The following is a 72089-nucleotide window of genomic DNA, read 5'->3' as shown; positions in this document are numbered from 1 at the left end:
TTTTCAATACGTTTATCTTAAGCCATCCCTTTAAATATGGTGTACCGTTTAGTTTGAATTTATTTTGTAGACAGACTATAATATACTGTATATAGAAAATGGTTCAGGATATTATGGATCAATGAAAGGAAGCCATCTTAATATATGCATATTCATCTCTGTTTCAGCATCAATTGGTAGATTTATAAATACTCTGCTCTAGATTATTTAAGTTTATGAAAGTATTTCTGAATCATAAAAACAGGTCTGAAGAACCTTTACACATTTAGAAAATGACCACATTCAGTTCTTGAACCCATGGAAATGTTGGAAGATTAGTGTACATATAATTATAATAGGGAGAACAGTCTATAATTGTAGGCTATACCCTTGTCTATTGCCTCCACTAGCCATGGAACCGTGTGATGACCCAGAAAAGTATTGCACCATGCGTTGTGTTCAAATTGTTATGGCTTCGCCTGAGCTCTGCTGTATAATGATTTAATTAGCCTACATGCCTTTATTTTATATACACACACACACACACACACACACACACACACACACACACACACACACACACACACACACACACACACACACACACACACACACACACACACACACACACACACACACACACACACACAGTGGGGCAAAAAAAATAGTATTTAGTCAGCCACCAATTGTGCAAGTTCTCCCACTTAAATAGATGAGAGAGGCCTGTAATTTTCATCATAGGTACACTTCAACTATGACAGACAAAATGAGGGGAAAAAATCCAGAAAATCACATTGTAGGATTTTTAATGAATTTATTTGCAAATTATGGTGGAAAATAAGTATTTGGTAAATAACAAAAGTTTATCTCAATACTTTGTTATATACCCTTTGTTGGCAATGACAGAGGTCAAACGTTTTCTGTAAGTCTTCAAAAGGTTTTCACACACTGTTGCTGGTATTTAGGCCCATTCCTCCATGCAGATCTCCTCTAGAGCAGCGATGTTTTGGGGCTGTTGCTGGGCAACACGGACTTTCAACTCCCTCCAAAGATTTTCTATGGGGTTGAGATCTGGAGACTGGCTAGGCCACTCCAGGACCTTGAAATGCTTCTTACGAACCCACTCCTTCGTTGCCCAGGCGGTGTGTTTGGGATCATTGTCATGCTGAAAGACCCAGCCACGTTTCATCTTCAATGCCCTTGCTGATGGAAGGAGGTTTTCACTCAAAATCTCACGATACATGGCCCCATTCATTATTTCCTCTACACGGATCAGTTGTCCTGGTCCCTTTGCATAAAAACAGCCCCAAAGCATGATGTTTCCACCCCCATGCTTCACAGTAGGTATGGTGTTCTTTGGATGCAACTCAGCATTCTTTGTCCTCCAAACACGATGAGATGCGTTTTTACCAAAAAGTTATATTTTGGTTTCATCTGCTCCCACAGTTGATTTCTTCCAACCAAGCTGCTTACCTATTGCAGATTCAGTCTTCCCAGCCTGGTGCAGGTCTACAATTTTGTTTCTGGTGTCCTTTGACAGCTCTTTAGTCTTGGTCATAGTGAAGTTTGGAGTGTGACTGTTTGAGGTTGTGGACAGGTGTCTTTTATACTGATAACAAGTTCAAACAGGTGCCATTAATACAGGTAACGAGTGGAGGACAGAGGAGCCTCTTAAAGAAGTTGTTACTGAGGTGAATGAGGACAGAGGAGCCTCTTAAAGAAGTTGTTACAGGTCTGTGAGAGCCAGAAATCTTGCTTGTTTGTTATTGACCAAATACTTATTTTCCACCATAATTAGCAAATAAATGTATTAAAAATCCTACAATGTGATTTTCTGGATTTATTTTCTAATTTTGTCTGTCATAGTGTACCTATTATGAAAATTACAGTCCTCTCTCATCTTTTTATGTGGGAGAACATGCACAATTGGTGGCTCACTAAATATTTTTTTGCCCCACTGTGTGTGTGTGTGTGTATATATATATATATATATATATATATATATATATATATATATATATATATATATATATATATATATTATCAACTGTAATTAATTATCCTCAGCAACAACCACACAGCATTGATGGCATTTACAGAGGAAGCAAATGAAGGTCAATGGAACAAGCTAATTCAATTGAATAATAATGTAGGCTATACGAACTGAAGGGAACTAACAGTAAATTGCAAGTTGAGTATGTGTGGTTATTAGGCCTACTGGCGGTCGACACTGGTACTGGCTAATATTAAACATGATAGAAATAGGAGATATAGGGGTAGCCTATAATTAAGACACTTGAAAGTGCCCACCCCTGCAAGTTAATAGGTGTTCCATTAACATTTAGATGAATGTCACAGCATTTCATAAAAGTTATGGTAGGAAAGTTCATATATTGATATGTTTCAGTTTTTTGCCTTATGACTAGTTTCACATTTGTCTACTGTGATTATACTGTAAAATATATCTAAAAGAAGTGTCATTTATATTTACAATTCTCTTATCCAAACAGATTACTAATTTAAGAAGCGCTAATCAATAGCTCTTATCAAGTTGTAAAACACAATGCATGGAGAACAGTATTATTAATATAACAGTTTTTTCAAACTGCTTACACACAATCTTTTCATGTCACACGATTTTTGAAACCTCTCACTCAAAGTGCAAAAATACACACCAAATATCCAAAACCATAAGCTATTTCTCAGCCTTTGACTCAGTTGTCATTTGCATAAAACACTTTTTTCAAAACACAACACACAATTATCTACCTAAAACACAAAAATCTAACAGGAAGTGACTTGCTATCCTTTTCCAAACACAACCAATCAAAATGCTACATTTACATCTGTAAACAAGGACGCTTGTTTACAGATGTATAAGTGACTGTAATTATAAATATGGTTTTGGCCAACAATGCAATTAGGATTCGAGAGATAAGAGAGCATATCTTGAATAATGACACCATTTACAAGGTGTCATTTGATAAGGTCAGAATATGAACAATAGTACAATGGTGACCATCTGTATATTGCAGTTTTGAGAATTGTGTGTAGAGTTTTTAAAAAAGGAGACAGTCTTGAAAACGTGTGTAAGCAGTTGGAAAAAACTGTAATCAGTGTTTGTTTAGAAGGCTCTTTTGGAGTATCTTTGTCCTGTGGTGATGTGAGGACTGTCCATTTGTAAGTTGTTTTTGTTGTGTGCCACCTATTGTTTTGTCCTTTGTTGATGTGTTTACTGGTGGGACCATTCAGTCACACCAACAAAATCATAATCAAAACAAAGGAGAAGACATATCAGACAACACTAGTTCAGGGCTGGAGCAATGGTGACCAAAGCCTGCATAAACACAATCAAAACAAAGGAGAGACATATCAGACAACACTGTTTGACAGTGGGTTTGACAGGAGGATGTTCATTTGGCATCCAACAATAATTTGTTACATTGCATACTCTTTGATTGGTAGATCATGATTGAAAGATTCCCAGTGACATAAATCTCTTCTCTCTCTCTACACATTCTTAAAATAAAGTGGTGATCCTAACTGACCTATGACAGGGAATTTTTACTAGGATTAAATGTCAGGAATTGTGAAAAACGGAATTTAAATGTATTTGCTATATGGTATATGTAAACTTCTGACTTCAACTGTATAAAGGACATCTTAGAAACGATGACACCATGTTGGAGGAGGGCATCTTTTCATTGCCAATATTATGAATTGGAATGATTTGACTGTTGATTGATCTAATGGTTGAGATCTCTCAGGCACATCATGATTATAGGTCAAGGTCCCAAAATGCAATCAATTACAGTTTTTTCCAACTGCTTACACACAAAATATTTTCATGTCACACGATTTTTGAAACCTCTCACTCAAAGTGCAAAACTACACATCAAATATCCAAAACCATATGCTATTTCTCAGCCTTTGACTCAGTTGTCAATTGTATAAAACACCACACACTATTCTCTACCTAAAATACAAAAATCTAAAAGGAAGTGACTTGCTTTCCTTTTCCAAACACAACCAATCAAAATGCTACACTTATTCACCAGGTGATGTGATTTATTTCAGCTTTTCTTTCTTTCATCACATTCCCAGTGGGTCAGAGGTTTACATACACTCAATTAGTATTTGGTAGCATTGCCTTTAAATTGGGTCAAACGTTTTGGGTAGCTTTCCACAAGCTTCCCACAATAAGTTGGGTGAATTTTGGCCCATTCCTCCAGACAGAGCTGGTGTAACGGAGTCAGGTTTGTAGGCCTCCTTGCTCTCACACACTTTTTCAGTTCTGCCCACAAATTTTCTATGGGATTGAGGTCAGAGCTCTGTGATGGCCACTCTAATACCTTCACTTTGTTGTTCTTAAGCCATTTTGCCACAACTTTGGAAGTATGCTTGGGGTCATTGTTCATCTGGAAGACCCATTTGCGACCAAGCTTTAACTTCCTGACTGATGTCAATATATCGACATATAGAGACCGCGTCTCCTTCCTGAGCGGTATGACAGCTGCGTGGTCCCATGTTGTTTATACTTGCGTACTATTGTTTGTACAGATGAACGTGGTACCTTCAGGCATTTGGAGATTTCTCCTGAAGGATGAACCAGACTTGTGGAGGTCTACAATTTATTTTGGCTATGATAAGCCAACTGATATTTTCTCCTGAGGTGCTGACCTGTTGCACCCTCTACAACCACTGATTATTATTATTTGACCCTGCTGGTCATCTTTGAACGTTTGAACATCTTGGCCATGTTCTGTTATAATCACCACCAGGCACAGCCAGAAGAGGACTGGACACCCCTGATAGCCTGGTTACTCTCTAGGTTTCTTCCTAGGTTCTGGCCTTTCTAGGGAGTTTTAGGCTGGGTTTCTGTATAGCACTTTGTGACATCTGCTGATGTAAGAAGGGCTTTATAAATACATGTGATTGATTGATTGGTTCACCCTGCTGACTTGCGGCCAGAGGGCCAGAGCCAGCAGGTGGTCAAACGTGGACCACCTGCAGGGCAGGGGGGCCCAGGTGGGCATGTTGTTCTTGGAGGGGGGCTCCCACCCCTATAGTGGAGGTGGGAGGGGTGGGGGGGATCAACCAGATGGGGCTGCTGCGCCAGTGGGGCAGAGTGGCTTGTGGGTGCGGCATCCTATGGCCCTAGTGACACCAGAAGGTGCTGGAAGGTGTCACACATAAATCCCGCCCCCCACGCATCTGTTCAGCGTGCGGCCCAAGAAGACTAGCAGTACACTGTTGCTCAGTTTGACGGATCCGCCCCCAAAAAACAGGGGAGGCAGTACGTCTAGTACCACGGACTCCTCCTCTCAGTCAAAACCACCCAGCTTCTGAGCTAGCCCACTCACAACTGTTATCAGAACTGAAAGTAGGACCTTTGGGTGCTTAGAAAAGGAATAAGGCCATAGGTCACTCACTGTGGGGATAGATATAGACAAATTACACCTGAATGAGGCAGAGAAGAACAATAACCAAAACTGATCTCAGACACGGCTAGATTTAATGCAAACCGTTCTTACTATGTGTTATGTAGCCTAGGGCTAGATTCAGGGCTCGAGTCAAAACCACATTGAAGTTCAGCACTATAGAGAGATTGATATTTAAAGGTAATTTCAGATTGAGCTGACATATACATATTGTAGGGGGTTGGTTGTCACAGTGCTTATTACTCCCAATCTAGAGAGTGCTGGGTAATAATTTAAAGATTAAAATGGTATTTCTTTGAAAGAACTCATCCATCTGGTCAATTCATGTCAGCATGACAAAACATTGAGGTGAGGGGAATTCATGTCAGCATGACAAAACATTGAGGTGAGGGGAATTCATGTCAGCATGACAAAACATTGAGGTGAGGGGAATTCATGTCAGCATGACAAAACATTGAGGTGAGGGGAATTCATGTCAGCATGACAAAACATTGAGGTGAGGGGAATTCATGTCAGCATGACAAAACATTGAGGTGAGGGGAATTCATGTCAGCATGACAAAACATTGAGGTGAGGGGAATTCATGTCAGCATGACAAAACATTGAGGTGAGGGGAATTCATGTTTGTTTCATAGGTGAAAGTAAAAAATAAGTATTGGTATTTACTTCATATATGTTTGAATTATGTTAAGTTAAGTATGTTAATTAAGTATATGAGAGCGGCATCTAGTGGCGATAGGAGGGAAATACAGCAGCGTGCATGGAGATTATGGATAGATAACCTACTCCCTAGATTAATGTGTGTGTGTGGGTGTGTCCAACCCCCCTCTCCAACAAAAAAGAAATACCTTACTATTGTACTTCTTTCTTGCACTAACGCTCGCACTTGTATTTTCTCAATGGCACTGATTTAGCTGATAGCTGCTTAATTGAGGAAAGTTCTTACTTTCATACTTTCATCACGACTTGTGAGTTATTCAAGAAGAACGGTGTAATGTCAATGTAAATACCATCAATAGAACTATGTCTTCAATAATACTTGCAAAGAGGAGAACACAAACTGTAGGATGAACTTAGCTGTATTTTGGGAGTATTTTATTTCTCAGTTACTCATAACATGGGTAAGCCCGATGCCACTATGCATAAAGATCAAGAAATGATGCATTGTCGCTGTCTGGGATCTTCTGCCTTGCTCCTACCATCTTGCACTGCTCCCTCCCTCTGCCTTCTCTCCCTCCTCTGCGCCTCCCTCCTTCGCTCCCTCTCCTGCTCCTCCCTTCTCCTGCACCTCCTCCTCTCCTCCAGGATCCTTTGATTCCTCTGGAGGACCGTGGATCTTCTCGTCTCTAAAGAGGCGGTGTGTTGCAGATGCGGTCGGGACCGTGAGGGTCGTATCTTAGCCCAGCACTGCTCCAGAGCCCCACAGATTTTACAACGAGCTCCCTGGAACCAATGGCCCTGTCCAGCCTCCTGGGCTGCCTCGCAAGGGCCTGGTGCAGGCAGTATGGGCTCTGGATATGCCTGGGGCTGAGGTTGGAGCTGGAGTGGAGATGGCTCCTGAAGGAAAGCTCCAGAAGGATCCTGTGGCTCAACCTGAGGTAGCCCAGCAAGAGGCATCTGGGCTGGGGGAGCTTGGGCAGGAGGCCTGGAGGAATCCATGGAGGTCTCCTGCTGAATTAGTTGTGCTGGAGAAAAGTTGTAGGGCTGTTGTTGTGGCAGCAGATCCTGTGGCTGTAGGAGCGGAGAGTAGATGGGGCCAGAGTAGTGGGTCGCCTTGTCCTCTCGTTTCACTGGAAAGTCATATTGGAACTCTGTCTCATCTTCACTCATAGGATCATTACTGTGGTCCTTGTACACTCTGTCCCTGGGTGTCCTGATCTCGATGACAATAACTTTACGATTGTCCCGCTGCCCAGACTTCATCCTACTGCTGCGTCTGCTGTGCTGCTGGCTTCCCCTGCTTATTCTTCTCTCATTCCCACTGAGTCTCCGGAGAGGGAGGGTCTCTGGCTCTAGGTCTAGCCCAGCTCGATGAGAGGGCTCTGGGCTGGGCTGGTGGACCTCCTCCTGTGCCTGCTGCTGCTGGTTCTCCAGCAGGGAAATATGCCTCTGGCCAGACATTCGCTTTGGAGGATGAACTGCTGGTGCAGACAACATGGACACACCATCCTCTATACGTTTCCTGTTACCCGGTCCCGGTACAGGTCCCAGCACTGCTCCAGCTCGGTGCCTGTGTGATCTTACGACTTCCCCCTCGTCCTCCTGGAGCTCAGCCCGGAGATTATGTCGCCTCTCCAACCGGGCCCTCCTCTCCTCCTCCATGCGGCGGGCCCTCCTCTGCTGGCGACCCCTGAAACGTACCAGCTTCCTGGCGTTGTCCAGAGGGATGCCAGACAGTTGTACCAGCTGCCGCACAGTGCAGCGGTTCAGGTCGAACGCCCCACTCTTCCTCACCATCTTCACACCCACAACACCACCAGAGCCAGTGGGGAAAGGTCCCTCTCTCTGCACTGTGTCTGTGTCTCTCAGTGTTACACACAGCCAGGTTGAAAAGTAACAACAAAGAAGTAATGAGAACTGCTGATTGGAATGCCATGGTATTATGACATCACAGACTGTACAGTAGAATTACATTATGACATCACGAATGAGCTAACTACACAGTGGAACAGCATTATGACATAATGTGGAACAGGGTATGGGTCAATTCTAATTCAGAAAGGGATTTGAATTTAAAATTATGAAGTTGAAAAACATTTGAAATAGTTTTTCCTTTTCAGTTTATTGAGAAGTAATTGAAAGTAGATAACTCTTTATTGAATTATAATTTTTCTGTACACTTTCTGAATTGAATGACAATTTGAATTTACCCCAATTCTTATATGGAATGTTGATTTTTTTTAAATTGTATTTTATTTCACCTTTATTTAACCAGGTAGGCCAGTTGAGAACAAGCTCTCATTTACAACTGAGACTTGACCAAGATAAGGCAAAGCAGTGCAACAAAAACAACAACACAGACTTACACATAAACAAACAAACAAACAAACAAACAAACAGTCAACAACACAATAGAAAAGAAAAATAGAAAAATGTACAGTGTGTGCAAATGTAGAAGAGTAGGGAGGTAGGCAATAAATAGGCCACAGAGGTGAAATAATTACAATATAGCATTAATACTGGAATGATAGATGTGCAGATTATGATGTGCAAGTAGAGACTGGGGTGCAAAATAGCCAGAGGGTAAGTAATAATATGGGGATGAGGTAGTTGGGTGTGCTATTTATAGATTGGCTGTGTACAGGTACAGTGATTGCTGCTCTGACAGCTGATGCTTAAAGTTAGAGGGGAGATATATGACTCCAGCTTCAGTGATTTTTGCAAATCGTTCCATTCATTGGCAGCAGAGAACTGGAAGGAAAGGCGGCCATAGGAAGTGTTGGCTTTGGGGATGACCAGTGCCTTATACCTGCTGGAGCGCATGCTACGGGTGGGTGTTGCTATGGTGAGATAAGGTGGAGTTTTACCAAGCAAAGACTTATAGATGACCTGGAGCCAGTGGGTTTGGTGACGGATATGTAGTGAGGGCCAGCCAACGAGAGCATACAGGTTGCAGTGGTGGGTAGTATATGGGGCTTTGTTGACAAAACGGATGGCACTGTGATAGACTACATCCAGTTTGCTGAGTAGTAGAGTGTTGGGGGATATTTTGCAATATCGCCGAAGTCAAGGATCGGTAGGATAGTCAGTTTTACGAGAGTATGTTTGGCAGCATGAGGGAAGAAGGCTTTGTTGCAAAATAGGAAGCCGATTGTAGATTTAATTTTGGATTGGAGATGCTTAATGTGAGTCTGGAAGGAGAGTTTACAGTCTAACCAGACATCTAGGTATTTGTAGTTGTCCACATATTCTAGGTCAAAACCGTCCAGAGTTGTGATGCTAGGCGGACGGGAGGGTGCGGGTAGCAATCAGTTGAAGAGCATTTAATATTGCTAGCACTTAAAAGCAGTTGGAGGCCACGGAAGGAGTGTTGTATGGCGTTGAAGCTTGTTTGGAGGTTTGTTAGCACAGTGTCCAAAGAAGGGCCAGAAGTATACAGAATTGTGACGTCTGCGTAGAGGTGGATCAGAGAATCAACAGCAGCAGGAGCGACATCAATGATATATACAGAGAAAAGAGTCGGCCCAAGAATGGAACCCTGTGGCAGCCCCCATAGAGACTGCCAGAGGTCCGGACAACATGCCCTCCGATTTGACACACTGAACTCTATCTGAGAAGTAGTTTGTGAACCAGGTGAGGTAGTCATTTGAGAAGCCAAGGCTATTGAGTCTGCCGATAAGAATGCTGTGATTGACAGAGTCGAAAGCCTTGGCCAGGTCAATGAAGACGGCTGCACTGTACTGTCTTTTATCAATGGCGCTTATGATATCGTTTAGGACCTTGAGTGTGGTTGAGGTGCACCCATGACCAGCTCAGAAACCAGATTGCATAGTGGAGAAGGTATGGTGGGATTTGAAATGGTAGGTGATCTGTTTGTTAACTTGGCTTTCGAAGATTTTAGAAAGGCAGGACAGGATGGATATAGGTCTATAACAGTTTGGGTCTAGAGTGTCTCCCCCTTTGAAGAGGGGGATGACCGCGGCAGCTTTCCGATCTTTGTGGATCTCAGACAATATGAAAGAGAGGCTCGTAATAGGGGTTGCAACCATTTTGGAGGATAATTTTAGAAAGAGAGGGTCCAGATTGTCTAGCCCAGCTGATTTGTAGGGATCCAGATTTTGCAGCTCTTTCAGAACATCAGCTGTCTGGATTTGGGTGAAGGAGAAGCGGGGGGGCTTGGGCAAGTTGCTGCAGGGGTTGCTGAGATATTGGCCGGGGTAGGGGTAGCCAGGTGGAATGCATGGCCAGCCAAAGAAAAATTCTTATCGCGAAAAATTCATATCGTGGTGGCTAGTCGATGCTATTGCAGAACGCCACAGGATGTTTTTGTGCTGGTCAAGGGCAGTCAAGTCTGAGGTGAACCATGGGCTATATCTGTTCTTAGTTCTACATTTTTTGAATGGGGACCGCTTATTTGAGATGATGAGGAAAGCACTTTTGAAGAGCATCCAGGCATCCTCTACTGACAGGATGAGGTCAATATCCTTCCAGGATACCCGGGCCAGGTCGATTAGAAAGTTCTGCTCGCTGAAGTTCTGCTCGCTGTTTTAAAGGAGTGTTTGACAGTGATGATGGGTGGTCGTTTGACCCCGAACCCATTATACACGCAGGCAATGAGGCAGTGATCGGTGAGATCCTGGTTGAAGACAGCAGAGGTGACTGCAGAGGTGACGGCAGAGGTGACGGCAGAGGTGACGGCAGAGGTGACTGCAGAGGTGACTGCAGAGGTGACGGCAGAGGTGACGGCAGAGGTGACTGCAGAGGTGACTGCAGAGGTGACGGCAGAGGTGACGGCAGAGGTGACGGCAGAGGTGACTGCAGAGGTGACGGCAGAGGTGACGGCAGAGGTGACGGCAGAGGTGACTGCAGAGGTGACTGCAGAGGTGACGGCAGAGGTGACGGCAGAGGTGACTGCAGAGGTGACGGCAGAGGTGACGGCAGAGGTGACGGCAGAGGTGACGGCAGAGGTGACTGCAGAGGTGACTGCAGAGGTGACTGCAGAGGTGACGGCAGAGGTGACGGCAGAGGTGACGGCAGAGGTTGATCGTAACTGTCCAGTGTTTTCAGATTTCAATGAATCTGACCTATAATTACTTGCAATATGAGTGAAATAGTTTTCCTTCCAAATAATGGTAATTAAGTATGTTAAAAAGCAGTTTGTCTGTGTTGGAATAGTGTGGGCGTTAATCAATCATTTCAAATATTTATGTGAGGAGACCGCTGATTGGCCAGCTCATCCTCTTCAGGAATAAGACATCATACACTATGTACCAAGCAATTGTTTAACAGTGGGAGGAGTAGATGGCGTGGCTGTGAGAGGGATAGTTTTCTCACTTGTCCAAACAACTTTGAGGGTTAGGTGGTTAACAGTCTAATATTGGCTTTCAATGTAGCTATAACTGGTTTTAGCTACATATGGCAAGTTTAGAGTTAGTTTTTGTCAAGTTGAATGGGAAGAACATGACAGAAAGACAACAGATAATGGAATATCCAAACCTCAAAGAAGATGGCAGGCATGCTATCTAGCTACGACGAGAGCCAGAACAGCATGGAGCGGGCTACCGGAGAAACATCAAAGAAGATTGATCATTTTTCAGAGACCGTGTCAGCGTCACACAGTTGTGAGCGAGAACAAGGAAAATATAACGTTTCTTGAGAACGAGATGAATAAACTGCAATCCCAAAATAATGAGCTGTGTGAGAATGTAGCTGAATTTCAAAAGTACTCTCGCAGATGGAATCTGAAAATCCAAGGTGTGAGAGGTGAAGAGGCAGAGGACATTAGGGAAGTGGTCATCAAATATCCTGGGGAAGGTGGCTCGACAAGTGGTACATGGACTTGTGAAACGAAGATATGATGGACCCCCTCGCAATGTCATCCTGCGGTTAACTATGCACCATTACAGGGACATCATCTGGAAAATGGACAAGGGGAACTAGTTTCTGGATGAGAAGAAGCTCTGCATCAGAGGCACTAATACCGCAGGATCAGACTGCCAGAGAGAAACTGTGGCAGCACCCAAAGGGCTTGAATTTTCAAGCTCTACCTGTAGATTTTGCAGTGATGTAGTTTCCCCATGAGTGACAGAACACTTAGCCAATCAGAGCACAACTAGAGAACCCCTATGCTCCATATTTTCCACTGGCTGCCCCACCACTACAAAAGTACTAGGCTGAAACACCTGCATATTGGAGCTGCCTTACTCAAGAAAGCAAAAAAGAGACCATGTTTGTATGCTGCATTATACATTAACTCAATGTATTTTTTGGTCTTTTTTATTTACATTGTTTGCAAACTGATATGTGACACGTATTAAGGCTAAAATAACATGCAAAACAGGCAACCTGCCCTAAATGACGGATCGCCACTGGATATATGGCAGTCCAAGAAACTGAAATACGTGTATATTACAATACATACAGAATAACATATTCTAGTGGAAATCTTTTAGTTTTTTGCTAAACAGGTAGGGCTCTGTTTTAGAAAACAAAATAGAGCCCCACCTGCCTTGAATGATGGATCGCCACCGCTAACACTGTAAGATCGTATTTTATAACTTAGCTAGTCTTGTTGGCAATAGAACAAGCTTTCAAAACATGCCCACCAGTGCTTAGTTTGTAAATTGGGAGGTGCCGGAACAAAATGTGAGCCCCAGAGCGAGGTGACAGGGTGGGCTCTGAGGTACCAGAACACTTGAAAACAAATCACCTTTATAATAAAGCATTGCATGCATTTTCAATGCTTTTGCCTACTGGCATAGAGAAGTAGAGTAGAGGCGATTGCAGAAGTTGCACACATGGGGGACATTTTTTTCTAGCCTAGGGTCTGGGAAAAATGTTGCCTTTTATAAATGCATTTAATGCACTCCTACATAATTTTAGATGACTGGGGACTTCAGCAGAATATTTTTTTATACCTCAAATTATCGACATGACAGGCTACTTTGATAAAAATATCTTGAATCCATCAATAGCCTAGGCCTAGGTGTATGGAGGCACCAGTGGTGGGAAAAGCCAATTGTCATACTTGAGTAAAAGTAAAGATACCTTAATAGAAAATGACTCAAGTAAAAGTGAAAGTCATCCAGTAAAATACTACTTGAGTAAAAGTCTAAAAGTATTTGGTTTTAAATATACTTAAGTATCAAAAGTAAATGTAATTGCTAAAATATGCTTATGTGTCAAAAGTAAAATAATTTCTAATTCTTTATATTAAGCAAACCAGAAAGCACCATTTTCTTGTTTTTATTTAATTTAGAGATAGCCAGGTGCATACTCCAACACTCAGACATCACTTACAGATAGCCAGGTGCATACTCCAACACTCAGACATCATTTACAGCCAGATAGCCAGGTGCATACTCCAACACTCAGACATCATCATTTACAGATAGCCAGGTGCATACTCCAACACTCAGACATCATTTACAGATAGCCAGGTGCATACTCCAACACTCAGACATCATTTACAGATAGCCAGGTGCATACTCCAACACTCAGACATCACTTACAGATAGCCAGGTGCATACTCCAACACTCAGACATCATTTACAGATAGCCAGGTGCATACTCCAACACTCAGACATCACTTACAGATAGCCAGGTGCATACTCCAACACTCAGACATCATTTACAGATAGCCAGGTGCATACTCCAACACTCAGACATCATTTACAGATAGCCAGGTGCATACTCCAACACTCAGACATCATTTACAGATAGCCAGGTGCATACTCCAACACCAACACTCAGGTGACATCATCATTTACAGATAGCCAGGTGCATCCAACACTCAGACATCATTTACACTCAGACATCATTTACAGATACATCCAACACTGACATCACTTACAGATAGCCAGGTGCATACTCCAACACTCAGACATCATTTACAGATAGCCAGGTGCATACTCCAACACTCAGACATCACTTACAGATAGCCAGGTGCATACTCCAACACTCAGACATCACTTACAGATAGCCAGGTGCATACTCCAACACTCAGACATCACTTACAGATAGCCAGGTGCATACTCCAACACTCAGACATCACTTAGAAACAAAGCATTTGTATTTTGTGATTCCATCAGATCAGAGGCAGTACAGAAGGCCATGGATGTTCTCTTGATAAGCGCGTGAATTTGAATTTTTTCCTGTCCTGCTAAGCATGCAAAATGTGACTAGTACTTTTGGAAGTATGTATGAAGTAAAAAGTATATTATTTTCTTTAGGAATGTAGTGAAGTAAAAGTAGTAAAAAAAAGTACAGATAAAAGTACAGTTACCCCAAAAAATGACTTAAGTACTACTTTAAAGTATTTTTACTTAAGTACTTTGCACCACTGGGAGACAAACATATTGTACAATATGAGGAGGAAATTATACACCTAAAAAATCTTTACAGTTTCACTGACTCACCCGATGATGTGCAGCTCACTCACCAGCAATGGCTGATGTTTGTCCCAAATGATTATCTCTCCCGTATTATCTTTACTTTGTAAAACAACAATGTTCACTCAAAAGGCCTATTTGTAAGTTGATAAATTGGTAGCATGTAGACAGATTAGTCTTCTATTTTCAGCAGGATCCACTTGCTTTCCAACCTGTTGTCACGCCTTGGTCATTGAATTTTGTGTTTTTGTTATATGTTTGGGTAGGCCAGGGTGTGACATGGGTTTATATGTTGTGTTTCGTATTGGGGTTTGTATTATTTGGGATCGCGGCTGATTAGGGGTGTGGTATAGGCTTGGCTGCCTGAGGCGATTCTCAATTAGAGTCAGGTGCTTATCGTTGTCTCTGATTGGGAACCGTATTTAGGCAGCCTGAGTTCGCTTTGTATTTCGTGGGTGTTTGTTCCTGTCTCTGTGTTGTAGTCACCAGATAGGCTGTAATTAGTTTCACGTTCCGTTCTGTTGTTTTTGTATTTAGTTTCAGTTATTTCATGTACCGCGTTCTTTCATTAAAGTCATGAGTAACCTACACGCTGCATTTCGGTCCGACTCTCTTCTTACAACAGACGAACGCCGTTACACCTGTGTTTTCCCTCGATGTATTTGAAATATTGCATGATTTGCCGCGTTCGTGACTGTAGGCATGCCTTGTGATTGAGCAACACACAATCCACAGCTTGGCTATTAAAATAAAATACGCTATTGATCCTCTGTGGCTAAATGATAGGCTTACTCTTGGTGTTGTATTCTAAATTATTCCATTTATTTATGTACAGACAGCAGTAATTCTATAACTTAAAAAAATATATATACTATATATATTTCACCTTTATTTAACCAGGTAGGCTAGTTGAGAACAAGTTCAAATCAAATCAAATTTGATTTGTCACATACACATGGTTAGCAGATGTTAATGTGAGTGTAGCGAAATGCTTGTGCTTCTAGTTCCGACAATGCAGTAATAACCAACGAGTAATCTAGCGAACAATTCCAAAACGACTACCTTATACACACCAGTGTAAAGGGATAAAGAATATGTACATAAAGATATATGAATGAGTGATGGTACAGAGCGGCATAGGCAAGATGCAGTAGATGGTATCGAGTACAGTATATACATATGAGATGAGTATGTAAACAAAGTGGCATAGTTTAAAGTGGCTAGTGATACATGTATTACATAAAGATACAGTAGATGATATAGAGTACAGTATATACGTATACATATGAGATAAATAATGTAGCTGAACTGAAGTTCTCATTTGCAACTGCGACCTGGCCAAGATAAAGCAACGCAGTTTGACACATACAACAACACAGAGTTACACATGGAATAAATAAACATACAGTCAATAATACAGTAGAAAAAGTATATATACAACATGTGCAAATGAGGTAGGATAAGTGAGGTAAGGCAATAAATAGGCCATGGTGGCGAAGTAATTACAATATAGCAATTAAACACTGGAGTGGTAGACGTACAGAAGATGAATGTGCAAGTAGGGATACTGGGGTGCAAAGGAGCATGATAAATAAATAAATACAGTATAGGGATGAGGTAGTTGGATAGGGTATTTCCAGATGGGCTATGTACAGGTGCAGTGATCTGTGAGCTGCTCTGACAGCTGGTGCTTAAAGCTAGTGATGGAAATATGAGTCTCCAGCTTCAGTGATTTTTGCAGTTCATTCTAGTCATTGGCAGCAGAGAACTGGAAGGAAAGGCGGCCAAAGGAAGAATTGGCTTTGGTGGTGACCAGTGAGATATACCTGCTGGAGCACATGCTATGGTGACCAGTGAGCTGAGATAAGGCTGGGCTTTACCTCGCGGAGACGTGTAGATGACTTGGAGCCAGTGGGTTTGGCGACGAAGCGAAACTTTGGCAAATGTATTTCAATCTATCAGGGGTGCAGTGGGACCCCCTGCTGCTATGATTCTATAAGGAAATAAATGACGAAGTGGAACGCTGGAAAGATGAGTGTTGCAGGCTCATGTCTATCAGGCCAGAGAGGCGGAAAGAGATAATAGAAAGTTAATCTCTTCAGTTCGGTGAGAGATACATGCGCGCTTCTCTCTCACCAGTGTTGTACTATATAGGCTAGAATGTTGCGGAAAACATCAACCCGGCTGCTCCAACATGAATCAATTCTTAGAATATCAAACACGTTTTCACATTGTTTTTTAGGGAGCAGTAGAATTATAGAGAAGTCAACATCAATTAAGTGATTGCTTTTATTACACTTATTACATAGCTACCAGTGAAAATAATTTGAAATGCAATAGGAGAGGTACCGGAAATGGTTGCGGAACGAAGAAGTAAAAAACAGAGAGGTTTCGGGATCCGGCTCAAATTAAGCACTGACGCCCATCTGACCCAGAGTGCGATTTATAATGGACCGTTTTTGGATTGCATAATCAACAATAGTAATTGTGTGCTGGCGGGGATGCAGGGCAGTGTTCCAAACAAAACGACTACAAGTGTGCTTGCCCTAGTTCCTCGACGCCACAGCTAGCAGAGCTAAACAAGTACCTTATAGTTTAAGCCTTTTCTTTGTGTCATAAAAGTGCATTAAAATTGCATAGGAACTGTGCACTTTGGATTTTTACAAGTACGATTTTCCCTGGACAGCTACTTTAATAATATGCAATTGTTTCACACATTGTTGTATAAATACATTAATATTGCATGCACTCAGTGGTTAATTAATTATCCAGGCCTCAATCCAGGCTGTATCACATCTGGACGTGATTGGGAGTTCCATAGGGCTGTGCACAATTAGCCCAGCGTCGTTTTTTTACTTAACTGACTTGCCTAGTTACATTTTTTTTTAATACAAAAATACAAAATATAAAAAGCAAATACAAGATATTTGTACAAACCATTTATTTAAAATTGACATTAAACATACAATGGCTTTACTACATTCGTATCTGAAATCCAGACACAAGCAAACAATTGTCTAAGGGAGAAAATTACTTAAAGAGTTTTTTTTTGTTCATAAAACATTTACATGGGCAGTATAAACACGTTTTTAAGCTATGCAACAAATAAACAGAAAAGTGTGAGGCTTGTAGTAAAATATGAAGAAGTACAAAGAGAAAAAAACAACTATTCTCAAATCAATTGCCAGAGCACAAACATGATGTGAACACCAATTCATAACCCTAACTCTTAAGACTTCATAAAAAAGCCAAAAGCCGTCTCAAAGGTAATATTGTAACAGAAGGGATGTGTTAAAAAAGGTTGTAGAAAAGCATTATGAAGAAAAAAATAAGGTCCCTAGAAATTGATGCAGGCTGGTTTTTCATTGTCTGTCAATAGATGGCAGTGCCAGCACTGTAGCTTCATATCTCAGCTATAAAATATAATGATTTCCTTTTTACACAAGTGTAACCACTAGACTACAGGGAAAAAGGGGCTAAACCAAGTTTAATGTGTCTAACATAGTTAGTACTTAGGCCGATTCACCACTTATGGCCTCACTAAGTCTATTCTACACCATTTACTTCACACTTCATTCAGTTCCTTCTGCTTTTAGGTTTGTATTTTTTGTTAATAACTGTATGTATGTACATATATATTTTGTGAAGCACATAAATACACTCTTACAAATGTTTGTACAAAGGACGCTACAGGAAATAAACGTGGATTAACTATCCTGAAAAGCTTTCATTAATCTTCTTGTCAGAGCCAAACAATGAGAAGCAATGTGATTTGCGTACCTGTATATACATGTTTGTTGACATGTATAAAGGGGTCCAACTTTGTATCAATACATTAGTAGCCTTTTCACACTACCGAGCCAAACCAAGCAGAGCTGTACTGGACAATGTGAAAAGTACAATTTGGGTCGCCCCTATAGTGTGAATCAGGCATATTAGTTCAGGCTTGAAAAGTCTGCCCTCTACCACAGAGAGAAAGGCTCACAATAGCCCACAAATAGATTAAAAACATTGTGTTAACAATCACTACAAGAGCCCTAACACAAAATGGACATTATCATGACCACCTTGGTTGAATAAGAAACTCTATGTGCAGAAATGGCATATGGAACTATGAACTTCTTTGACCGTATGTGCACTGAACATAGTCTTTGATCAGTGCTCCGGCATAAAGCAGGAAAGGGTTAACCCCAAACGCAGTTCAGCCACTCCTGTCTATTTGATCTCAGTCATGATGCCCTGTAGCTAAATGTAGTCTTGATAATGTAGTAACACATTACTGTGCTCTTTAGTTTTCCAGGGCTGCTTTGTTCGGAATGGCATAAATAATGACACATAATCACCACCCGTTTAAAATAAATATGTCAATGAATAACAATAAATAAAAAATGATGGAACCTTGAGGGCTCTGAGTGTTTGTAGGAACTGTTTAGAAACATTTGACTAACAAAAGAAATAGCTATGGAAATAACTTCCAACAAGTGTCCCACGGGACACACTGGTTGAATCAACATTGTTTCCACGTCATTTCAATGAAATCACTTGGAACCAAAGTGGAATAGACGTTGAATTGACATCTGTGCCCAGTGGGGTGAGAATGCATTAACACTGAAAAACAAAACAACTAACAATGCGGTCTATAAAACATTCAGTTTAGTCACTTCTGCATTTATAAAAAAAACAGCTTCCTTGCCCTTACCTGCACTTATTCACTTTAAATGAGCCTATGGCACATTTCAATTCATAAACAAATTCTGGAATTTGTAAACAGTAACAAGCCACCGTATGAGACATATTTACACACACATGTAAATATTCAAATGGACCATTTATAACTGCGTTAAAACTTCTAATACGGTTATGACTCATCAGTCTGCATTGTCAACCATGTTCCATATTTTACTGTCATTTTTTTTTACAGCGTTGTGCTTAAATGGTCTCTTTACCTGTAGTTTAAACTTCCTCCTAATATGGGCATTTGTTACTCTAAACCCTTCATGTGACAGAGGCCAGTGCATCAAGAAGACACAGTATCAGTGCCAAAATCTAGCTAATGCCACTCCTACAAACCAGTGTATGTCCCTGTCCCAGGGGTCAGTATTGGCCTATAAACCATGTCAGTCTCAGAGAGAAGGGGCAGGGTATAAAATCATTGAAGGTGAGCTTCAGACCCACCCAATCACCTCAGCTTACATCTGACCACAATGACCGCTAACTTGTGTTGAGGCCATCTCTTAAAATAACCTCAACATCCATCTCCAACTCCTCCATTTAGTTTTAGAAAGTGTTGGCCTATCAAGACCGAATACACCAGGCCATATTAGCCGATTACAGTTGATGTCTTCTTGCAAGACAACAACGTCCATCTCTAAACCCTGCATTAGAGAGTACTGGTCTATAGGCCCGAATACACCAAACCATTTTGTCTGATCTTCAAAAGACAACAATGTCCATCTCCAACTCCTCCATTTTATAAGAAAGCACTGGCCTGAAGGCCGAATACATCAGACCATTTAGGCCAATAAGAGTTGACGTTGTCTTTCAACAATGTTTTTAATTTAATCGCAATCCACACGCGTCTCCAAGGCAGCGCCCCCAGTGGGCTGGGGGTGTCAAGGCGTGTCTGCGTGTTTGTAGTAGCCCCTCTTGATGGCAGCTAAGGCGATGCTCTCAGCGGAGCGCCTCTGGTCCAGGCTGAGAAGGGCCTGGAGCAGTGCGTTGATGTCTGCTTTCAGACCCTCCTTCTGCATCCAGTTCTTCAACAGGTCGTACACCTTGTCGCCAGGAAGGGCTCTCTCTGCCATCTTGATGTGGTTGTCATTGACACCAATGTAGCGGAAGAACTTGTTGTGGATCCGCACATCCAGGCACTCGTCGAAGAGGTCGAAGCTCTTCTTCAGGGATGTCTCATCTCCTGGGGAGAGAAAGGAGAAGAAGTGTTACTTTGGTTACGTCTTTGCTAATTCATTGTTACTGATATCAAAAATAGGGGAGTTTTCCTGTTTTCCTAACCACCAAGAAAATATGTGCTTTAGTTATAGACAATAAGTAAGGTCCGGACTTTTTTCCTGAACTGGTCACATGGTCAGGAAAAAAAACTCCTGCCCTTTATTTTAGAAAGCATAACTCTTTATCGTAATTTTTCCTTTTCCTGATGATTTCACTTAAATGAATTACAATTCTCAAGCAGAAAACAATAATATATTAAACAATAGATAAACATGTACAGTCATGCACTGAACTAAAGAAGCTCTGCATCAACTATGATCTGTTCCTGAATCTGTGGCGGTGTGCTTTCCCCGTCACATTTTGTTCATTTTCTCAGCCTTACAATAGAGCTCCTTTTTAGCATCCAAATTGTAAATTGTTTCTAACCTCTTAATGCCGGGGAATTAACTTGTAAAGCAATTAACCACTGAATACAGAGCTAACAAGGTTAAACCGTGGAGCCAATAGTAAATAAGTGCTATACACACGCAATTTACTTCAGGCAGAGATAAAAACAAAGCCAAGCTATACTGACTATAGTTCAGTAGCAAAAACTATTCTTTAGGTAAATCCCGTATTCCTGTAGTCCCTATTCATTCAATTCAAATCCCTATTCATCATAGGATGAGTGACAAAGGACATAAAATCCACATATAAAATCCACTTGCTGAGGGCTGACATGAACTCGACGTTATTCCATCTCTATGGAGTGTATTCAAGAAGTGGAAATACTCAAACCTTGCATATAAGATGTAACATATAGACAATACATTTCTATCAGACTGTTCTGTAACAATTCACTCTTCTGAACAGACCGCAGTCAGGATATGATGAATGTGTTGTGTATGGTGTTTGTGGAACCCCTCCCTACAGTGGTGTAGTGGTGCCTGGAGAAGTGGGTATACTCTAATGTTTCCAAGGCGTCCTATGTGAAATGAGAAACAGTCACATACACTCTGAATGACCTAAAACCATAAATCCCATATTGGTCTTTCACAGTCAGGCCAAGCCAAGCTGTACTGTGCAAGTAGGCTTAGATTAGGTGTACAGTTGAAACAAATAAATGAGGCTGTCAACGGAGTCAGAAATTCATAGTTTTCAGATCCTTCCCTATTTTATTAGGTTTTCACTCTCAAGGTCACACTTCTTCAACAGAAAAACAACGAAATTGTATGTTTTAAGTCCATAACAATGATTGCCCCATACCAGGAGACCACTTTTGAGATCTGGAAAAAAATCGAAGAAATGTTGAGTTTTGAGTGTAGTTACCCTTTAATTCAAGTGTGCAGGCACCTAGCACTGTTGTTTGGTTAGCTGTGCTTCTGTTGCACATAAGATGGAGTAGGCAAAATAAATGTCCACTGGATTGATGCAAATAATCATGACATCATTCTGACAGGTAGGCACAGGCTACTTTGTAGCTAATTAACATTTAATAAAGAAGGTTTTTGGAAAGCCTGTCCATCTATCAGAAGACAGTTAGGCCTATCATTAGCACTGCTATATGTTTCCTGTTCCTTAATTGTTTGACACCTGGAAGTTTTACTTCATAGGCATGTCTTACCTTGCTTTAAAGTAGCGTATTGCAAAAATTCCACCATAGAAACATGGAGGCAATTATTTGTATAAAGACCTACTCATGTGTTCTCCTGTTCTATTGTTTTTTTAGTTAAAAAACAACAACTTTGTTTCATTGTCTATCAGCCAAAGGCATTATGCTAGTCATATTAACAACACATGATACATTTCTAACGGATATTTCCATCTATTTCTATGAAACTGCTTGCATGTGCAGTGCGCGTTTTAGAATGGTGTTTTCCAGCAATTGCAATTTTGAACAAATAAATAATAGTTAATCAACATTTTATGCTAAACATTCTGATCTGTTCCATCAGCCTTATTAATTTATACAGCGTATACTTCCACCACACTACTTAAATACGTATCAGTTGGGATTAAGAAGAGAGTATACGCAATACCCACTGAAAAATACGCTCCACTACACCACTGCCTCCCTACTAGAACCCGGACCACACTCCAGCTCTGTGCGGGGTCCCTTACCTTGCAGGGGCACCAATCTCTTCTGTAGAGGATCATCCTGAAACACGACAGGAGAAAAAACAAGAGTTCACCACAGCCCTTCTACAGACTACCGAGGACAAAATCCCCTTTGTGTTCAGAAATACTGTCAGTAAAATATTATTAGTGTTATGAAAGTCTGCCTTGGTGAAAATACTCAAACTTGCAATGTGCTATTGTTATTGCACTTCTCAGGATATGTGTCTGCTGCAGGAATGCACAACTCGTCTCCGTGCTCACATGATCTGCTGCTAGCAGGGTCTGTTTGGTTTCGTGTCCTAGGCCATTCCTATCCCCAGGGTCCCTGTCCCCCAATCCCCCCTGATTTCACGCTCCCCCTGCTCCCCTCTCTTGCAAGGTACCTGCCCTCTTCTAACCTTCTCTGCCCCCATATTCTTCAACATTTCCCTCCCTCCACTGCCCCCCAACCACCTCTCCCTCCTTCTCTCACCCCGGCTGTGGGCTGCAGTCTCTGGGTGGAGGGGCTGTGTCGGGGAGAGCTGCTCGACGAGGCTGCCCCGGCGGTGGGCAAGGCCGACAAACTTGTCTGGGAGGAGCTGGTGGTGTTGGGCAGGCTGTCACCCAGGCCACGGTCCTCGTCCTCCCCCAGGCTCAGGGGAGGGGAGGCCTTGATCAGCCTACCCTGGGTCTCCTGCAGCAAGGGACGTGACTCGGGACGGACCTCCTCTGCTTCTTCCTCCTCCAGGCCAGCGTTCTGGCTGTTTTGTCTCTCCTCTGCTGTGGGTCCACTCTCATCCTAAAAGAGAGAGATTTACATAGAGAGAGAGAAAGATAGAGAGAGAGCACATTCATATCATAGATGTAATCATAATTAGTTGATATGGTTCAGGCCGGTGTGACTAATCTTCTGCCAAGACCAGAAAAAGTGAGTGACGCATCACTATGACCTTCGACTGTGTCACTTAGCAGATCAAAGTTCACTGAGACATTCTGAGAAGATGCATGAAAACAATTCCCCACCGAAGATTCATATACAGCCAACAGACTGATATACACCAGGGATGGTCAACTGGTGGCCCAGCCCCCCCTTTATAGGCCCGCAGATACATTTTTAGGAACTCAGTCAGGATCTCAACTTACTGTTGAGAGTTATAATGGTAGAATACACAAGGTGCAATTTCAAAATGTGGTTGTGCATCAGCAGTTTTTCTCTTGTTATGTCAGTAATTGGCAGTCACTCAATCAGCCCATGTCAGCTAAAAAGTTTTGTCAGCCAGTTATCTAAACTTGTAGTAATCATGGTCGAATTAATGACCAGGGGGCCCCATTGATTTTGTTAGTCACTTAGATATGCAAACATTTCTCTCTGCAACATGGGAAAATTTGTAGAATTGTATGAAATGAGTTGCGAAATCTTCTCTACGCCCCATGGCAAAATGTGTAGAATTGCAGCAAACTTGCTTTAAAACTGCAACATTTTCTCAACGCATCATATTAACTCTCTGCTGTCAAGGGCGGGCACTAAAATGTTGTGCTCACAAGGTAGCGGTGGGGGACACACAACAAAATGTCACATAGGGCCGGATCTGACTACATTTATGTAGGTACGCAGACACACGAGCCACTGTCCCCTCATGATGAATTCAGATTTTTTTTATCTACACTGATAGATAACATAACCCCAAAGACATACTTTAACTAAAGGAGTAGAGAGGGGAAAACTTACGATGGGAATCTTCACGATCTCATTGGAGTCACAGCGACTGTCTGAACCTGAAAGACAAACTAAAACACATGGAGAATTAGACAACAACCATATCAGACAACCAATCTGCAGTGTTGTGTCAATATGTATTTCAATACACAGCGAGTGGCGAGGGACATTTGTTTTTGTTACTCACCTGGCTGAAATGTACATGGCTTCTTGATCCAAAGCCACACACCAATCCCAATGGAGAGGAGGAAGAGCAGGAGCAGAATGACCAATGGCGTAGCTTTTGGGGAGGAGAAATGAGGAAACACAATCAATCAGAATCACATCTCAGACTTGATAAAAACTATGCTTATTTTTCACAATTAAACACCCCATAGCCTATGACTTCAGTAAATTAGGAATTTGCGCTCCACTAACAAGCAAGTGTCATGTTATTTAAGCTGAAAAAATATCAGTGTATCAACTATATACAGTTCATTCTGTTTATTTAATCTGTCCTCAATAAAACAGATTCAGAGCCTATAAAACAGATAGCTAAAGACATATGTAGGCCTACCTATGGTCCTTGGTGAGCTGGGGGCGGGGGTGGGGAGGGTAGGAAGGTGGAGGGTAGGTGAGACGTCCAGTTTCCTACACAAAGTGTTGGAAATGGGGGTGCATTTCTTCACCTCCCCCTCCCCCACTTTACACCTAGGAAGACAAGAAAAAGGAATTAGTATTTTATTTTTGAAGGGGCTAGTGCAGTAGACACTTGGTTAAAAATGACATAATTCTAAACTCAGATCAATTTGTGCGGTCTTGCCAACACCTTGACAACTCATGGCAACGACAATAGAAGTTGGCTATAGAGTAAAAACTGATCTGAGACCAGGCTGCTGTTTAGTAGGCCTACAGGGGTGATTTCTGGACTCTATTCTGGTGGTTTTAGTAGTGTTCTAAATGTTTAGGGTGGCACTCACTTGGCACATCTCTTGCAGACCTCACAGGCCTGCTCTGGCACACAGAAGGTGCCCGCACGACACTGGCACTGGGTGTCTGTGGTACTGGTACAAGGTACCGTCTTGCTCTGATCTGAAGAGGGAGAAAAAGAGAGAGAGTGAGAGCGAGCGTAATTAAGGGCACATTCGTACATTCACACTTGCTATCTACTACAATTTCAGAGCACTCGTCTTAGTACCAGAGCGCAGAATAACTGATGCATTTACGAACGCTCAACACCTGATGAATATGGCCTGTGTCAGTAAACATCAGCAAAACAGCTTAATTACATTTTTGCCAGCAGCACAGTTACAGTCACCAACGCTCTGGATAACATGAAAACAGCTAAACCAGAACGCTCTGATCAACCCTACTCCTCGGCCAGAGTGTCCAGTGTGTGCTCTAAACACTCCAAGAACGAAGCGCTCTGAATTTACGAACGGACAATTTGACAGTTCTCTAAATTTACACTCTCTGGTACTCCAAAGTGAATTTACGAACGCACCCTAAGTGTTAATGCCCGAGAAGCTGGTGTTTGGAGGATATATTGGCATGGGTGTTGTTAGGGCAAACACCGGCTTCGAGGGCATTATCACTTTTATACAACAGGTTTATACAACATATTCAAATAATGATTGACATATTTTCATTAAAGTTATTTTGATGAATTTATTCATACTATTTCATAAGTACACAAGATATAGTCCCTACACAAATCTGGGTTGCTGGAGACGCAACCCAATCGTTCAGTCTTTTTGTTCTCTATCTATGGACGCCACCCAGTCGTTCGTTCTAAATGTTCCATTGCCAAACTGGCTGGCAACGTTCTTATCCCTTGCCTGCTAGCAAGCCAACTACGGCTAACTTACAGTCATGTCAAAAAGTGCAGCCAGAATAACAGCAAAGTAGCCGTATTTGCATTTGTTTAAGTGACATTTATTTGGATACTTCCATAACAATAAGCTGATGAGGCGTGATTTCGCCTGGCATAGAAAATGTGCTAACTCGTCAGAACACCATCGTTCAGAGGAGCTAGCCAACAACACAACACACAACTACACACAGCTACAGTAACAATCACTTCAAACTGAAGCTGGAAAGACTGCAAATTAGCTGTGTTTTGTTGTACCTATAAAAAAAGAAGTTTTGTATATAACCATAAAAACGCTGCCTGTCTGTCTGTCTCGTCCCGACACGTTCATTTGTATGGGACAGCAGGAGATTGAATTTGAATATTAAAAATATTTAGCAAATGTCTACTGATAAAAACTCAATGTTAGTCTAAAAGCAATGTGAGATAATGTCTAGATGCTTTATATAGTGGAGATCAAAATGATAAATTGCTTGGCTGATGAGACAATGGATTGCACAGTCAGATGGAACAGAGTAAATAAGCATTTTAAGGTCATAGATTTAGCCATTGGCAATTTGTGGAATAGACACTGGCTGGAATGTGTTTTTAACAAATCAGCATTCAGGATTAGACCCACCCGATTAGACCCACCCACAAGTACTATTATAAACTGTGTGGTTCAAGCTCTGAATGCTGATTGGCTGACAGCCGTGGTATATCAAATCTTATACCACAGGTATGACAAAACATTTATTTTTACTGCTCTAATTACATTGGTAACCAGTTTATAATAGCAATAAGGCACGTCAGGAGTTTGTGGTACACGTCCAATAACATGGACGTGTGGATGAAAGGCATTGCTGTGCTTTGGTGCTTTAGTTGTATCCTAACCTAAAGTCATGCAGCCTTATTTGATGTTTTGGCTTCCTGTGAAAATACATTACAGAGAGAATGGTTACAGGATATTTTACTGTATTATGTAATCCGGGATTCACTTGCAAAAGTTTGTATTTTTATTTGTTATTTTATATGGGGCAGAAATAAATCAAACAAGGTAATTGAAATAACTCTTAAAATTAAAATGGTCGCATCTGCACGTCGCTCCAACGGGTAGTATAACTTTTTCATTATATTTCATTATATCACAACGGTTTGATTTGTCTTATCTTAGCAATTTCTTCTCAGCTAGCTACATAGCCGTCTTTGTATCAAAAGATAATTGCGTAATTATCGTATTTCGCCGTCCTAACGTAGTCTTCACTAGTCTTCACTAGCCAGCTAGCTAACGTCCACTGATTAGCTGCACTGGAGAAACTGTTACACTCAACTGAACGACTTGATTAGTTTAGTGTCAGCTAGCTACATAGCTGTCTTTGCTGTCTTCGTATCATCGTATCATCGTATCCAAGATAATTGTGTTGTTTAGGTTTAGAGTGTGTAGTCTTAGAGTGATTATCTTAATTTACCGAGGTTAGCTAGCCAGCTATTTGTCGTCCTTAACGTAGGTGACTCTGCTAGCTAGCCAACAGCTAGCCAACGCTAGCCAACGTCTTCTGTATAGAACTCAACTACCCGGTCGCATTCACAGGTTGTATCACATTTTCACTTCATTTTCATTACAGTACAACGGTTTGATTTGTTTGATCGTAGCTAGCTACTTAGCTAGCTACATAGCCGTCTTTGTATCAAAGATAATTGTGTAGTCTAGAGCGATTTTCTAGGTTCGCTAGCCATCTATTGTCGTTCTTTTAACGCAACGTAACGTAAACAACACTGCTAGCTAGCCTGCTAGCCCCGAATAGCAACACTGCAGAAACTATTACACTCAACGGAACGACTTGATTAGTGTAGTGTCAACAACGCACCCACTGCCAGCTGGCCTACTTCAGCAGTACTGTATCATTTTAATCATTTTAGTCAATAAGATTCTTGCTACGTAGCTTAACTTTCTGAACATTCGAGACGTGTAGTCCACTTGTCATTCCAATCTCCTTTGCATTAGCGTAGCCTCTTCTGTAGCCTGTCAACTATGTGTCGGTTTATCCCTGTTCTCTCCTCTCTGCACAGACCATACAAACGCTCCTCACCGCGTGGCCGCGGCCACCCTACTCTGGTGGTCCCAGCGCGCACGACCCACGTGGAGTTCCAGGTCTCCGGTAGCCTCTGGAACTGCCAATCTGCGGTCAACAAGGCAGAGTTCATCTCAGCCCATGCCTCCCTCCAGTCCCTCGACTTCTTGGCCCTGACGGAAACATGGATCACCACAGACAACACTGCTACTCCTACTGCTCTCTCTTCGTCCGCCCACGTGTTCTCGCACACCCCGAGAGCGTCTGGTCAGCGGGGTGGTGGCACCGGGATCCTCATCTCTCCCAAGTGGTCATTCTCTCTTTCTCCCCTTACCCATCTGTCTATCGCCTCCTTTGAATTCCATGCTGTCACAGTCACTAGCCCTTTCAAGCTTAACATCCTTATCATTTATCGCCCTCCAGGTTCCCTCGGAGAGTTCATCAATGAGCTTGATGCCTTGATAAGCTCCTTTCCTGAGGACGGCTCACCTCTCACAGTTCTGGGCGACTTTAACCTCCCCACGTCTACCTTTGACTCTTTCCTCTCTGCCTCCTTCTTTCCACTCCTCTCCTCTTTTGACCTCACCCTCTCACCTTCCCCCCCTACTCACAAGGCAGGCAATACGCTCGACCTCATCTTTACTAGATGCTGTTCTTCCACTAACCTCATTGCAACTCCCCTCCAAGTCTCCGACCACTGCCTTGTATCCTTTTCCCTCTCGCTCTCATCCAACACCTCCCACACTGCCCCTACTCGGATGGTATCGCGCCGTCCCAACCTTCGCTCTCTCTCCCCGCTACTCTCTCCTCTTCCATCCTATCATCTCTTCCTCCGCTCAAACCTTCTCCCACCTATCTCCTGATTCTGCCTCCTCAACCCTCCTCTCCTCCCTCTCTGCATCCCTTGACTCTCTATGTCCCCTATCCTCCAGGCCGGCTCGGTCCTCCCCTCCCGCTCCGTGGCTCGATGACTCATTGCGAGCTCACAGAACAGGGCTCCGGGCAGCCGAGCGGAAATGGAGGAAAACTCGCCTCCCTGCGGACCTGGCATCCTTTCACTCCCTCCTCTCTACATTTTCCTCCTCTGTCTCTGCTGCTAAAGCCACTTTCTACCACGCTAAATTCCAAGCTTCTGCCTCTAACCCTAGGAAGCTCTTTGCCACCTTCTCCTCCCTCCTGAATCCTCCGCCCCCTCCCCCCCTCCTCCCTCTCTGCAGATGACTTCGTCAACCATTTTGAAAAGAAGGTCGACGACATCCGATCCTCGTTTGCTAAGTCAAACGACACCGCTGGTTCTGCTCACACTGCCCTACCCTATGCTCTGACCTCTTTCTCCCCTCTCTCTCCAGATGAAATCTCGCGTCTTGTGACGGCCGGCCGCCCAACAACCTGCCCGCTTGACCCTATCCCCTCCTCTCTTCTCCAGACCATTTCCGGAGACCTTCTCCCTTACCTCACCTCGCTCATCAACTCATCCCTGACCGTTGGCTACGTCCCTTCCGTCTTCAAGAGAGCGAGAGTTGCACCCCTTCTGAAAAAACCTACACTCGATCCCTCCGATGTCAACAATTACAGACCAGTATCCCTTCTTTCTTTTCTCTCCAAAACTCTTGAACGTGCCGTCCTTGGCCAGCTCTCCCGCTATCTCTCTCTGAATGACCTTCTTGATCCAAATCAGTCAGGTTTCAAGACTAGTCATTCAACTGAGACTGCTCTCCTCTGTATCACGGAGGCGCTCCGCACTGCTAAAGCTAACTCTCTCTCCTCTGCTCTCATCCTTCTAGATCTATCGGCTGCCTTCGATACTGTGAACCATCAGATCCTCCTCTCCACCCTCTCCGAGTTGGGCATCTCCGGCGCGGCCCACGCTTGGATTGCGTCCTACCTGACAGGTCGCTCCTACCAGGTGGCGTGGCGAGAATCTGTCTCCTCACCACGCGCTCTCACCACTGGTGTCCCCCAGGGCTCTGTTCTTGGCCCTCTCCTATTCTCGCTATACACCAAGTCACTTGGCTCTGTCATAACCTCACATGGTCTCTCTTATCATTGCTATGCAGACGACACACAATTAATCTTCTCCTTTCCCCCTTCTGATGACCAGGTGGCGAATCGCATCTCTGCATGTCTGGCAGACATATCAGTGTGGATGACGGATCACCACCTCAAGCTGAACCTCGGCAAGACGGAGCTGCTCTTCCTCCCGGGGAAGGACTGCCCGTTCCATGATCTCGCCATCACGGTTGACAACTCCACTGTGTCCTCCTCCCAGAGCGCCAAGAACCTTGGTGTGATCCTGGACAACACCCTGTCGTTCTCAACTAACATCAAGGCGGTGGCCCGTTCCTGTAGGTTCATGCTCTACAACATCCGCAGAGTACGACCCTGCCTCACACAGGAAGCGGCGCAGGTCCTAATCCAGGCACTTGTCATCTCCCGTCTGGATTACTGCAACTCGCTGTTGGCTGGGCTCCCTGCCTGTGCCATTAAACCCCTTCAACTCATCCAGAACGCCGCAGCCCGTCTGGTGTTCAACCTTCCCAAGTTCTCTCACGTCACCCCGCTCCTCCGTTCTCTCCACTGGCTTCCAGTTGAAGCTCGCATCCGCTACAAGACCATGGTGCTTGCCTACGGAGCTGTGAGGGGAACGGCACCTCAGTACCTCCAGGCTCTGATCAGGCCCTACACCCAAACAAGGGCACTGCGTTCATCCACCTCTGGCCTGCTCGCCTCCCTACCACTGAGGAAGTACAGCTCCCGCTCAGCCCAGTCAAAACTGTTCGCTGCCCTGGCCCCCCAATGGTGGAACAAACTCCCTCACGACGCCAGGACAGCGGAGTCAATCACCACCTTCCGGAGACACCTGAAACCCCACCTCTTTAAGGAATACCTAGGATAGGTTAAGTAATCCCTCTCACCCCACCCCCCCTAAGTTTTAGATGCACTATTGTTAAGTGACTGTCCCACTGGATGTCATAAGGTGAATGCACCAATTTGTAAGTCGCTCTGGATAAGAGCGTCTGCTAAATGACTTAAATGTAAATGTAATGTAAAATGTATATGGCCAATATACCACGGCTAAGTGCTGTATCCAGGCACTCCACTTTGTGTCGGGCTTAAGAACAGCCCACCATACACTACATGACCAAAGGTATGTGGACACTTGGTCGTCAAACATCTCATTCCAAAATCATGGGTATTAATACGGAGTTGGTCCTCCTTTGCTGCTATAACAGCCTCCACTCTTCTGGGAAGGCTTTCCACTAGATGTTGGAACATTGCTTGCAGTCGAAGTTCCAAATCATCCCAAAGGTGTTCGATGGGGTTGCTGTCAGGGCTCCGTGCAGGCCAGTTCTTCTACACCGATCTCGTAATACCATTTCTGTATGGACCTCGCTTTGTGCACGGGGGCATTGTCATGCTGAAATAGGAAAGGGCCTTCCCCAAACTGTTTCCACAAAGTTGGAAGCACATAATTGTATAGAATGTCACTGTATACTGTAGTGCTAAGATTTCCCTTCACTGGAACTAGCCCGAAACACGAAAAACAGCCCCAAACCATTATTAGTCTTCCACCAAACTTAACAGTTGGCACTATGAATTGGGGCAGGGAGGGAGCAGGGAGCATTAACCCAGATTCGCCAAACCCAGATTTGTCCGTCGGACTGCCAGACGGTGGAGCGTGATTCATCACTCCAGAGAACGCGTTTCCAATGGTGGCAAGCTTTACACAACTCCAGCCGACAATTGGCATTGCGTATGTTGATCTTAGGCTTGTGTGCGGCTGCTCAGCCATGGAAATCAATTTCATGAAGCTCCTGACAAACAGTTATTGTGATCACGTTGCTTCCAGAGGCAGTTTGGTACTCGATAGTGAGAGTTCCAACCGAGGACAGATGATTTTTACGCGCTACGCGCTTCAGCACTCGGTGTTCCTGTTCTGTGAGCTTGTGTGGCCTACCACTTTGCGGCTGAGCTGTTGTTGCTCCTAGACGTTTCCACTTCACAATAACAGCTCTGACAGTTGACCGGGGCAGCTCTAGCAGGGCAGAAATTTGACAAACTGACTTGTTGGAAAGGTGGCATTCTATGACGGTGCCACATTGAAAGTCACTGAGCTATTCGGTAAGGCCATTCTACTGCCAGTATTTATCTATGGAGATTGCATGGCTGTGTGCTCGATTTTATACACCTGTTATCAATCGTGTGGCTGAAATAGCTGAATCCACTCATTTGAAGCGGTGTCCACATATATTTGTATGTATATACTGTATATATATTGTATCATACATTCAATAGTTTAGGTAAAAGTTTATTTTCAGTTCTGTTTCAGATGGTATATATTACTAAGTTATTATTACTAATCTTTCCAATGTTTACTGTGAGATATGTATGCACTGAAGCACTCGCATAATAAAGCTCTTTCACAACACAAAACATGTTTCTCCCCTGTAACAGTTATCTCCTTTCAGTGGGTCAGGCCTTTCACATGGCACAAAGCCACACCGAACTGCTTTGCAAGGTAATGTACGAACACACACACACACACACACAACTTTCCTGAGACAGGTAACACACACTCTGCATTCAGTTTGTGTGAAAAAAACTAAGACAGGCACACCCTCGTATGCCATGTTATACCACTGTATCAAATTATCATGGAGCTTTGAGGACAGGGAGAAAGCCACCATGTATTATTCTGCACTCTCTGGAACAAAAGTATATCAAGCTAAACTGTGAATGCCCAAAGCTCCATGAGTAGACTCCCGGAATTGGTGTCTACCTTGGTTAATAGTTCATGAATTGGCAACAGATACAAGAGAGAGAGAGAGACATTGTGGTTAGCTAATAGCTAACTTCATGTGAAATGGAGAGTCTCTTCTTCTAACGACACAAACTTGTAAGACAGTTCTTTAAGGACAGCTAAAAGAGGCCAGGTATCAGGTAATTGTTTGTTCTTTTACAGGACTACAAATAAACAGCAGAGGACTTCATTACCCTTGCGGCAGTGCGTGCAGGGCAGGCAGTGGTTCATCCCGTTGGAGTGTTCTGTGTAGGTGTGGCCGTGATCACAGGGCAAGCATCTCCCCTGCTCCATGTCCCGGTCACACGCCCCGCCCACGAACGTACCTGTCCATCAATCAATAACATTTTTACAAACAGAAATAGTCTGTTATAGGCTGTTTATTTGTTTGATTAATACTTAACAATAACCTTATTGAGGTCAAAATACATATTTAGCCTGAAGCATTTCTTCGAGTAAGACAAAGGGGTGGTGTGCTTGCTGTGATGGTGGTAGTCTGTATGCATGTGTGTGTGCTTTTCCTATGTTTAATACTGGAACAGAGACACATAACCATGGCATATGCAAACTATATACTACTGCAGTGGTTTTGCGTCTACTTTCTTGGTTGTGATGTAACATTAGCATTTTTCCCGGCCCGTTCACGCATGACATGCTTTAGGCACCTGATTATCATGTGTTTAGAGAAAAGACCGATACTATCACACCCAAGAGAGAGAGAGAGCGATAGAGGGAAGGAGAGAACGTGAGAAATGTACAGAGTAAAAGCTTGAAAAGTTCACTGCCATTCCTGACTAACTAGCTAGAGATTGCGGCAGTTCAATCTGTGTCTCTGCCTTTTCCTATCTGACTGACCTAAAAAGGTCCAAACGGGTCATCTAATTGGAAATAGCAATAGCTTGTTAGCAGTAGCCTGATAGCAATGGTGCTAGTGTTGCTATAATATCCTTGGCTCATTCCACAGCGCTGGCATCAGTAGCACAGTGGTTAGGTTTTAATGGGACTATTTCAGCTAGTAACACAACTTTTAAAGAAACCCTACTCCCTCCCTTAATGTTTACTACTGGGTGTTGTTACATAGCCTGGGTTGGGTTCCCTGCCGCTAGCTTGGGCATAGGTTCCGCTCTGCTCTGCTATCCTCACATAGTTGGCATTACTCTGACTGAAATAATGTTATAGTCAAAGTAATGAGTTCCCTCCTCTCTGGAAGGCCTGTTGATTATGTATTAGAAGGACTGGTTCAAGCTTGGGTTCTATGTTTTATTTATAAAGTGTGATTGTAGTTCTGGTTCCGGGCTCAGGTTCTAGTAGCTCTGATTCTGCTGGCCTGTACTGATAGCCTGGCAGTGTATATAACCAAAGTTATCGCTTGGGTTCTAGATCAGGTTTTGGGCCTGGGTTCTCCTTACCGGCCTGGCAGTTGAGGCAGCAGAGGTCCTGATGGCGGTACTGCTGGTTCTCCACACAGGTTTTGTGTCGCTGCGTTCGGTTCCTGTCATCGCCGGACCACTGGGCCGCCAACACGCCCCTGAGCTCCGCCCCACAGCAGGCCAGCCCTGAGCACAGCAAGAACACCACCACCTAGAGGAGGCAGGGTAGGAGAAAGTTTCATTTACTTTCATTTCACCAGGTAAGTCAATTAACAACACATTCTTACTTACAATGACGACCTGGAAAGGGCAGTGCAGCAAGAGAGAGTGAGAGAAAGACTGGGAAAGAGAGAGAGATTGCTCTCATTCATATCATACAGGAGGGAGAGGTTCACATTACCAATCTATATAAACACTCACTCGCCCACCCGCTTGGGAGCGGGGAGAGAAGAGAGTTTGTATTCTCATAAGCAACTGTGTGCGAGCAATCTGGGGCCTAATTTGAACCACCTGATCTGAACATCTGCAGAGGACAGCCAATTAGGAGAGCAGGCTGGAGTTAGAAAACAACATAACATGTGTATGTATGCAGAGTTTACACCATATACTGATTTTAAATGTTAATTAATGCCATTCAATACAGTTTTTGAAGAAGGATTCTAGGCATGTTGAATGGCCAGGTCACGTTTCATCACTGTTCTGGGGTTCAAAGAAGATCCCAGGGATAAAAACATAAACGTTCAAACCAGATTTTTAAAAAATGTGGTGGAGTGCAATACCATTCTATTAAAAAGTATCTGATTCTAAACCAGCAAAAATATAAATATGTATATTGTGCATAGATTTTTTTATTAATTACACAGACACACTTCAAACAGATAGTTCAAAGAGTATCCAAACAATTTCAATCTATTCAAAATGTCATTTTGGTTAAATCCATTGTCTTGGGCAACCATAATCCTCTCTAGTGAGGAGACAATGGAGATTGATAGGGTATCCTATAGCTAAAGCTAGTATGTTGCTGCCCATATCAGATGTGATCCCAGTAATCCATTCCTGTGCTGGATAATAACAGGGCTTGTATGGATTGGGGGGACAGAGCAGAATACAGAGGAGCACTTTAGTGTGGCCCAAAGGCACCAGTGTTTGTTCATACGCCTTTTCACCTTGTCACTGTGAGAAGGTCCTATTCACTGGCAAACAACACACTTTAGTACTTCTACATCAAATGACCCACATTCTTAAAACCCCAGCGCTTTGACTGGGCCGACATGCGACACCACCACGAAGCCCCTTGGAAGCAATGTGACACCTCCTCGTGTAAATGAGCGGCCTAGTTTTGGTAGGTTTTGTCTCTCTCTCATAGACCCCACCGTGCCCCACCACCCTCCCACCCTCATAACTGGCACACAGCGCTCAGTTCAATCTAACCCACAATACTTACACAATAGCTCTTTTATTTTTCCCATGGTCAAATAACATAACGTATTGAAATCACAGATTTCTGGTACTATAATTTTGGGGGAGTAGTTTGTAAACAAAGACAGTGGATGAACATAGTGTCTACTCAAATGGTGGGTTACATGGAATTCCTGGGAAACTAGTGGAGTTGACTCCTAATAGACTGGAGTTGACTTGTGTAAGACTACAGTAGAGTTGACTCCTGACAGACTGGAGTTGACTTGTGTAAGACTACAGTAGATTTGACTCCTTACAGACTGAAGTTGACTCCTGACAAACAGACTTGACTCCTGAGTCTAAGCTCCAGTCGTTCCTCACTTGGATCAGTGGAAGGCGGCCGGCCATGCCTTGTTGTTCACAGAGAGTTTCCTGGCCGGTGCAGCGCTGCTGTGCACCTACCGAGCCTTTTGCTGGCTCTCTCCTTCTCCCCCCTCCCACCCCCTCTCCCCGCTCTCTCTGCTCACGTCAGACTTTCCACAGACACGGGGAGGTGGAGCGGAGGGGCAGACGACCAGCAGAGCACTCACAATCACACCATTTAGCTTTATCCAAACATAGTGAGAGAGAAGAGGCAAAGAGAGGGGGGAGTGGGAGAAAGAGAGGGCAGAAAGAGAGAATGATAGAGAAGGGGGAGAGAGGAAAAGATAGAGGGGTTAATAGTTTATGAGATTGTACAGAGCTAGTTAAAGAGTTGAATGTGTGACTGTGGGAGGGGAGAGGGTGAAAGCAAAGGACTGAGGCCGTGTGAAAAAGGAGAAGGGGAAAACGACAGCATGCATGTGTGCATTTTGCATTTGTGAAAGAGGGAAAGATAGAAAAAGGAGAAAAGCCCAACCAGGGAAGAGTGAGGAGAGATTGAGCCGTGCATTGGAAGCACACTATAGACAAGAGAAGTAGTGAAACCTTGACAAATCCTACAAACAGTAATCAGGCTTGCTTAGAAGCGTAACTAACCATGGTTATGTTCAAAAGCCTGAAGGGTATACTACAAAGCTGGATCAATGAGTTATAACTTGATTTTATAACTAAATATCTAGATTTTTTGGTTAAGTAAGAAAGCTAAACTTTTTGGTTGTCGAGTCATTTAGACAACGCCTATTTCGAGCTTATCCCCTCCATAAATGTTATTTCAGAATTTTTAGGCAAGTTAGATAGCTAACTCCCTGATCCTACTTCAGTTGTATATACCCCTCAGGTTGCTACTGGAAAATATACACGCGCACGCACGTGCGCACACACACACACACAAACACGAAGGGCTGCTGAGCAGTGACATAACATCCTGTCTGAGTGCATTCCTGGGCCTGTGGATCACTAGATTCCTCCATGCAGCAGCCATCCCAACCTCACAGACAAACCTGTTCTTGTCTCAGCAGTTTACAGGCGCCTCAAAGAGGAAAAAGGTCACTTTATGGGGAGGAGGAATATCTAACAATGGAATTTTCCCATTGAGCCATGGCCATTAGAAAGAGAGTTTTTTGTGTGACTGAGGTTTGATGCCCAAGTGTTGAATTGGGGAAAAACTCTGTCTATTCTGCTAAATGACTTCCATATTGTACAGTAAGCTCTTGGTAAGAAACTGAGTAGCAGACATACATATTATTCAGTACTGAGTTCTAAATGCAGACAATTTAAATTATGCCTCAAACCTGATTGACCAACATTACAGCTACCTGTACACTTGACTACAGGCCTTACCACTTTTCACACACCTTTTGTGTAACTGCCTGCACTTTCATGTCACACTGGTTATTTCCTTGTTAGTTACTAGGCTTGGGCATTAACCAGATTTTCATATCATCATACCGCCCTTCTCTCATTCTGGGATTTACAGTTTTACCGGCTTAGTACACAAGGGGTGCCCAAAGAAATCCCACAAAAAAAGCCCATTGGGCATCTATTAAATAAAGGTAAAAATAAATATCACCAAAATGCTAATTCTGTGCTTCAGTTGCACTTTTCCACTCGGAGGAGAATTAACAAACGAGGCATTCTATCAGCAGACAGCGTCACTTTTCTCCAGTACCTTTCGGTGTAGCCTCAGGTAAAATGCAAGATTAACTTTAAGCAAAACATTTGGAAATGTAGCTGGCTTTCTATAATGAATATTAGACATATAATGGCCGTGCATAGTTTTGTAAAACAAAATATAGCATTGCACTTCTGTTGTCATCTGATGAAAATGAAGCTATTTTCTGCCAAATGTGCACTAATATGTTTTCTGTGAAGGAAAACTATAGTTGCATGACCCTAATCACTCTATTGAAGCAAAAAACACTGTTGACTTTCAATATAAAACACGACCCCTGTCAATACACAGCTGGACTCCACTGCTCCCGCTTCCTCCGTTCCGTTATTTACAAACAAACACGTGACTGGCTCAACTGTTCTAGGGAACGATGGTAAGCTTCATAATGTACAATAATGTGACAGGTTAATTGAAGATCGCAATCAGCTTTATCTCCTAATGTATTGCACAAGTTGACTGCATGTATTTACTTAAAAAGTAGCTACAAATATAAAAATGTATTGAAAAATTTCAAAGAAATCATTTAAAAATTGTATTGACCTGATTATGTAAAAACTGGGCAGAACATGCATGCAACGCACACGCATGAATAGACACACAGACACACACACACACATTTGGTTAACTATTCTTGTGGGGACCAAACAATTAATTCCCATTCAAAATTCTATTTTCCCTAACCCTAAAACCCTAACTGTAACCCTATACCCTAAGCCTAAAGGCCTTTTTCTTTGTGGGGACCGCTGAAATGTCCCCACTTGTCCGAATTTTCCTTGTTTTACTATCCTTGAGAGCACTTCTGGTCCCCACAAGGATAGTAAAACCACACACACACACACACACACACACACACACACACACACACACACACACACACACACACACACACACACACACACACACACACACACACACACACACACACACACACACACACACACACACACACACACACACACACACACACACACACACACACACACACACACACTGAGACAAACACACACACACTCTTAGACCAGCCACAATGTGGTAGAGTTTCATAAGGAAGAGGACCGGAGTGGCCACCTTAACCTCAGTGCTGAAAAAGATCCCTCCAAGTCCTAAAGCCACAATCCCTGGTCTCTGGCAGCCCACCAATACTAAATACTCAAGTGTAGTACAGTACAGCAGACATCCTGGCCTGCACATGGCAGAGAGAGTGAGGCAAAGAGAGAAACAGAGAAAGATAGAGAGAGAGAAAAAAGAGAGCGAGAAAAAAGAGACAGAGAGCGAAAGAAAGAGAGAGCGAGAATGAATGGACTGCAGCCTTTGTGAGCCTCACTGTCTCCCAGTCCAGCGGCAGTTACTCTCATCTAATTCCTGTCATTGCCAGGGGTACTTCCAAATTGCCCTGGAACACTCGACATATGCCACTGTGTACACTGAAGTTGTATTTATTACTGAATGACAGGACCCCCTTTCAGCCGAGCAGGTTATCAATGTGGCATTTAGAGGGTTTTATTCCCCTCCTGTGGGTCCTACAGTGAGCCTCATTATCTCAGGAAAGTGGGACACACACACACACACACACACACACACACACACACACACACACACACACACACACACACACACACACACACACACACACACACACACACACACACACACACACACACACACACACACACACACACACACACACACACACAGCAGCGGGGTCAAGTCAGAATGTACTTTATTTGATATAAAACAGATGATTTCAATCAGAGCCATATCTGATAAGGAGCAGCAGGCTGTACCTCATTACACCCCTGGGGAGTGGGACCCTGACCCTCATCTGTATCCCGATCATGCCTTTCCCATTAGTCACTCATCCATTATCTGGGAGGGAAATACGTGTTAGTGGGGATACTGTACACCCATCCGTTCAGATTAACTGGACAGGCGGATGAAGGAAACAGGCCCTGATATGGAGGTTCAGATTAGTGAAGGAAAGTACTGCGAAGAAGATAGGCTGAGATAGAAACACAGTGAGTGCAGAGTAGAGGTCGACCAATTATGATTTTTCAACGCCGATACCGATTATTGGAGGACAAAAAAAGCCGATACCGATTAATCGGACGATTTAAAAAAATGTGTATATACTGTATATATACACACATTTTTGTAATAATGACAATTGCAACAATACCGAATGAACAATGAACACTTTTATTTTAACTTAATATAATACATATGGGCTTTTGGATGGGTGTTCTTAAGGTGATTCCACAGGTTATTTTTTGATTTAGCCGTTGCTGACCCCATGCTTACATCTTTATCACAAATAAGACACCTTGCTTTCCCTGGTGCCAATTCTATGTAATAGTCCCACACTGGTGCTCTGCTTTTCTCTGCCATCTGTAAAACACACACACAGCTCTGAAGTGACAATGATACTGAAGAGTCTGCTTAGGAGACAAATACTCTCAACTGTTTGAGTTTAAGTTACCTGTGATGAATGTTGAAAACAAAAACTGTAATTTCTATATGCAGGAAATCTTATTTTAATAATGGACATGGTAAGAGTTGACTACCAAAGTGCGAGTCATAATTCCCATGACACCTTCTAGCAAAATCTGAAAAGCGTTTCCTACATTCATTTATTCCATAGGATATTTTTAGATTCACTTAAAATAAGGTCTGCGTTTCGTGTAGGCTTACACCACCTTGCCAATTTTATAACTGTAGATATCCATATGACAGGTAATTCTGATCAATATTGGCTAAATATAAGCGAAGATCTTTTTTTTTATAGAGTGGATTCATGAAAATATTTTGACAAACGGTACCTTATCCTAGTGAGATTTACACAGGTATCAAAACGGCAAGGTGGTTTAAGTCTGCACGAAACACAGACCTTATTTGAAGTAGATCAAGACCTTCTCTATGGAACAACATCTGCTAAATGTGCATGCGACCAATAGAATTTGATTTGATTAGAACATTCTGGGAGGTGAAAATGTCCCAGTTCTTCAAATGGCCTGCATACTCACCAGACATGTCACCCATTGAGCATGTTTGGGATGCTCTGGATCGACGTGTTCCAGTTCCCGCCACTATCCAGCAACTTCACACAGCCATTGAAGAGGAGTGGGACATTACAAAGGCCACAATCAACAGCCTGATCAACTCTATGTAAAGGAGTTGCACTGCATGAGACAAATGGTGTTCACATCAGATACTGACTGGTTTTCTGATCCACGCCCCTACTTCTTTTTTATGTATCTGTGACCAACAGATTCATATCTTTATTCCCAGTCAGGTGAAATCCACAGATTAGGGCTTAATTTATTTATTTCAATTGACTGACTCAGTCAAATCTTTAAAATTGTTGCATATTGCGTTTATATTTTTGTTCAGGGTATTTACGCTTGCCATAACAAAGGGGTTGAATACTTACGGACTCAAGACATTTCAGCTTTTCATTTTTAATTAATTTGTACACATTTAAAAAACAAACATAATTCCACTTCGACATAACGGGGTATTGCTGTGTGTAGATCATTGACACAAAATCTCAATTTAATCCATTTTAAATTCAGGCTGTAACACAACAAAATGCAGATTAAGTCACGGGATGTGAATACATTCTGAAGACACTGTATATTACAGGTCGAGGTCTTCACTCGAGGAGACATTCAAGTATTACTCATCTCACTCACCCCTAAGAGATTCCAAAGTACCTGACTCAGAACACGACACATTGTGGTTTGCATCTTGATTTACTGAAAGTCCAAAACTGAAAGGCAACAACAAAAAACAAGGTACTTGTTTTCAGTTTGACTGTAATTCAAGATACAAACCACAACGTATCTAGTTCTTAGTCTGTTCAGACTCCTGCACTCTTTTCTTTCCTACCGGTATAACCATGTAAATAATAGGTAACCTTCAATAGCATTAGTAAAAACACTGCCCTGTAGCCAAATGTACAATACTGTATATCATTACATGTCTAACTGATAGTGTGCACCCATATACTAGCAACATTCCTCATGGTAGTGTATCATTTTGAAATGCATCCTTTGATGTTTTGATGACACACCACTCTTTTAGTTTACTTTCTCTCCCTCTTTACATCTGGAAATTCCTAAATGAAAGTGTGTTAAATTGACTCACATTACTCTTGAGTAAGCCCAAGTTAGATACTTGACCATTCAAACCCACATAGATAACCCTGAACAAGATGCTGCAAGTAAACTGTTCTTCTACTTGAGAGATAAATCCAGCTTATCTTTTGAAGCTGGGAGGAGAAGACGTGCTCTAGTTATATGCCTTTCAGTAATAAACCAGCGTGGCATACTGTATACAGTATGTGTACCTCTTCTGTGGTAGGGGTCTGGGGTATGGTACATCACAGCTTGTACCATTAACAACAAGTCACTCACCCACCACAACTGCATTCTTTATCAGACACTAACACATAACATTAAGATATATGTTGGGGGTGAGAGTGTGTGGCTTTATGTTATATACTGCACAAACAAATACAGTGTAGTATATAAAGCCCCTCAAAAACACCAAAACAAAACAAAACAAAACACATAAGCATGCACAGTCGCACAAACACACACATTATGTAAACACATACACGACACGATGACACCAAACTTCAATGCCACACATACAGTATCCACCATCAGACATGCATACAGACACACGGACACAGCGTATCAGTAGGGAGCATGTGAAACGGTGCATCCCCCTCCTCCCAGGGTGTACAGGAAGGCCCAGACAATGCCGAGGCTTCAGCTCAACACTGCTCTCTCTCTCTCTCTCTCTCTCTCTCTCTCTCTCTCTCTCTCTCTCTCTCTCTCTCTCTCTCTCTCTCTCTCTCTCTCTCTCTCTCTCTCTCTCTCTCTCTCTCTCTCTCTCTCTCTCTCTCTCTCTCTCTCTCTCTCTCTCTCTCTCTCTCTCTCTCTCTCTCTCTCTCTCTCTCTCTCTCTCTCTCTCTCTCTCTCTCTCTCTCTCTCTCTCTCTCTCTCTCAATGGCTAGTCCTAGTCCTCCTAGTCCAAGCCTGGCCCGGGCCAAGAGCCACTAGGTCGTATCCGCTCTGGCAGTTATTTTTAACTCAAGGAAGCCACAGCTCCAAGACACACACACTCGGTTTCCTCATCGGAGTAGGGTTCACTGATTACTGAGCCATTGCACAGCGTGTGTACTGTACGTATGTGTGTGACACTGGGTTACAGTGTGTGATAGGTTAGGTTAGTTGACTTTTACCTTCGTACAAGAGGTAGACAACAACCTTTGTAAATTTTCTGCTCAAAGTCAAACAGTTGTGGTTGCTAACACAACTGACAATGAGGCCCTGAGTGACCACAATACATCTGACTTAGTGCCTTGATGAAGTGTGAGAAATAAGTGGGCTGAAATATCTAAGAGCTGTGGTAAAGAGTCAAACAAGTGTGCTTTAGTTAACTACTCTTTATGTTTGAACACATCCAGTGTGCGTACCAGTATGTGCACGCAAGTGTGTGGTGGGAGATGGGGGCAAGGGGGAATTCTGTGAGGTTTATTGTTGCGTAGCTTTACACAAAAACATTGACCTGAAAAGGTCCTTTCAAAATCACCCTTTTGTTGAGTAGGAGTTTGACCTAGGGCTGGGTGATATGTTGAATGTATTTGCACGATTTTCCAAATGCCTGTATCGTAAGAATCTAGGTTTTGTAATTTGTCGTTTTTATGAGCGTTTATGTCTGTTTGTTCTCATATTGTATTTTTGGTCTAGTCTCCTTTGCTCCTCTGTGCTGTGTGCACCTCCACATTCACACCAGAAATCTGTATACAGTTGAAGTGGGAAGTTTACATACACTTAGGTTGGAATCATTAAAACTTGTTTTTAACCACTCCACAAATTTCTTGTAAACAAACTACAGATTTGGCAAGTCAGAAAGGACATCTACTTTGTGCATGACACAAGTAATTTTTCCAACAACTGTTTACAGACAGATTATTTCACTTATAATTCACTGTATCACAATTCCAGTGGGTCAGAAGTTTACATACACTAAGTTGACTGTGCCTTTAAACAGTTTGGAAAATTCCAGAAAATGATGTCATGGCTTTAGAAGCTTCTGATAGGCTAATTGACATCATTTGAGCCGATTGGAGGTATACCTGTGGATGTATTTCAAGGCCTACCTTCAAACTCAGTGCCTCTGCTTGACATCATGGGAAAATTGTGGAACTCCACAAGTCTGGTTCATCCTTGGGAGCAATTTCCAAACGCCTGAAGGTACCATGTTCATCTGTACAAACAATAATACGCAAGTATACACACCATGGGACCACGCAGCCGTCATACCGCTCAGGAAGGAGAGGCGGTCTGTCTCCTAGGGATGAACGTACTTTGGTGCAAAAAGTGCAAATCAAACCCAGTACAACAGCAAAGGACCTTGAGAAGATGCTGGAGGAAACAGGTACAAAATTATCTATAGCCACAGTAAAACGAGTCCTATATTGACATAATCTGAAAGGCCGCTCAGCAAGGAAGAAGCCACTGCTCCAAAATCGCTATAAAAAAGCCAGACTACGGTTTGCAACTGCACATGGGGACAAAGATTGCACTTTTTGGAGAAATGTCCTCTGGTCAGATGAAACAAAAATAGAACTGTTTGGCCATAATGACCATCGTACCGATGGAGGAAAAAGGGGGAGGCTTGCAAGCCGAAGAACACCATCCCACCCGTGAAGCACGGGGGTGGCAGCATCATTTTGTGGGGATGCTTTGCTGCAGGAGGGACTGGTGCATTTCACAAAATAGATGCCATCATGAGGGATGGAAATTATGTGGATATATTGAAGCAACATCTCAAGACATCAGTCAGGAAGTTAAAGCTTGGTTGCAAATGGGTCTTCCAAATGGACAATGATCCCAAGCACACTTCCAAAGTTGTGGCAAAATGGCTTAAGGACAACAAAGTCAAGGTATTCGAGTGGCCATCACAAAGTCCTGACCTCAATCCCATAGAAAATGTGTGGGCAGAACTGAAAAAGCGTGTGCGAGCAAGGAGGCCTACAAACCTGACCCAGATACACCAGCTCTGTCAGGAGGAATGGGCCAAAATTCACCCAAGTTAAACAAGGGAATGCTACCAACTACTAATTGAGTGTATGTACATTTCTGACCCACTGGGAATGTGATGAAAGAAATAAAAGCTTAAATAAATCAAACTCTACTATTATTCTGACATTTCACATTCTTAAAATAAAGTGGTGATCCTAACTGACCTAAACGACAGGGACTTTTTACTAGGATTAAATGTCAGGAATGGTGAAAAACGGAGTTTAAATATATTTGGCTAAGATGTATGTAAACTTCCGACTTCAACTGTATAATGACAAGATGCCCATCTCTGGCCTAACAATGGGAGTCGTTGTACCAAAGGCGGGTAAAAATAAGCCCATAGGTCCTAAATAAGCCCATAGAAACGCAATGGACTTATTTTGGACAGATTTTAGCGAGAGTGAAACCTCTTCCTTCGCCTCTTCCTCTATGGTTTACACACACACACCAAGCCCGTCCCCTGCCTCTTATGCCAACAAAGTTGAAATATCATATCTTCCTCTCTGACAAGCGGTTTCAACTCGCTATTTGCATTTGAGGTTTGGTCCAACAGAAATCGGTCCTATGGACACCGAAACACATTGAGAAATTATTTTACTGTAAGAGGAGGTTAACTTTTCTAACGAGACCCTTTTACATCTCAACTACTCAAATTTAGTGCAGAGCATACACTACTAAAATGAGAGTATCAATGAACATTGATTCTGGAAAATTAATGCTCAGTTTGCACGGCATTAGGGTATCATGTACCACTAGCAGCATTTTAGCCAAATACTGTTATACTTGCTGTCTCCTCTGTGTTTTATAAATGTGCAATAAGCATAAAACACAATTATAAAAAGGAATTGGCAACTCCTTCTCATTCTGAGAATTAAGGTAGGCCACTTGATTTCAACATCAAGGCAAGGTTGGCTACTTTGAAAAATCTAAAATACAAAATATAGTTAGATTTTTTAAACACTTGTTTGGTTACTACATGATTCCATGTGTGTTATTTAATAGTTGATGTCTTCACAATTATTCTCCAATGTAGAAAATAGTACAAATTAGAAAAACCCTTGAATGAGTAGGTGTGTCCAAACTTTTGACTGGTACTGTATATATTGCGAACAAAAAAATAGAGATATCATTTTTAGGCCGTATCACACAGCCCTAGTTTTACCTTCTGTGAAACTAACTTCACGGTAACACTGTAGATAGCCAACTTAATGCCACCTATTAGCTTGAGTGTAACATTTTGTATTTTTAGCAAAGAGTTAAGTTCATTTCAACCCATGTATTGAATTTGACCAAGTTAGAAAGGAATGGCACAGCTATTGGTAGGCTGTTGGAGTGTGGAGCGAGATAGAGAGAAGGGAAGAAGGAGAGAAAGAGAAGAGTGACTCACTCACAAATCTCTAAAGAGAGTCCATTACCTTGTTCCAAAGACAATCACATTAGTGCCATAACAGGGTGTCTCCAAATAAAAAGCTCTTTGAAGCCACTGGATACTTTATAGTCTTATCCATAAAGATTCAGACTGTGTGTCTGGTCCAATATGACTACAGGGCCTAAGTGACCATCTCAACGTGTGATTTATGTCTTTGTAAACACTATCCCACCCTATGAACAAAGGTTGGGGCGCGTTTAACATCCTAGGAACATTTTTGCGTTATTTGGTATAAGATCTGAGAGGTAAAAAATAGATTGAGGACTTGGCAGGGTTGTGAGACACCTTTTGAGGCAGTTCGAACTCAAATTTCAAACAGAAGTGTGGCAACTGTCAATGATAGGACATGCCATCCTAGGTAGTGTTCCGGATGTCTGTGGTCAGACTGGTGATAATTCAGACATCAAACTGTCAATGATAGGACATGCCATCCTAGGTAGTGTTCCGGATGTCTGTGGTCAGACTGGTGATAATTCAGACATCAAACTGTCAATGATAGGACATGCTATCCTAGGTAGTGTTCCGGATGTCTGTGGTCAGACTGGTGATAATTCAGACATCAAACTGTCAATGATAGGACATGCCATCCTAGGTAGTGTTCCGGATGTCTGTGTTCAGACTGGTGATAATTCAGACATCAAACTGTCAATGATAGGACATGCCATCCTAGGTAGTGTTCCGGATGTCTGTGTTCAGACTGGTGATAATTCAGACATCAAACTGTCAATGATAGGACATGGCATCCTAGGTAGTGTTCCGGATGTCTGTGTTCAGACTGGTGATAATTCAGACATCAAACTGTCTGAGTTTTCATGAATGCACTTTAGTTGAACTGGTAGTCAATGAAATGCATTCTTTACACAGTAAATCACTGAGCTATAGGAGGTTAATGAATCTCAAAGAAACAACGATGTAGTTAATGTTATTATTATCTAGTTTCAATTTTAGTAAGTCATTTCTTAGTAAATAACTAGTAACTCATGTACCATGAAATAAAGTACAAGGTTCACTATCTGTGTTTCATGAGTAACAGGTAATCCTGACAGAATTGCTGGATAACAACTGCATCAAACAGATAGGTCTAGGTCTCGGATAAAGTCAATTGATTTATCCAAACAATCATAATGAACACCAATGTGCTACACATCAATCTTACATCAACAACAGTTAATAATAGTGAAGGCACCAATTTGAGAATGTAGAGCAACTTCAACTATATCAAACATGTCTTGGCATGTTCCTCAGGTTAAGTGGGTGTCATAAATGCCAGTTATGTCAGGTGAAACTCTTGCACTCTGTCTGTCTCTCTGTCTGTCTGTCTACAGTGGCTACAGAAAACTGAGTTATACATAAGGTGTTGAACAGGTGTATTTGCAGATTAACTTGGTCAACACATGACGTCATATTACATTTTAAACACGTAAACAAGTTTTGGTCATGCGCTGTAAGTGGTTCAGATATTTGACTGCATGTCTGGAATGAATGAGTAGTTAATAGAGGAACACGTCACCTTCACTAGTCCTTATCAACCCTTTTCACTGAGGAGATTACAGTAACAGGTGTGATTCAAAGATGTACATTGAATGTCTATTCAATGACATACATATTAAAAACCGCCACTCTGTTTGTTCTTTTCCTTGGTGATAAAAATGATAGAGTGAAAAATGTTAACACGATCACACCTTCCCACCACATCCTTCCTTTTACGTTCTGAGGTTTGATATGAACTCTAAACGAGAACCGATCAGTCAGACCTGTGAGTGAGTCTAACCACCACACTGACAACCTGCCCTCTGATTAAAAGGCTTGCACTGGGGTTGCATCATACTGTAGGCTGTAGTCTGCATGTGACTTCTCTACTCTATCAACGCCAGTGCTTGCAATGGAATGTAAGTGGTGCCAGCCTGGTACTCTTTCCTTTCACCGTTCCATGGTTTGTATCTTTGAGACAGTATTATAAAAGACAGTATCATATAGGAGATATATTCTAAAGTTCTATAGTTTTAGACATATATGTTTGCTATGTGACTTTTAATTGTGAACCATACATAGCATGAAGTAGCTTTGGTGACCAATAGTGGATCCTATCTTTAGCCACACTGTTGAACTTGTACAGTGAGGGAAAAAAGTATTTGATCCCCTGCTGATTGTGTACGTTTGGCCACTGACAAAGAAATGATCAGTCTATCACTTTAATGGTAGGTTTATTTGAACAGTGAGAGACAGAATAACAACAAAAAAATCCAGAAAAACGCATGTCAAAAATATTATAAATTGATTTGCATTTTAATGAGGGAAATAAACATTTGACCCCCTTTCTGGCTCCCAGGTGTCTTTTATACAGGTAACGAGCTGAGATTAGGAGCACACTCTTAAAGGGAGTGCTCCTAATCTCAGTTTGTTACCTGTATAAAAGACACCCGTCCACAGAAGCAATCAATCATTCAGATTCCAAACTCTCCACCATGGCCAAGACCAAAGAGTTCTCCAAGGATGTCAGGTACAATATTGTTTATTCGCAAATAAAAGAAACACAAAATAACTGTCAATCTCCCTCGGCCTGGGGCTCCATGCAAGATCTCACCTCGGAGAGTTGCAATGAATATGAGATCGGTGAGCAATCAGCAAAGAACTGCACGGGAGGATCTTGTCAATGATCTCAAGGCAGCTGGGACCATAGTCACCAAGAAAACAATTGGTAACACTACGCCGTGAAGGACTGAAATCCTGCAGCGCCCGCAAGGTCCCACTGCGGGCGCATGTCCTTCTGAAGTTTGCCAATAAACATTTGAATGATTCAGAGGACAACTGGGTGAAAGTGTTCTGGTCAGATGAGACCAAAATGGAGCTCCTTGGCATCATGTCAACTCGCTGTGCTTGGAGGAGGAGGAATACTGCCTATGACCTCAAGCACACCATCCCCACCGTCAAACATGGAGGTGGAAACATTATGCTTTGGAGGTGTTTTTCTGCTATGGGGACAGGACAACTTCACCGCATCAAAGGGACGATGGACAGGGCCATGTACCATCAAATCTTGTGTGAGAACCTCCTTCCCTCAGCCAGGGCATTGAAAATGGGTCGTGGATGGGTATTCCAGCATGACAATGACCTAAAACACACGGCCAAGGCAACAAAGGAGTGGCTCAAGAAGAAGCACATTAAGGTCCTGGAGTGGCCTAGCCAGTCTCCAGACCTTAATCCCATAGAAAATCTGTGGAGGGAGCTGAAAATTTGAGTTGCCAAACGTCAGCCTCGAAACCTTAATGACTTGGAGAAGATCTGCAAAGAGGAGGGGGACCCTCCTGAGATGTGTGCAAACCTGGTGGCCAACTACAAAAAATGTCTGACCTCTGTGATTGCCAACAAGGGTTTTGCCACAAAGTACTATGTCATGTTTTACAGAGGGGTCAAATACTTATTTCCCTCATTAAAATGCAAATCAATTTATAACATTTTTGACATGCGTTTTTCTGGATTTTTTTGTTGTTATTCTGTCTCTCACTGTTCAAATAAACCTACCATTAAAATTACAGACTGATCATTTCTTCGTCAGTGGGAAAACGTACAAAATCAGCAGGGGATCAAATACTTTTTTCCCTCACTGTACTTCTACCAATATAGAAGCAGTAGGTCTCCCTGATCGTTGTCTTTTCCTTCTTGCCGTTAGAGATAGAGAGTGATTTCCTGTGTGAACCCACACCCAGTAGTAAAGTAAACCAAACCACAGATAACATTTGGTGTAAATGAGTGCGGGCTGGGCATGACTGGATTGATGCCCCTAATAATCTGTAAATCTGTGTATTTTCTACACAGGAAGTTTACTGAAGAGACAGGCAAGTACACTGCAGTCATTTGCAATGGAGTCGAGGGAGGACCATTGGGGGGTGGGGGGGTTGAGTGTCCGCTCGATCAGGGGGGGTTGAAAGTCTGCTCGCAGTCCCCTAGCAACAAGCATTGACTGGCGAGAAGACTTCAGAAGTTTCTGTTGTTTACAGAAGAGATAAACAATGACATTGCCACCCCAGAGAGAGAAGCAATTTGGTCTAAGTAGCGGAAAAATGCATGACTTCAAACTTGGATGCGATGATTAGGTTACTCTGTCCAAAACAACCTCTAGTGCTAGATTGTACACAGCAAATTGTCCAGTGTTACCTAGTGTTGATTTTCAGTGTAACATTTCTTTATTTTTATTTATTTTTTACTCCCCTTTTCTCCCCAATTTCGTGATATCCAATTGCAATCTTGTCTCATCACTGCAACTCCCCAACAGGATTGGGAGAGGCGAAGGTCGAGTCATGCGTCCTCCAAAACATGATCCGCCAAACCGCGTTTCTCAACACCTGCCCACTTAACAGGGAAGCCAGCTGCACCAATGTGTCAAAGAAAACACTGTTCAACTGACGATCGAAGTTAGTCTGCAAACGCCCAGCCCACCACAAGGAGTTGCTAGAGCACGATGAGCCAAGTAAAGCCCCCCCCCCGGCCAAACCCTCCCCTAACCTGGACAGCGCTGGCCCAATTGTGTGCCACCCTATGGGACTCCCGGTCATGGCTGGCCTGGGATCAAACCCGGGTCTGTAGTGATGCGATGCAGTTCCTTAGACCGCTGCACCACTTGGGAGGCCCAGTGTAACATTTCTAGTGTTGATTCAGATGTTAAATTACATCTGTAAGTGTTGAAGGCCCAGTGCAGTCAACAACATAATCTCCATGTGTTATATATAAATATTTCCACTAGAGGTTGACCGATTATGATTTTTCAACACCGATACCGATTATTGGAAGAACAAAAAATGCTATACCGATTAATCGGCCGATTTATAATGACAATTACAACAATACAAATCAAATGTATTTGTCACATACACATGGTTAGCAGATGTTAATGCGAGTGTAGCGAAATGCTTGTGCTTCTAGTTCCGACAATGCAGTAATAACCAACGAGTAATTTAACCTAACAATTCCAAAACTACTACCTTATACACACAAGCGTAAAGGGATAAAGAATATTGTATGTACATAAAGATATATGAATGAGTGATGGTACAGAATGGCATAGGCAAGATGCAGTAGATGGTATTGAGTACAGTATATACATATGAGATGAGCAATGTAGGGTATGTAAACAAAGTGGCATAGTTTAAAGTGGCTAGTGATACATGTATTACATAAAGATGCAGTAGATGATATAGAGTACAGTATATACATATACATATGAGATGAATAATGTAGGGTATGTAAACATTATATTAAGTAGCATTGTTTAAGTGGCTAGTGATATATTTACATAAATTTACATCTATTCCCATTATTAAAGTGGATGGAGTTGAGTCAGTGTGTTGGCAGCAGCCACTCAATGTTAGTGGTGGCTGTTTAACAGTCTGATGGCCTTGAGATAGAAGCTGTTTTTTAGTTTCTCGGTCCCTGCTTTGATGCACCTGTACTGACCTCGCCTTCTGGATGATAGCGGGGTGAACAGGCAGTGGCTCGGGTGGTTGTTGTCCTTAATGATCTTTATGGCCTTCTTGTGACATCGGGTGGTGTAGGTGTCCTGGAGGGCAGGTAGTTTGCCCCAGGTGATGCGTTGTGCAGACCTCACTACCCTCTGGAGAGCTTTACGGTTGTGGGCGGAGCAGTTGCCGTACCAGGCGGTGATACAGCCCGACAGGATGCTCTCGATTGTGCATCTGTAGAAGTTTGTGAGTGCTTTTGGTGACAAGCCAAATTTCTTCAGCCACCTGAGGTTGAAGAGGCGCTGCTGCGCCTTCTTCACAATGCTGTCTGTGTGGGTGGACCAATTCAGTTTGTCTGTGATGTGTACGCCGAGGAACTTAAAACTTACTACCCTCTCCACTACTGTACCATCGATGTGGATAGGGGGGTGCTCCCTCTGCTGTTTCCTGAAGTCCACAATCATCTCCTTAGTTTTGTTGACGTTGAGTGTGAGGTTATTTTCCTGACACCACACTCCAAGGTCCCTCACCTCCTCCCTGTAGGCCGTCTCGTCGTTGTTGGTAATCAAGCCTACCACTGTAGTGTCGTCCGCAAACTTGATGATTGAGTTGGAGGCGTGCATGGCCACGCAGTCGTGGGTGAACAGGGAATACAGGAGAGGGCTCAGAACGCACCCTTGTGGGGCCCCAGTGTTGAGGATCAGCGGGGTAGAGATGTTGTTACCTACCCTCACCCCGTGGGGGCGGCCCGCCAGGAAGTCCAGTACCCAGTTGCACAGGGCGGGGTCGAGACCCAGGGTCTAGGAGTGGGTCTAGGGTGTCAAGTAGGGTGGAGGTGATATTGGTCCTTGACTAGTATCTCAAAGCACTTCATGATGACTGAAATGAGTGCTACGGGGCGGTAGTCGTTTAGCTCAGTTACCTTAGCTTTCTTGGGAACAGAAACAATGGTGGCACTCTTGAAGCATGTGGGAACAGCAGACTGGGAGAAGGATTGATTGAATATGTCCGTAAACACACCAGCCAGCTGGTCTGCGCATGCTCCGAGGACGCGGCTGGGGATGCCGTCTGGGCCAACAGCCTTGCGAGGGTTAACACGTTTAAATGTTTTACTCACATCGGCTGCAGTGAAGGAGAGTCCGCATGTTTTGGTTGCGGGCAGTGTCAATGGCACTGTATTGTCCTCAAAGCTTGCAAAAAAGTTATTTAGTCTGCCTGGGAGCGAGACATCCTGGTCCGTGACGGGGCTGGTTTTCTTTTTGTAATCCGTGATTGACTGTAGACCCTGCCACATACCTCTTGTGTCTGAGCCGTTGAATTGCGACTCTACTTTGTCTCTATACTGACGCTTAGCTTGTTTGATTGCCTTGCAGAGGGAATAGCTACACTGTTTGTATTCGGTCATGTTTCCGGTCACCTTGCCCTGGTTAAAAGCAGTGGTTACTGCTGAACACTTATTTTAACTTAATATAATACATCAATAAAATCAATTTAGCCTCAAATAAATAATGAAACATGTTCAATTTGGTTTAAATAATGCAAAAACAAAGTGTTGGAGAAGAAAGTAAAAGTGCAATATGTGCCATGTAAGAAAGCTAACATTTAAGTTCCTTGCTCAGAACATGAGAACATATGAAAGCTGGTGGTTCCTTTTAACATTCCCAGGTAAGAAGTTTTAGGTTGTAGTTATTATAGGAATTATAGGACTATTTCTCTCAATACGATTTGTATTTCATATACCTTTGACTATTGGATGTTCTTATAGGCACTTTAGTATTGCCAGTGTAACAGTATAGCTTCCATCCCTCTCCTCTGCCGCTACCTGGGCTCGAACCAGGAACACATCGACAACAGCCACCCTCGAAGCAGCGTTACCCATGCAGAGCAAGGGGAACAACTACCACATGTCTTAGAGCAAGTGACGTTTGAAACGCTATTAGCGCGCACCCTGCTAACTAGCTAGCCATTTCACATCGGTTACACCAGCCTAATCTTGGGAGTTGATAGGCTTGAAGTCATAAACAGCGCAATGCTTGAAGCATTGCAAAGAGCTGCTGGCAAAACGCACAAAAGTGCTGTTTGACTGAATGCTTACGAGCGAGCTGGTGCCAACCATCGCTCAGTCAGACTGCTCTATCAAATCATAGACTTAATTATAACATAGAAATATGAGCCTTAGGTCATTAATATGGTCGAATCCGGAAACTATCATCTCAAAAACAAAACATTTATTATTTCAGTGAAATACGGAACCTTTACGTATTTTATCTAACGGATGGCATCCCTAAGTCTAAATATTGCTGTTACATTGCACGACCTTCAATGTTATGTCATAATTACGTAAAAGTTCGCACTGAGCCAGGCGGCCCAAACTGTTGCATATACCCTGACTCTGTCTGCAATGAACGCAAGAGAAGTGACACAATTTCACCTGGTTAATATTGCTAACCTGGATTTATTTTAGCTAAATATGCATATATATATATATTTTAAAAATATATACTTCTGTGTATTGATTTTAAGAAGGGCATTGATGTTTATGGTTAGGTACACGTTGGAGCAACGACAGTCCTTTTTCGCAAATGCGCACTGCATCGATTATATGCAACGCAGGACACGCTAGATAAACTAGTAATATCATCAACCATGTGTAGTTATAACTAGTGATTATGATGTATTGTTTTTTATAAGATACGTTTAATGCTAGCTAGAAATTTACCTTGGCTTCTTACTGCATTCGCGTAACAGGCAGGCTCCTCGTGAGGCAAGTGGTAGAGCGTTAGACCAATTAACCGTAAGGTTGCAAGATTGAATCCCTGAGCTGACAAGGTAAAAATCTGTCGTTCTGCCCCTGAACAAGGCAGTTAACCAGCTAGCCGGGTACCGGCCTCAGTCTAAGGAGAAGGTGGAGAGGATGAACCAGGAGCTGAGGATGTTCCCGAGGAGTCACTGCCAGGACCGGCAGGTGGAGTGGGCCCCATTCCTTCCCTGGGCAGAGAACTCGCAGAATTCTTTACGTCACTCCTCCACCGGGCTGACTCCCTTCCAGTGTTATGGGTTATCAGCCAGCCCTGGTTCCGTGGACCCCGAGCCAGACCAAAGCTCCTCCGGTGGACGAATGGTTCAGGCACGCAGAAGAGATCTGGAACGATGCCAACGTGAGACTCACCACTGCAGTGAGGCTCCTGTGTTCCATTCTGGTTATCCCATCTGGCTCTCCACCAGGAACCTCCGACTCCGCCTGCTCTGTAAGAAACTGAGTCCCCGGTTTGTGGGGCCATTGAAGGTCCTCCCGTCAATGAGGTGATGTATAGATTTCAGCTCCCCACTCCCGACGTCGTGAGTGTTGGCTCCAGTACCTGTTGGGTACGGTCCAGAGGAGCGTTGTTGGGTTCTGTTGGACGACATTCTAGATCCCAACATCATCTGAGATTTCCACTTCGCTGACCGGCCCGCTCCTCGCCCTCAGGGCCGTCGTCCTGGCCGGCATTGTCTACTCCCGCTACCCTGCTCCGGTGTTCGACATCACCGGTTTACTAACCACCGGTCCTGGCAACCCATAATTACGTACACCTGGCAACTATCAGTACGCACACCTGCACCCCATCATCAGTCACACATGGACTTCATTACTACCTTGACTACTTACCATTTATCTACCACTCTGTTCTATCATTCATCAGGTATTATTGTTTATGTTTCCTTATTAGACGCTTCTCTTGTTTTGTATTCATCCTATATTCGTTATCATTAAACTCACACAGCACTTCTTTCCTGACTCCCTGTGTCCACGTTACAGCATGTTACGAATTCTAGCTAGGTGGCTAACGCTAGCTAACGCTTACAAGCGTCAAACATCTGCCACTCCAAATTTGCTCCATTCATTAAAATCAATTTAACCAAAACCCATCTATTTTTATGAATAACTGGACCTTCCAATTAACTAAACAATATGGATTTGAAAGAGAAGTATTTTAATAAACATCGGAATGTATGAAGCAGACATAATTTCAAATAGGCTATATGTCATATTAAACAGCATATAAACACTCTAAATAGGTCAGGAGCCAGACATGGAGCCTAAGAAGGAATGAAAATGAATTATTTAGGCTCTATTATTTCAATTATTTCAAGGCTATAGTCTACAATGAAATACACTGTGAAGCATTTGCGAGTGCGACAAAATAGGCTGGTAGGGATACAAAGCCCTCAGCATTTAAACAACATTTTGTTGTATTAAATCATTATCTATAAATTGCACGTATTTTATTTTTTATTTCACTTTTATTTAACCGGGTAGGCCAGTTGAGAAGTTCTCATTTACAACTGCGACCTGGCCAAGATAAAGCAAAGCAGTGTGACACAAACAACAACACAGAGTTACACATAGAATAAACAAATGTACAGTCAATAACACAATAAAAAAGTCTATATACAGTGTGTGAAGATGAAGTAAGACTAGGGAGGTAAGGTAATAAATAGGCTGTAGTGGCAAAATAATGACAGTTAAGCAAATAAACACTGGAGTGATAGATGTGCAGAAGATGAATGTGCAAGTAGTGATACTGGGGTGCAAAGGAGCAAAAAACAACAACAATATGGGTATGAGGTAGTTGGATGGGCTATTTACAGATGGGCTATGTTCAGGTGCAATGATCTGTAAGCTGCTCTGATAGCTGATGCTTAAAGTTAGAGAATGAGATATGAGTCTCCAGCTTCAATGATTTTTGCAATTCGTTCCAGTCATTGGCAGCAGAGAACTGGAAGGAAAGGCGGCCAAACGAGGATTTGGCTTTAGGAGTGCCCAGTGAAATATACCTGCTGGAGCCCGTTCTACGGGTGGGTGTGCTATGGTGACCAGTGAGCTGAGATAAGGCTGGGCTTTACCTAGCAAAGACTTATAGATGACCAGGAGCCAGTGGTTTGGCAACAAATTTGAAGCGAGGGCTAGCCAACGAGAGCATACAGGTCGCAGTGGTGGGTTGTGGCTTAATTAGAATGAAATGAAAATGAACTTTTGTGCCTTTAAATTCATTCTTAAAATGAATGTTTAGAAACACAAGTTTGGCCAGTCTGTGGCTTCAGGTTCATGCGATGGTGCCTGGAGAGCCGTTCAGCAGTGGAGAATATCCTCTCCACACTTGCAGAGCCACTGGGGATAATAAACACCATTTTGACCACTCCGGGCAGAGATGCAGAGTTCTTCTTTTATTTTTACATCACCACACTTCCTCTCTTGCTCCTCATCTTTGTAAATCACCTTGATTTAGCACCTGTGCGTTTTATCAGTTTCTTTATGAAAATATTTAGCTAAATCTGTGACAGTAGCTAAAACAAGGGGCTATAGCAGCACACAAGTAGACTGCAAATGCATGCTGGGGCGGGTTTGGCGTGAGCTCATGAAGTGAGCGCTACTGGAGCGAAATTGGAGTGGGCGAGAAGGTAGAAGCTCCAGCCTTTGGGAATCTTGCTCCACGCTGCAGTCAAATTGGGCACGCTCCGCTCCGCTCACAAACTCTGGTCACTAACCAATACAGTAATAGTTGGTATTTCTTTGGAAATATGCAAATGTCTTAATTTAACGCTCAAAATTGTGGACCCACATAGACACTGGACCAATGTTAAACTGTAACACTGTCAGTGTTGATTTAACACTGGAGTATTTGCTGTTTAGTGGTGGAAAAGCCTTTTATGTAGCCTAACCCTACCCAATCAATCAATGTAACCAATTGACAACAATTAATAAAATACCACCAATGTGGAAATAAATGTATCTGAATGAATGGTATTTCCATGAAAATTACTCACAAATTGGTTGTTATTTCAGTTTGTCGCTCATTTAAAAACAATTCCAACATATTTATTTCTATGAATTTCTCCAACAGTATATTTCGTGGAAAACCCAAAGGGTCTTTTATCTGAGGTTAAGTGTTTCAGGTTTTACTGATGCCATATTTATAGTGTCAGGTTTTGGCACTGCATGGCTGGAAAATACAACAGCACAGCACTGAATGGCCCTTTCTGTGTGGAATAAACTTTACATTGGCAGGACTAGCTACGACTCTATTAAATATATAGGCGTGTGTGTGTGTGTGTGTGTGTGTGTGTGTGTGTGTGTGTGTGTGTGTGTGTGTGTGTGTGTGTGTGTGTGTGTGTGTGTGTGTGTGTGTGTGTGTGTGTGTGTGTGTGTGTGTGTGTGTGTGTGTGTGTGTGTCTGTCTGTGACCTGGGGATCTAGGACAGTTGAAATTCCTTTTCAACAGTACTGTATTCAGTAATATTGAAGCTGGAATATTTTGCAGACCACATTTCTAAATATTTTGTTCTTCAACTACAAGTAAAGAGGTGCTAAACCATGTATTGATCGACATGGTGGGACAAGTAGGCTAAACTGTAGTGAGGTGTTATTAAAATGTAGGTACAACCTAACAAGTATATGTACCCCCATTGACATCAAGGTAATAACTAGCCTATACATTCAATAGAAAAATGCCACACAATCATATCATGAAATCATGACAAGCATTTAGCCAGTCTTTCAAATTGTTTGAGTAGAAACCAACCAACGGTTTGATCCAATGTCCCAGACAGAGCTGATGCCTGGGGGCTGAATTAATAGGGTGGGATCATGTCCCGCACCAGATGGTGACTGTTGTCATGGGGGAAGGGGTCAAAATTATACAACACATGTACAGTTAAGTAGCCTACAGTATAAACTTTCAATACTGTACATGAATAGTTACAATGTTTCCCAGTAAACAAACAAACACCACTGATAATACGCAGCATTAATCACGCAATGATGTTCAAGTGCAGTGGGCTACAACTTGAGAGACTACCGAAAGTTATAGTTGAATAAGGAGTAGAGAACGGACGGCTGAGATTGCGGTAGCCTAGCTTATTGTATCTCGGGTCTGCAGCGTGCGGCCGCTCGAGCGTGGCCCCTCACCCGAGAGCAAGTTGTAAACTTCAGGTAAACTTCAGTCTTCGTTTGTAAACGGTTACATAAAGTAGCTTAGGTACTCAATCTGCATAGCATTGGGCCATCAGTACTATTTCAGCCGGAGTAAAAGTTACTTTGTATCGTTCAAACTACAACGAATCCCATTAACAAAGTGGCCTTGATAGGACATAACGTTATAGGCTATGTTACAACAACATGGAACACTATATAATACAATGTTTATTTTCTTACCGAACATTTCATGAACGTCAGATCGAAGATCATCATGGAATTCCAGCGACTATCATTCAAACTTCAACCTCGTGTAGAAATCTAAAACTTCCTTTCAAACACAACTATTTTTTTTAAATAAAGCATTTTAAGTAAAACATCCAGTTGTTTCCGTGTATATATAAAAGCGATACGTTCTGAAGACGCGTCCGTTTTACGCACTCACACTTGAGAGACTGTCCCGCGGATGGCATAATTCTTTCGAAGAAAATCCTCCACACTCATTGACGTCATCCCTGCCCATAGACCAATCACATAACTTCATTTGGAGTGGAAAAAACAATGTCAAAAACAATGTCACTCCCAACATTTAGAAGTAGGCCGACGTAACTGTGAAAAATGAAACAATATTTGATACACGTTGGACGTTCTTTTTTCGTTCTATGCAACAAGTTTTGCTAAATATATTTTGGACTAGAATTTTGGCTATAATTTTAAATATGATATCATATATCATGAATGTGTTATGATGAATGTAAATGAATGAATATACAATACGTTCGTTATTAATAATTAATTATACAATAACCTCAATGCTGTAAGTAGGCTGAAGAAGATTTCGTATTTATTTTAAGACAGACCAGCACACTCTGTATAAGTGGGGATGTTTAGGTGTTGTAATTGTCCAGAACATTTAGAAAATGTGTAGGGTTGACATAATTGCCACATGACAGAGTGACTATCTGAACTTTTGGTAATGTACCTGAATAAGCTGCATGTATGGCTCTCAGATGAACTGATTCATTAGGACCAGTTATTGCACCCAGGGGAATTCCAGCACTTGATTGTATTCTTTAAATCACAGGATCCATTCTGCCAGTGCCAGACAATGATGCAACACATATATTGTGCAATCAGCAAACCTGTGACTTTACTCAAGTAAAGACTAAAGACGAGGAATTACTATGTCAGTTCACGGGATAAGCTAAGCCAACTTCCCTTTTTATTTGTCTGTAGAGGATTTCTGACCCTGAAATAAAATAAGTGACATTTCATTTACAGTAATTTAACATCTTTAGTGTAGATCTTCAGCCCATCTCTAGAATGTTGTAGTTTTAACAGTGTAATGGTGTAATTCAATACCATTGGATAAAATGTGGCTTCCATTAGACATGTATTTTTGGTGTCAATTAAGATAAAGGCTTAGTCAAGCCTAGCAACCCAAGATGCAAGTTAGCTGTAGTTCCACATGTAATAACACAAGTGTAGTTACGATTATAGAATGATGTAGGCTCGAAACTACACTGGTGCAATAGTTCTACAGAGTTACTGTTGGTCACGTTGACATCCTCCCTTGCTAGGCTCTCTATGATAACTTACACAGATGGTGAACAAGACTATATTGGCCATATTCTTACTGTACGTAAGATGCAGTTTAGCCTGAGCTGAGCAGCATCTGTAAGAGAGTGTCTGGGTACATGTTGACAACTGTTATGCCAGCTATGCTAGGGAAATGCTCCGTTGACAAAATATGTGGTGGAGAGCGAAAGGATTTTCCTTCGTCCACTGTACAAACAGAACTCCTCCACTTATACGTATCTGACAATTATCTTTGGGCTGGCCATCACACACCTCTGATGTAAAATAGAACAACAGAGAAAAACATTCAAGTGCCAGAAGGTTTGACTCTGGGCTTGACTCATATTTGTTGCTTGCCATTGGAAACCCTAATCCTGGCGAGCATAAATAGTGAGCTCAGTCTTCACATAGAGATGCTGTTTGCTCACACTCTGCCTTTATGTTTGGCTTGAGTAATGAAATCCTCACTGAATCCTAGCAGGAGAGAAACAAATATAGTGCCGTATCGAAGTTTTCTTAGGTCAAAACTCTGAGCCAAATCAATCATCTCCCTGCTATAGTTTGAAGATATGAACATGACTAAACACTTTAACCTGTTGAATTTTGGCACAACAAAATAGTTCAAGTTGAATAACAGATGCCTCGTCCCCATTCAAAACTTTTCACATAAAATAAACATGTGTTTCAGTTTTTGTACTATCGAGGAAATCGGCAACCATTTATTCCCATCGGCTCACATCCTGTGTTACTTCTTGTGCATGAGGTCATTGCACGACTCAATAACAGGAAGTGTTGTGATAGGCTTGTTTACAAGCCTCCCTGGCCTCTCCTGACATAACCAGTAGTTGCTATTACACACTGACTGGTTTGGACACTGGAACTAGTACTGTATGGGCCATCTATATGTACTCAATGCATTTTAGCACTCAAAACTTGCAGTGTTTCCCTATATCTGCTCCTCGGACAAGATAGTGCTGACATACATGGTCGCCCTGTTTCTAGCTCCTGGTCAACTTTGCAGTAATTATATATATTTTTTGTCTTATTTCTTACATTATTTAGAAATTAGACTTACTGAATTGGATCCTTTGTTTAAACTCTCCAAGGCAATTCCATTCATCCCGGGGGCTGCTCCAAGACCCTGTCGCAGGAGAAGATGAGTAAGGAGTGAGCTCCTAGTCAGACTCAGGAGGCGTGCATACCATCCAATGCTTCTTAGTATATTACTTGCTAATGTTCAGTCCCTGGACAATAAAGTAGACAAGCTCAGGTTGAGGATCCCCTTCCAGAGAGACATCAGGAAATGTAACATACTCTGTTTTACGGAATCATGGCTCTTTCCGGATATACTGTCCCCGTCCATTTAGCCAGCGGGGTTCTCTGTCCATCAAGCGGGCACGAAGAAAGACACTGGTGGACACTGACTCCTCGGTGGCGGACAAGTTAAACAACTTATTCGCCAGCTTCGTGAAAAACAGAGTGGTCGATGCAGTCCACTGCCGCTCACGAGGATCTTGAGCTCTCATTCTCTGTGGCCGACATGAGTAAGAAATTTAAGCGTGTTAACCCTTGCAAGGCAGCCGGCCCAGATGGCATCCTAAGACACGTCCTCTTTTTGAGTGTAAACTGCATTAATGTACTGTATTGTATTATACTGTATCATATGGACTGGAATTACTTCATTCAAACCATTATAAAGCAGGGGGAGAACATGCAATTCTGGTGCAGCACATGCGGCCTACAATGTTACAATTATAGGCCAGTGAATTTGATTGTAATTTTGAAATATAATAGGGCCTATTTGTATAATTCGTAGGCTGACACATATGTACCCTACCTTTCATAATATTTCCCCTAATGTTATTAGCCTACATCCGCTTTCTCTCGTTATTGTTGCTTCATTCGTTCCTCGCTTTCAACTGTTAAATGAAATAAGTTTTGTTGTCCTTATCTTCATCATTCTCCTAGCACTGTTGGAGCTAGGAAAACAAGCATTTCGCCACACCCGCAATAACATCTGCTAAATATATGCATGTGACCAATAACATTTGATTTGATTTGATCCTTGAATAATATAGTACTAGAATTAGATGCAGAACGGTTTAACTTCTCACCATGAAGATTGAATGGTTATGGGTCTAAAAAATAACTGCTATACTCTACCGCTATCGCACGTTCGCTCTTCTTTCAAACTACCCGTGAGTTCAACTGGCTGTTGTATTTAACATTCAGCAGACAAGAACTTGCATCCCTCTTCCAATAGTCTATTGGTGGAATTCAGGAAACAGCAGAGGGAGCAGCCCCCTATGCACATCGATGGGACAGTAGTGGAGAGGGTGGAAAGTTTTAAGTTCCTCGGTGTACACATCACGGACAAATTGACATGGTCCAACCACACAGACACTGTGGTGAAGAAGGTGTGGCAGCGCTTCTTCAACCGCAGGAGGTTGAAGAAATTTGTCTTGTCACAAAAAACACTCACAAACTTTTACGGGTGCACAATCAAGAGCATCCTGTCGGGCTGTATCACCGCCTGGTACGGCAACTGCTCCTCCCATAACCGTAATGCTCTCCAGAGGGTAGTGAGGTCTGCACACCACATCACCGGGGGCAAACTACCTGTCCTCCAGGACACCTACACCACCCGATGTCACAAGAAGGCCAAAAACATCATCAAGGACAACAACCACCCGAGCCACTGCCTGTTCACCCCGCTATCATCCAGAAGGCGGGGTCAGTACAGGTGCATCAAAGCAAGGACCAAGAGACTGAAAAACAGCTTCTATCTCAAGGCCATCAGATTGTTAAACAGCCATCACTAACATTGAGTGGCTGCTGCCAACATACTGACTCAACTCTAGCCACTTTAATAATGGAAAAATGTATGTAATAAATGTATCACTAGCCACTTTAAACAATGCCACTTTATATAATGTTTACATAACCTACATTACTCATCTCATATGTATATACTGTACTCTATACCATCTACTGCATCCTGCCTATGCAGTTCAGCCATCACTCATTCATATATTTTTATGTACATATTCTTATTCATTCCTTTACACTTGTGTGTATAAGGTAGTTGTTGTGAAATTGTTAGGTTAGATTACTTGTTAGAGATTACGGCATGGTCGGAACTAGAAGCACAAGCACTTCGCTACACTCGCATTAACATCTGCTAACCATGTGTATGTGACAAATAAGATTGATTTCATTTGATTTCATTTGGTATAAGAAATGCTAAAAAAAAATGTATGTCCAGCATACAGGACTCTTGAAGTCCTGCATGGGACTCCAAGAGCAAAGGAGTGTTTTTTTCAGGAGAGAGGCCAGAAGAGCATAAGTGCATGTGTATTGCGCAGGAGACAGCGGCTATAAGCGGCGATTAGCGGCTATAAGTTAGAAGCTTATTATGCATTACCCATCGTTAATTAGCTACATATCAGACTAATACTACATATAATTACCTGAAAGAGGTAGGCTAGGACATCTATATATAGCGCTATACAGTGCCTTCAGAAAGTATTCAGACCCCTTTCATTTTCCATATTTTGTTACGTTACAGCCTTCTTCTAAAATAGATTAAAGTGTTTTTTTTACCCCATCAACCTCATCAATAGATTTGTCGATTTGTCGATTTAAAAAAAAACATTTTTGCAAAAAATAAAATAAACAATCACATTTACATAAATATTCAGACCCTTTACTCAGTACTTTGTTGAAGCACCTTTAGCAGTAATGACAGCCTTGAGTCTTTTTGAGTATGACACTATAAGCTTGGCACACCTGTATTTGGGGAGTTTGGGGAGTTTCTCTGCAGATCCTCTCAAGCTCTGTCAGGTTGGATGGGGACCGTCGCTGCACAGCTATTTTCTGGTCTCAAGGATCTCTCTGTACTTTGCTCCGTTCATCTTTCCCTTGATCCTGACTTGTGTCCCAGTCCCTGCTGCTGAAAAACATCCCCACAGCATAATGCTGCCACCACCGTGCTTCACCGTAGGGATGGTGCTAGGTTTTCTCCAGACGTGACACTTGGCATTGTCACGACTAGTCAAGGTGGGTGGAATCAGGCGCAGAGAGCAAATAATGAATAGAGGTTTATTCTCCGGTGAACAACAATAAACACGGACAACCCAAAATACAAACAGGGTGAAAAATATCCAAAACAGGAAATAACAGACAAACCGGAGAAATAAAACACAAAAACACCGACAGCCAAAATGACAAAAACAAACAATCCCGCACAAAACAAGGGCGGGGCAACCTACATTATATACAGATACTAATTAACTAACACACAGGTGAAAACAATCAGACAAAACCAACAGATAACCGAAAAGGGATCGGTAGTGGCTAATAGGACGGTGACGACGACCGCCAAGCACAACCTGAACGGGCAGGAGAGCCAACCTCGGCGGAAGTCGTGACAGGCATTCAGGCCAAAGAGTTTAATCTTGTTTTCATCAGACCAGAGAATCTTGTTTCTCATGGTCTGAATTCTTTAGGTGCCTTTTGGCAAACTCCAAGCTGGCTGTTATGTGCCTTTGACTGAGGAGTGTCTAGCCATGTCTTGTATTGAACTGTAATATATTGTTTGTAACCCCTATCTTCCTCTATTTTGTGATTGTGAATACATGCCCTTTTCTTGAAGTGATTACATTCAATTAATTAGTTGACATGTAACCAGGAGATAACCTTGCATTTCCTGTGTGGACAGATGGGAAGCCAGATAGAGGAGGACTCCACTTGGAGGGATGGGGGACCAAAAAAGTGGAAGGAAAACCTGATTTCACCTGGCTGGAGGACTCACTTTGAAATTCACTTTCAGGGGAGGCCTTATGTGGTTCTCCACTCTGATGCTTCAGTGCTTCAGTTCAGTGAGGATCTCTGAATGATCCAATGTTGACCTAAATGACTAATGATGATAAATACAATCCACCTGTGTGTAATCAAGTCTCCGTATAAATGCACATGCACTGTGATAGTCTCAGAGGTCTGTTAAAAGCGCAGAGAACATCATGAAGAACAAGGAACACACCAGGCAGGTCCAAGATACTGCTGTGAAGAAGTTTAAAGCCGGATTTGGATACAAAAAGATTTCCCAAGCTTTAACCATCCCAAGGAGCACTGTGCAAGCGATAATATTGCAATGGGAGGAGTATCAGACCACTGCAAATCTACCAAGACCTGGCCGTCCCTCTAAACTTTCAGCTCATACAAGGAGAAGACTGATCAGAGATGCAGCCAAGAGGCCCATGATCACTCTGGATGAACTGCAGAGATCTACAGCTGAGGTGGGAGACTCTGTCCATAGGACAACAATCAGTCGTATATTGCACAAATCTGGCATTTATGGAAGAGTGGCAAGAAGAAAGCCATTTCTTAAAGATATCCATAAAAAGTGTTGTTTAAAGTTTGCCACAAGCCACCTGGGAGACACACCAAACATGTGGAAGAAGGTGCTCTGGTCAGATGAAACCAAAATTGAACATTTTGGCAACAATGCAAAACGTTATGTTTGGCATAAAAGCAACACAGCTCATCACCCTGAACACATCATCCCCACTGTCAAACATGGTGGTGGCAGCATCATGGTTTGGGCCTGCTTTTCTTCAGCAGGGACAGGGAAGATGGTTAAAATTGATGGGAAGATGGATGGAGCCAAATACAGGACCATTCTGGAAGAAAACCTGATGGAGTCTGCAAAAGACCTGAGACTGGGACGGAGATTTGTCTTCCAACAAGAGAATGATCCAAAACATAAAGCAAAATCTACAATGGAATGGTTAAAAAATAAACATATCCAGGTGTTAGAATGGCTAAGTCAAAGTCCAGACCTGAATCCAATCGAGAATCTATGGAAAGAACTGAAAACTGCTGTTCACAAATGCTCTCCATCCAACCTCACTGAGCTCGAGCTGTTTTGCAAGGAGGAATGGGAAAAAATTGATAGAGACATACCCCAAGCGACTTACAGCTGTAATCGCAGCAAAAGGTGGTGCTACAAAGTATTAACTTAAGGGGGCTAAATAATTTTGCACGCCCAATTTTTCCGTTTTTGATTTGTTAAAAAAGTTTAAAATATCCAATAAATGTTGTTCCACTTCATGATTGTGTCCCACTTGTTGTTGATTCTTCACAAAAAAATACAGTTTTATATCTTTATGTTTGAAGCCTGAAATGTGGCAAAAGGTCGCAAAGTTCAAGGGGGCCGAATACTTTCACAAGGCACTGTACTTAGTTTTACTGTGCATGAACAATGTCATGAAATACTATTGCTCTTTTTTGGGCACTTTTTAGCACTTTGCACTCTCATCTTTTGTATTCTTTTGAGTATGGATTAAATTAGTATACTTTTGCATCTCAGCCTCATTGGTTGTCTTCTTTTTTTATGGTTTGAGTGTGCAAAAAAATATTTTACTGAGCGTGAACTTCTGCATGAAATTCTGCATGCAATACTATACCGTGCACAAACAGATTGAACATACGGTCAGAGTTGTCACACGTTGCATTAAAAATGATAATGTGGCAGTAACCGGAAGTTAATTTCTAGGATGTGGTACTCTACAGTATGCAAGGGATAATCAACAACAGGCTGAGTTGAGAAACTTTGATTTGCTCTATCACGGTGTTCCCTATATTGGACACAACTGTCTTATGAATGCTAATCTGATCAGTTTCATCATGTACTTCGATCAACACATTAGACCTAGCACTGTTTCTAAACCCCCTTTTGTATTACATTTAGGATGTATCTTTACAAGACACTAAGTGGTAATACACGTGTGACCGAAACATGTTAGTTTGTGATAATCTACACAAACTAACGATAACCTTATCAGAAGTGTAATAACTCATGCCGTACCCAAAGCATTAGTTGACCGACTTGAATTAGACAGGAAACGGTGTATGGGGGTGTCTCCCAATGCACCATTACAATGACCGAATAGGCACCAGGAAAGGTTGCCAATTTACCTCCAGTTTATCTTATCAGACTATGTAACTATGGGTTGACACCAGGTGAGAGTGAGTGAGTGAGTGAGTTGATCAACAACACTAATAAATGACAGAAAGTGACAAAACATACAGTGGGATCATGAGTTAGTACACAGCAGTTGTGCAGGCCAGCCTCAACCCACATGACCCATGCATTCTGTAAAGGTTTTCCTCCTTTTCGTCTGAAGAGGAGGTGTAGCAAGGATTGGACCAAGATGCGGCATGGTAAGTGTCCATGTTTTCTATTGAAAAAACTCAACATGAACACTAATACAAAAACAATAAACGTGAACAAAACCGAAACAGTACCGTGTGGCAAACAAACAAAGACAAGGAAACAATCACCCACAAAACAACAGTAAAACCCAGGCTACCTGTCAGGATTTGGCCAGGGTTGTTCCGGTTTTTGGTCACTAGATGCCCCCATTGTGCCTTTTGACCTTTTGTTTTCCCTTGATCCCAATTATTATTTGCACCTGTGCCTCGTTTCCCCTGATTGTATTTAAACCCTTTGTTTTCCTCTGTTCTTTGCTCTGTGTTTGTATGTTAGCACCCAGCCCTAGTACTCTGAGAACTCTTGTTGATCCCGGTGGACTCTCTTGTTCTGTTTCTTCTGTTTTTTGTTCTTGTTCTCTGTTTTTTTCTGTTTTTTGTTCTTGTTTGTTTGTTTTTTTGAGTATCTTTTGAGGCTTTTTATGCTTTACCTTCCACCTTTATCCTCACCTATCGGCCCGGGTCGAAGAATCTCAAACCGGATGCCCTGTCCCGAGTCTACGCTCCTGCCATTCGAGATGACACAGACATGCCTGTCCTTCCTGCTGCTAAGATCGTGGCTCCGATCTCGTGGCAAGTTGAGGATACCGTGAGACGAGCTCAAGCTATTGAACCGGACCCGAAAGGAGGTCCTGCCAATCGTTTTTTTGTCCCCAAGGCAGTGAGGACTCAGGTCCTTCTGTGGGGGCACTCCTCTCGCCTCACCTGTCACCCGGGCGTAGGTCGCACCTTGGAGTTCATCCAGCATAAGTTCTGGTGGCCTACCATAAGAGAAGACGTTGCCACTTTCGTCAATGCCTGTCCCGTGTGCTGCCAGGACAAATCTTCTCACCTCCGCCCGCAAGGACTCCTTCACCCTTTACCTGTTCCCCACAGACCCTGGTCCCATATCTCGTTGGACTTCATTACTGGCCTTCCTCCATCCCATGGCAATACTACTATCCTAGTAATTATCGACAGGTTTTCAAAGGCGGCCAGGTTCGTCCCTCTGACTAAGTTACTTTCTGCCAAGGAAACGGCTGAGTTGGTAATTAATCATGTGTTCCGAGTCTTCGGCATTCCTCAAGATATGGTTTCTGACAGAGGTCCCCAGTTCGCCTCTAGGTTTTGGAAGGCCTTCTGCCAATTCATGGGGGATGCTGCCAGTCTATCTTCAGGGTACCATCCGGAGTCCAACGGCCAAACTGAGAGGATGAATCAAGAGCTGGAAACCACCCTCCGATGTATGACTCATAACAACCCGTCCACATGGTCGTCCTTCATTGTTTGGGCCGAATACGCGCACAACACCTTGCGCTCCTCCTCCACTGGTATGTCCGCGCACGAGTGTCAGTTTGGCTATGCCCCTCCATTGTTCCCGGACCAGGAGGCAGAAGTCAGAGTGCCTTCAGCCTTGAAGTTCGTCAGACGCTGTTGGCTTATGTGGAGGAAGACCTGTCTTAATCTTATGCGTTCTTCACAGAGGTACCAACAACAAGCCAACAGACGTCGCCGTCCCGGGCCTACCCTGCGCCCCGGCCAGAGAGTCTGGCTCTCCACAAGAGACTTACCACTACGGGTGGAGTCTCGCAAGCTGTCCCAAAAATACATCGGTCCCTATAAGGTTGCCAGGAGAGTTAACCCAGTTTCTTATCGCCTACACTTACCCAGATCCCTTAAGATTAATCCCACGTTTCACATTTCCTTATTAAAACCTGTTGTTTTTTCTCCCCTTGTCCCGGCAGACAGACCTCCCCCTCCGCCTCGTGTCATTGGAGGCCAGCCGGCTTATACCGTCCATCGGATACTGGATTCCTGCCGGGTGCAGCGGTCCTGGCAGTATCTGGTGGACTGGGAAGGCTACGGTCCCGAGGAGCGCTCCTGGGTTCCTGCCAAAGACATACTGGACCCTGAACTCATTCGTCAGTTCAGGGCCCTCCACCCTGAGAGAGCTGGTAGGAACGTCAGGAGCCATTCCTAGGGGGGGGGATTCTGTCAGGATTTGGCCAGGGTTGTTCCGGTTTTTGGTCACTAGATGCCTCCATTGTGCCTTTTGACCTTTTGTTTTCCCTTGATCCCCATTATTATTTGCACCTGTGCCTCGTTTCCCCTGATTGTATTTAAACCCTTTGTTTTCCTCTGTTCTTTGCTCTGTGTTTGTATGTTAGCACCCAGCCCTAGTACTCTGAGAACTCTTGTTGATCCCGGTGGACTCTCTTGTGGAATTCTGTTTTTTGTTCTTGTTTGTTTGTTTTTTGAGTATCTTTTGAGGCTTTTTGTGCTTCCACCTTGTGGATTTACCTTTATTTTGTCTTGGAGGATTACCTTTGTTCTTGTAGGATTCCTTTGGAGGTTGTGGAGTTACATGTTTTCCTGAAGAACTTCACTTTTTACTTCATTAAATACACCGTCTCAAGTACTGCTGTGTCTGCCTCATCTTCTGGGTTCTGCCGACTATTCGTGGCTCAGTTGGTTAAGTGACTGTTTCTCACTCCGGAGACCCGGGTTCGTAACCGGGTCCTGACACTACCTAAGTATGATTCTCAATCAGAGACAACTAATGACACCTGCCTCTGATTGAGAACCATACTAGGCCGAACACAGAAAACCAACCTAGAAACACAAAACATAGAATGCCCACCCAACTCATGTCCTGACCAACTAAAACAAACAAATAACACAAGAACTAGGGTCAGAACGTGACACATTCACAACATTTAGGCTGTCAACACCCTGAAACAGACAGAACAATACAGCCATAGAAACTGTACATCCCAGCAGTACAGAGTACATTGAACACGCAGTCCTGCAGAAACCTCGTGGTGTTGCTCAGAAGCAATTCTTGACAATATCATATTAAGCATACAGAAGGAGAATTTCAGTATCTCACCAACACATTGTGAATTCAATGTTTAAATGAGCCTTTCTCTTGAATGTGTCACACATATATAGGAATTCAATAAAACTGTTTTAAATGAACTTTTCTCTTGACTATCTCACCAACACACATTGGGAATTCAAGGAAGTCATTTTTTAAGTACAGGGGTGCTTTAAGAGTGACAGGGAGTGAGATAGCGCAAGGGCAACAACGAAAGGAGCTGGCTGCACTGTCTGTTTACGGTCAAAGGTCAGGGGACATGGGGGTGAGTGTTCTGTTGACATGGAAGCCAAGGCCGGACAGGCAGGGGATTACGACCGCTGATATTTCTGCTGCTCTGGTTAGGAGAATGGAGCATGAGTCACACACACACACACACACACACACACACACACACACACACACACACACACACACACACACACACACACACACACACACACACACACACACACACACACACACACACACACACACACACACACACACACACACACACACACACACACACACACACACACACACACACACACACACACACACACAGAAGCGGTTGATCTGAAACAGGATGAGGCAGGCGTGCCTTGGTGGGTCAAGGCCTGGTAAAGGTAGAGACAGAGAGAGAAAAGCAGAGAGAAAGGCCAGAGAGAGAGAAAAGGAAAGTAAGAGGGAGACTCTGGTTCAGGGCAGTCAGTGTTAACAAGGTGAAGGCTCAGATCTGACTGAGAGAGGAATGCCTCTCTCTTTGTAGGGTCCTGGAGCATCCGGTGACGTCATGGCGTTCTCCTGGTACTTTGGCAGATTCCACGAGAGGAGACAGGCAGCCAGCTAGACACACACACACGCGCACGCACACACACACACACACACACACACACACACACACACACACACACACACACACACACACACACACACACACACACACACACACACACACACACACACACACACACACACACACACACACACACACACACACACACACACACACACACACACACACACACACAGGAGGGCATGATCAAGCTGCATTGTAATGTGGCCTGATTGGTCACCTGACACTTTTTTCCTTCTCAAACCTAGTAGAGGACAGGGAGGATGCCTCAACTCACCACAGGATTAACACCATGAATGAGCCTCTGCTCTGACTGTGTGTGTAGATGTGTGTGTGTGTGTGTGTGTGTGGGGGGGGGGGGTATTTGAGAGAGTTTAAGAAAATGACACAAGGGAAAAATTAAGAAAGAAAGAAAAAAAGAAAGATGGAAAAATAGGGAAGAGCAGAAGAAAGTGTGAGAAAAAATTAAGAGAAATGGAGAGAGTAAGGGAAAGGAAGGGAGGGGAGAGAAAGAGAGAAAGTGTGTGAGAGAGAGACAGAGACATTGGAGAAGGAACCATACCTCAGCCATAGTCTGGTCCAGCGAGAGGCAGTTGGCAGCTGGCTCTCTACCAGGCACAAATGTACAGTAATTCAAAGCATGCGACTTGACGCCGGTCCTTGGGAGTGGGAGCCGTGCGGTTACACATGCATGCGCACACACACAAACACACACACAGTCCATGTGACTGCAATTATGTACATTTCTTTAGCAAATGCATACTACAGTTAATCACATTACAGACGCTATTGTCCCTTCAAGAAAAACAACATTTCCCAAATGACTTCCCTGTCCTTT

At 42.9% G+C, this 72089-nt stretch overlaps 1 protein-coding gene across 1 annotated transcript; it reads right to left on the bottom strand.

The window, feature by feature from the left end:
- Positions 1 to 17394: 17394 nt before the first annotated feature.
- On the bottom strand, positions 17395 to 59165 carry LOC124049049 (tumor necrosis factor receptor superfamily member 10B-like). Its single transcript, XM_046370351.1, has 10 exons — positions 58947 to 59165; positions 34323 to 34494; positions 33108 to 33239; positions 25172 to 25283; positions 24769 to 24902; positions 24400 to 24492; positions 24225 to 24283; positions 22989 to 23294; positions 22520 to 22556; positions 17395 to 20384 (listed from the first exon to the last, which is right to left on the bottom strand). Exons 1-10 carry the CDS (start codon positions 58980 to 58982, stop codon positions 20083 to 20085), a joined length of 1383 nt encoding a protein of 460 aa, XP_046226307.1. The 5' UTR covers positions 58983 to 59165; the 3' UTR covers positions 17395 to 20082.
- Between the last annotated feature and the right edge of the window lie 12924 nt (positions 59166 to 72089).

Source organism: Oncorhynchus gorbuscha, linkage group LG11 (assembly GCF_021184085.1).
Source record: "Oncorhynchus gorbuscha isolate QuinsamMale2020 ecotype Even-year linkage group LG11, OgorEven_v1.0, whole genome shotgun sequence".
Taxonomy (NCBI): Eukaryota; Metazoa; Chordata; class Actinopteri; order Salmoniformes; family Salmonidae; genus Oncorhynchus; species Oncorhynchus gorbuscha.
Note: the sequence above shows the minus strand (reverse complement) of the source record. Positions and strands in the feature narration are given on the sequence as shown.

What these genes read in the sequence shown, in the direction of transcription:
- LOC124049049 (XM_046370351.1), bottom strand. Translation starts at nt 58,982, where the DNA reads ATGATGATCTTCGATCTGACGTTCATGAAATGTTCG. An exon ending in GTCTGCAAGAGATGTGCCAA is followed by an intron (nt 24,903 to 25,171) that starts GTGAGTGCCACC and finishes TTGTCTTCCTAG; the next exon opens with GTGTAAAGTGGGGGAGGGGG. An exon ending in GACTGCAGCCCACAGCCGGG is followed by an intron (nt 22,557 to 22,988) that starts GTGAGAGAAGGA and finishes GTCGTGTTTCAG; the next exon opens with GATGATCCTCTACAGAAGAG.